Source organism: Etheostoma spectabile, unplaced genomic scaffold (genome assembly GCF_008692095.1).
Source record: "Etheostoma spectabile isolate EspeVRDwgs_2016 unplaced genomic scaffold, UIUC_Espe_1.0 scaffold00018779, whole genome shotgun sequence".
NCBI classification, from domain to species: Eukaryota; Metazoa; Chordata; class Actinopteri; order Perciformes; family Percidae; genus Etheostoma; species Etheostoma spectabile.
Window position 1 is genome coordinate 1 of NW_022604458.1, and position 52,072 is coordinate 52,072.

Genomic DNA, 52,072 nt, shown 5'->3' on the forward strand with positions numbered 1-52,072 from the left:
TTATTATTATTATGAAGTAAAATGTAATGAAAAAGAGTTTTCATACTCAATATAACTTTCTTTTTTTAACTTTAAATTGTTTAACGATCATGTGTTTATTTTTTTTGTTTTTTTTTTTTTGTTATTTCCACACCAGGTATGTGTGAAATGTGTGTGTGTGTGTGTGTGTGTGTGAGTCAGCTAACAGTTAAAAAAAAAGATTCTGATGGCAGAGACGCAACGGGAGTTGCATCTTCTTCCTGCTTCTGGCGAGAGCAGACGTGTTTTTTCCTCCTCTCCCCTCTTATCTTAGCTTGGCTCCTTCCCAGTCTGTCTACCCCTGTCTTGTGAAATCTTTTTCTTTTCTCTTTGTCCCCTGCCTGCTCTTTTCCTGAGACATTCGAATATGGAATTGATTAACTGGTCACTCAGCGCTATTGACAAGATTTTTTCATCTAAACATGCTTTCTCCGGTGAGCCGAATTGTCCCAGCGGACGTTCCCTGCAGGCTACGCTCGCGATCCTATTCCCGGGAGTGCAGGTGTTCTCCTGGATTCTCACTGTGGAGGACGTGAAGACATTTGGATAATTGGAATTCTGTTGGTGGGGCTCCTGATCATCGGCCTTGGGGTCTCACTGACCTATCGGAAATTGGTAAGACAGCCGCCAGCAAATTCACCCACAAGCTGTCTGGGGAACTTAAACGAGTGCCTACACGGAGTGGTTGAGGGGATGAGGTTTTACATCTAAGGGCTGACCAGTCCAGTGAACTGTCTCGTAACATCTCAGACCGTACCGTGGAAGTGCAGAAGGGGATTGATACCAACAGGGCCCAGTCGGTGGAGTTGCTTCGTGTGACCACCGGACTGGCAGAGAAGGTAGATGGACTGCAAAAATCACTACGTGATATGGATGCTCGCATGACGCTGAGGCGGTGACAAATGATTGATGGACATTGATTTGGATAAATTCTACCGAGTCACCCTAAATTGGACTGCAACTGATCAACTACCACCCCCCCCCCCCGCCACCCTTCACCCGAGCAGGAAAACAACCAGCAGCTGGCCTTCATCTCGTCCTGTGCTCTGGTTATCTCTTCAAGGTCACGCCGATGAACTGAGCTTTTAACAACACAGACAGTTTGACGCGCACATTGCACACACAACTCACTATCTCACACACACACCATACACTCCCTCCCCCATCCCGCCCCACATCCATATGTCTGCCTCGTTTCTGTGTTTCTCGCACCCTCTATATGCCACCTCAAAAAATTCCTTCATGTGTCCACATGAACTGTGTGTTGTCTTGCATTATGTTATGTTGTTATGTCTTGTACTTTATCTTGCTACAATGCTGATTGATTCTGTTTCTGATGCATCTGAAGTGAAGTGTGCGCATGCGCTGAAAAGTGCGAGCTGCCTGTTGCAGTGCTCCGTCTTTGTCTTCTTACTACTGGTGCTACTGTGATACAGAGTTTCCCTTCGGGGATCAATAAAGTATTTCTGATTCTGATTCTGATTTAAACCAAGCAGCATGTCTGAAACCACGTTCACCAGAAATCTACTGGTTACTAAGTAAGGACTACAAACCCCACGTTCAACAGAAATCTACTGGTTACTATGTAAGGACTACAAACCCCACGTTCACCAGAAATCTACTGGTTACTATGTAAGGACTACAAACCCACGTTCACCAGAAATCTACGGTTACTATGTAAGGACTACAAACCCCACGTTCACCAGAAATCTACCGGTTACTATGTAAGGACTACAAACCCCACGTTCACCAGAAATCTACTGGTTACTATGTAAGGACTACAAACCCCACGTTCACCAGAAATCTACTGGTTACTATGTAAGGACTACAAACCCCACGTTCACCAGAAATCTACGGGTTACTATGTAAGGACTACAAACCCCACGTTCACCAGAAATCTACGGGTTACTATGTAAGGACTACAAACCCCACGTTCACCAGAAATCTACTGGTTACTATGTAAGGACTACAAACCCCACGTTCACCAGAAATCTACTGGTTACTATGTAAGGACTACAAACCAAAGTTAAAAACAACCTGAAGCTGAAGAAACCCTAAACGTTACCGGAACAGATCCGCAGACCTGATTGACTGAGGGAGCGGAGAGAGAGAGAGCGAGAGAGAGAGAGAGAGAGAGCATTTCTCCATGTTCTGTGTGTGTGTGATTGATCCGAGCGGGTTTGTAGGCGGGGGGGGGGGGGCTGTGATTATCACAGAACGCTGCGCGGCCAGTTGAGGAGTTTTATTCAATCGAGCACGGATATTGACTCATATTACTCGGATAATACTTGTACTCGGCAAAAGTGCTTTATCCGTACCGGATACTCGTTCAGCCGGGTACTCGGATCATCCCTAGTGTATACCTTCACAAAAGTGCTTGTTTTGCCACTGATAGGCTCTGATTATTATTAAAAATTTTTGACAACTTTATGGAAAGGATTTTAAGGAGTTGACCTTTCTGTTGAAGAGTAAGATTCTTTTTTAAACAAAAAAATCCACGTAATTAAATTGCTAAATCCATCAGACTCCATGTGAATAAACAGTAATTTTAGCATCGTAAAACACGCACTTCATTCAAAGTCGAAAGAAACTAAAATAAACTATGAAAAGCCGTTTGGGTCGTCTTTTCACTTCTCCAACCATCACAGCTCTAGTTTTGGTTTAATAAACTCCTAGTTACCGACCTACAGGTGAAATATGTCTGCTCTAAACACGTTAAATTAATTTACACATGTATAGTGTGATGTGTATATTCTCATAATGTATTACAATATGTTTTGTTTTCATCCCTCAAAAATAAATAAAATAAAATGATAAAGTCTTATAGACTGGAATTGTCTACAGTGTATGACATCACAGCATTCTATAACACATCTAAAGAACTATGGCCAATCAGCTGTGAGTTCACGATGACCTCATGAGTGAGGTCACAAAACGTCCAAGAGGACCTTATAAGTACAAGCCATGTTGAGTCTTTAAGTTCAGGGTCCTGCTCCGGGCAGCTGGAGGCCAGCGGCTTCGGCAGAGACTAGGTGCTGCAAAAGCAGTTGGTCTTTGGAGGCCTCGCTTCCAGAAGATGAGGACCAGATGCTGCTAAAGCAGTTGGTCTTTGAGGCCTCCTTGTCTGAATCCGCCGCCATCCAGTCTGCCAGAGCAGAGGGCCCGACCTGCTCCGCCGAGGAACAGAGCTACCAGCTCTGGGGGCAGGGTCAGGGACCAGGGTAAGTGGTTTAGAAAGGTATTAGGGATCATGAATGTGCTTCAGCAAAGCTTAAAACAAGTCTGAAAAAAAAAGCTCATAGTGTCACACCACCTTGTGTGTGTGTGTGTGTGTGTGACCTCTCAGGTCATCTGGACAGGTCTACTTTCTGTCCCCAGAGTCAGAACTAAACAGGGTGAAGCAGCTTTCAGTTTCTATGCTCCTCATATCTGGAATAAACTCCCAGAAACCTGTAGATCCGCTGCTACTCTCAGTTCTTTTAAATCACGGCTGAAGACCTTTCTTTTTGATGCTGCCTTTCTTTACATGAATGCTCATTTCTTTAAATTTCTTATGCTGCACTGTAACTTTTTTTCTTGTGTTTTATGTGTCCTAATGTTTCTATTTTGTTTTTAACTGTCTATTCATGTGTTTTATCAGTTTTTTATGCTTATGATTTTTAACTGTTTGTACTTGTGTTTATCTGTTTAACAGATTTTATGTAAAGCACTTTGAATTGCCCTGTTGCTGAAATGTGCTCTACAATAAAGCTGTGTGGCCTTGTGTGTGTTGTGTGTGTTGTGTGTGTGTGGTAGTGTAGATAAAAAATGAAATGCTTTGGACTTTAATTGGCACTTTAGGGATTTATGGCTTAGACCAATGCTGTTTAGGTATATTTTATGTCTGTCTGTGATTTGTCCTCAGACCTGCTGTACTTTCCTATGGACTATGGGATCAGGTCAGAGTTGACTGTGGGAAAAAGTTTTATCTGGCATTATTCATACAGGAAAAGCTGGCAGAATACAGACACAATACTAAAAGGCAGCCTTACCGTCAGACTCCTTCTACAAGGGTGAAATGAATGTTTTGTTAAAAATTATCCAGGTTTCTTGCAATTGTATTTCCAATGAAGGCTGGCAGACTTACACTATCCTTAAAAACCTGCACAGATCCATGTGAATGAGAGAATGTGGTGGGAGGTGAATCCCAGAGTCAACTACCCTTTGAAGACAGCTTTGGTAGAGCTGGGGGACCAAGAGGAAGTCAACATAGGACAAAAAACATCAAAATATTATGTGTCAAACCAAGACATGCCAGCTGGCTAGGATTGGCATCACAAAAGTCACAGAGGCATGGAATGCACACAGGATCCCAGGTATAATTAATTTAATTTTACTGACTACATTACTTACATTACATTACTTTTTTTTGTAATTTTTTTATTGTAAATATGCACAACAATACTTACAGTCACAGATACAATTTATCTTTTTTTTTTTTTTAAACATACAGTGCCTTGCGAAAGTATTCGGCCCCCTTGAACTTTTCAACCTTTGACACATTTCAGGCTTCAAAAATAAAGATATACAATTTTTATTTTTTGTGAAGAATCACCAACAAGTGGGACACAATTGTGAAGTGGAACGAAATCTATTGGATATTTTAAACTTTTTAGCAAATAAAAAACTGAAAAAATTATTCGGCCCCCTTGCGTTAATACTTTGTAGAGCCACCTTTTGCTGCGATTACAGCTGCAAGTCGCTTGGGGTATGTCTCTATCAGTTTTGCACATCGAGAGACTGAAATTCTTGCCCATTCTTCCTTGAAAAACAGCTCGAGCTCAGTGAGGTTGGATGGAGAGCGTTTGTGAACAGCAGTTTTCAGTTCTTTCCACAGATTCTCGATTGGATTCAGGTCTGGACTTTGACTTGGCCATTCTAACACCTGGATACGTTTATTTGTGAACCATTCCTTTGTAGATTTTGCTGTATGTTTGGGATCATTGTCTTGTTGGAAGGCAAGGCAAGGCAGCTTTATTTGTATAGCAAATTTCAGCAACAGGCAATTCTAAGTGTTTTACACAAAATCAGTTAAACAGATAAAACACAAGTAAAAACAGTTAAAAATCATGAGCATTAAAAACTGATAAAACACATGAATAGACAGTTAAAAAATAGACACATAAAACACAAGAATAAAAGTTACAGTGCAGCATAAGAAATTTAAAAATGAGCAGTCATTTAAAGAAAGGCAGCATCAAAAAGAAAGGTCTTCAGCCTTGATTTAAAAGAACAGAGTAGCAGCGGATCTACAGGTTTCTGGAGTTTATTCCAGATATGAGGAGCATAGAAACTGAAAGCTGCTTCACCCTGTTTAGTTCTGACTCTGGGGACAGAAAGTAGACCTGTCCCAGATGACCTGAGAGGTCTGGGGGGGTCATAGTGTAGTAGCAGATCAGAAATGTATTTTGGACCTAAACCGTTAGGTGATTTATAAACTAGCAAGAGTACTTTGAAATCAATTCTTTGAGGCACAGGAAGCCAGTGTAAAGACTTCAGAACTGGAGTGATGTGATCCAGTCTCTTGGTCTTAGTGAGGACCCGAGCAGCAGCGTTCTGAATCAGCTGTAGCTGTCTGATTGATTTTTTAGGGAGACCTGTAAAGACACCGTTACAGTAGTCAAGTCTACGGAAGATGAAAGCATGGACCAGTTTTTCCAAGTCCTGTTGACACATAAGTCCTTTAACGCTTTATATATTCTTAAGGTGATAGTAGGCTGATTTTGTAATTGTCTTAATGTGGCTGTTAAAGTTCAGGTCTGAGTCCATGACTACACCCAGATTTCTGGCTTTGTCTGTTGTTTTTAACATTGTTGTTTGAAGCTGAGAGCAGACTTTCAATTGTTCCTCTTTTGCTCCAAAAACAACCACCTCAGTTTTTCCTTCATTTAATTTCAGAAAGTTCTGGCACATCCAGCCGTTAATTTGTTCGATGCACTTAGTCAGTTTTTGTATTGGACTATAGTTCCCTGGTGATAAGGTTATGTAAATTTGTGTGTCGTCCGCATAACTATGGTAACTTATTTTGTTGTTCTCCATAATCTGGGCCAGTGGGAGCATGTAGATGTTAAACAGAAGAGGCCCCAGAATAGAGCCTTGGGGAACTCCACACGTCATATTTGTATGCTCAGATGTATAATTACCTATTGTCACAAAGTAATCCCTATTCTGTAAGTAGGATTCAAACCAGTTTAGTACTGAGCCAGAAAGTCCTACCCAGTTTTCCAATCGGTTTAGTAATATGTCATGGTCTACCGTGTCAAATGCCGCACTGAGATCAAGTAATACTAAGATTGAAATTTTGCCACTATCTGTGTTAAGGTGGATGTCATTAAAAACTTTGACGAGAGCCGTGGATAACTGCCTCCTGAGCCTGCCAACATCAAGGAATGCCACACAGCTAATGAGCAAGCTACAGGTCCTCCGAGCCTCCGGAGGGTTGGAGCTGCGCCACTGGGCCAGTAATGTTTCCAGCGTAGTTAATCACCTGCCAAAAGAGGCCAGATCAGACAACCTTGATCTCTGGCTTACTGAAGAGGTAGCAGAGGCTGCAGTGTACAGTGTACACAGTGTACAAACAACATAATTAGGCCAAATGAACAGAAATGGCTGATGAATGAACTTTGTGTATATTGTGACTTAAACTCGAATTTAATTTATCATTTTTAGTCTGTGTTAACGTAACATGCCTTTTCATTTGCAACCAGGGTTTAATGGGTAGCAATGATGCAAACAGAGGTAATCTCTGCAACAACAACGTGCTGTTGGGAATTGAACCCAGGATCACCTGTTTACTAGACAGGCACTTTAACCAACTAAGCCACAGCACCGCTGGGTGTCAACCCAGATGCCCGGCCATGTTGGAGGAACTCGGTGTAAACACCTGAACGGATTACAGTGCAGTATTGTGCACTTTGGATACTTTATGTGAATGTAGCCATGTCTAAACAACAGAAAAGCATCCAAGATGCAAAGGCATTTAGGGAAGGATGATATTTCGAAAAATTACAGTTTATTGGCGGTGCAGATCCTTACGAGTTGGCTCCCTCTTCTTAGATCCATGACGACCCGGTGATTCTTCCTTCAGTTACATATCCCGATATAGTCAACTAATATCAAATAATTTATTTATTAATTTTCATTCCAGCAGCATCAAAGATGTTGAAATCAGGCCTGGAAAAATGACAAGAACAGCTCTCACAATGCAAGTTACAGAGTGACAACAGTTCTGGTGAATACAATCAGTAATACACTTCCTTATATCCAGTGCCCCCAGAGGAAAATAAACCTTGTTTGGAAAACAGTTTAATCTCAAACACAACAATTAGTGAACCTTAGGCAGACAGTTGGAGCTCTTACGTATTTCTGAACCTGCCCCTTGTGTGTCAAGTTTCTTGACCGGTCATTCTATCTCAGCTGAAAAAGGACATCTTGTCTCTAGGATGGGCTACGGTCTCGACCTGGGACCTGCTATGATAAACACAGCTTTAGACAACTGTTTCTGTAACAAACCCAGTTGTCTTCCATCAAGGAAACACATATGACAGATACAGAAGTCATATACTCTGAGAGGAATTGGAGATCTTATCATGAATAATTAATATGAAAATCATTGGTTAAATGTAATTTTCCCATTACAAGCCGTATCGTTTTCAGGTCTGGTACAGACATGGAAGAAGAAATGTCATTACGGACTTTCTATCCCGTGACTCTGAGGAGTAACGGTTTAAGGGGGGGGGGGGTGACAAAGTGGGTTTGCTCACCACTTGTCCCATACAGTCATTAGTAAAGTAAACACACAGTCATACATTAGTTTCAGTTCCATTTTATTAGGTTGTGAAGAAATTCATAACTAACATCGCGTTCGTTCGGATTTCTGAGGAAAAGGAGGCTGTGGGTCGAATTGAGAATTAAGGAAAAGGTTTAATGCAACAGCAGTGATGAAGATGATGAGACAAGACAATCAGACAAACAAACAAAATAACACTGCAGCTGACAGCGGACTGATCCACGCTCCTCCTGACGGAGTCACATGAAAGCAGTCCTGAAACTTCTTAGTTCACACTTTTATTCGCTGCACCGGGGGGCTGTTCTTTTTCCCATGTGCATTCAAATCCTTTCTCATTGGTCCGTTGTTGTCATGACAGCATGTTGAGTGCATCATTGCTGACCAATGAGATCCTGTCTTCTGCACCTTTGGGGGTCGCTTTTGGTGCAGAGCAAATGGTTATGTTGTGTAAATGTGAAACTCTGACATCAATCTATTCCAATCAACATTGTATTGTTTTAGCCTAGACTGAAACCCCAGGGGACAGGAGACAGAGAGGACCACCTTTGTTGTATAGCAGGAAGCCCCTTTCCATATGTTAATTGCCAGACCTGACCTGTGGTTCTTTACATTTTAGAGAAAAAAGCGGGGGGGAATGGAAACAGAAGTATCCATAATTTTCTAACCTGGTTCTTTCAGATATTTTAACTTTTTAAAACTCAACAGTTGCAAGTTGAAACATGGTTTTCCCTGTATTGATACTTACAATTGTTTGTTCCTTTGTTCAGTTCCACCATGCAAGACAATTGCTTGGGAAGGGCCGGCCTAAGTATTTCCTGTTTTATAGGGATAGGGTGGTCATGGATGACATCACCGGGCCAAACCAAGTAGAGGGTTTTCTTTTGTATAGGAATGTTTATTTTGGTTGTTTTTGGTCATTGTATAAAAAAGGTATGCAAAATCCTGACCTGTTTTGTAGTCAGCAGGATAGGAGGGAACTGGTGACCAAGTTCCATAGGTTAAGAGATGGCAAGGTATTAAGGTTTGGAGTAGATCAACCTGCTTTAGGATGGGATAGACTGAAGCAGTGGGGGGGGGGGAATTGACAACCCTATATAAATGGGGGATTTGTGCTCCTGGGAGGAGAGATGGAGGGGAGGCTGTGCTGCCAGGAACATGTGCCTGTTATTGCTACTATTAGTTTAATGTGCCACTGTCTTTAAGTTTGATGGGTTAATTATCCGTGTACTGCAGACCATGGAAATAAACTAATCACCTTTGAAAATGTGCAATGTTCGAGTCTGCCAACCTACCGCCATCCTAGCCACTCTGGCTAACTCTCCACGAATGTGTAAAACTAAAAAGAAGACACACAAGACCAAAACAAACAAATTAACTACAGCTATTCTGATATTCCTGACCAGGCTGATGCCGGTTGGCCAGTAAACCCTTAATCCAGCGCCTCAGACCACTCGGCCACACTACCTGCACATAACTATTCTCCACATCGTAACACACACAGGGACCTTAACTAAGGTAATGCTTGTTAACTGTTATCACTCTTTGTCATTTTTCTCTGGCATTGTTGATTATTAGAAGTGGTAGTAGTAATAGTGCCTGTCTCTGCGGCCCGGGTTCAATTCCCGGTCAGGGAATGGTGAGGACTTGACAGACTCAGGTGTGATATTTGAAAGAGTAAGTTCCTGGACTTGATTTTGATTTGTCAAATTCTTCCTCATTAGTTTAAATGATCTGACAACATCAGTTCCATGACTTACATTTCTCAAAGACGCACACAATCTCAACTGATTATCCTTTAGACAGCTAGTCTCTTTTACTTTTCTCTCACTTTTTGTCTCTGTCTGGCCTCAAGTATTTGCTTGTATTACATCAAGGACCGGCATACCAATGACCATAAAGATTAATATGTACAGTACATGGTTTGCAGAACTGTACCTTCTGATAGAGGTATGAACACTTGGGTTATCTTGGGACTGCTCTACATTGTCCCGCAGAAGAATAAATCCCAGATGCACATGTATGCTTATCAGGCTATTTTCCTGTTACTGAGAAATTGGGGAATTTCTCATGCGGAAATGTAGAAGCTGGACGTGCATTGTATTGATCTTACATCTCAATTGGATTCTGACTTTGAATTCAAATATTTGGCATCCAAGAAAATTTTGAAACTGATGATGTATCAGTCATTTTGCTGGTGGTTTCTTGGTCACAGCAACAAGCTTGATCATTGACATACAGTTGCCCGCCACATATCACAAAACTGTTGGGTGGGGCCTTATGTATTTGCTTGTATTACATCAAGTTTTCCAATAACATTAACAAGCATAACGTTGATTACGGTGCCTGTGTTTGTCATGATGTGGAAAGCTGTTAATTGCAGGTAGTGTGGCCGAGTGGTCTAAGGCGCTGGATTTAGGCTCCAGTCTCTCTGGAGGCGTGGGTTCAAATCCCACCACTGCCATTTGTATATCTTACATAGCTAGAAGGCAACCAATGTGTCGTCTTACAGCTGTGGCATTGGGCCTGAACTTGGTGATGTAACTAGAATCATCCATCCATAACTTTGCTGAGATTGTTCCTTGTTAACCTGAGGTTCAAACCTCATCAAAGGTGAAACCTTCCTTTCCAGCACTTTGGACTAGAAATCAACAAATAATTGTGATAATTAATCGTGATCTCCATATTGATCAAAGTAATTGTCGTTATCATTTTGGCCATAATCATGCAGCTCAAAGAGATTTTATCAAACCTGGTTGGGCAAGTAACCTTTCTGCTGACTTCTTGTAAAAAAAAGAAAGTACCACAAACCAAAAACAGTTACTGCGATGGCTGGGAATCTAACCCAGGTCAACTGCTTGGAAGGCAGCTATGCTCACCACTATACCACCATCGCTGGACAATGTAATGTTCACTTCAAATCTTGTAATACATTTGGGCATTGAGACTGGTTCAAACCCTGCTCGAAGGTGCAGTCTTTTCCAGAGTTTCCCTTCAGGGATCAATAAAGAATTTCTGATTCTGATGTAGAGATGGACAGATAACCTTAAAGTATAATACTTCTTGCCGAGACATAACAAGAAACAAAAAAACTGACAATTGTAAGTAATGAATGGCTTCATGAATAGACAACCATCATCCCAATGTATGCCATTAACAGTCTATGAGTGGTCAATTAGAGTCCAATAACTTTCTTTGGGGCAACTCCTTTTTCCTCCAGATAGAGCTCATTCAGCCATAGAAAGTACCAGTTAGTGCTGAATATCTATTCCAAAACTCCCATTCTTTTATTTATTTAGCCAGCGGTGGACAACTGCTGAAATGTACTTGCTCTGCATGTGTTAGTGTCTGATGATGAACTCACAACCAAGACAACCCCAAAGAGAAGCACTTATGAACACAATGATCATCAGTGTCTTTATTTGAGGTAATCTGAATGTGATTACAATGACATCTTAAAGATGAACTGAACTGAAAAACTAACTTTTGATAACTTGTTGGTTATGGTAATTACAAATGAATTACACTAAAAAAAATTATTTTAAAAATCAATATAGCTTTTTTTTAAGCAACACAAAAATTGCATTTGTTAGTATTAGAACGCTGACAATATCGATGACGTCACTGGCATGGTAGGACGCATTTGAGCCTGTGAGGGACAGGCCTGTAGTGTCTGACTACCACCACATGGAGGACAATCAGTTTCAGGCTCCACTGAAGTACAGGATCGCCTCGGGGGGAGTGACAGTGACCGGTGTGTGTGGGCGCAGCTTACTGTCATGCACTCTCCTTTATTGTATTCAAGCACATTATGCATTTTAGGAAATAGACTGCTTATTTATTGTGTCCATTTAGAGAAAATAGAAAAAACATGGTTAAGGTCCTGTTCGTTTACGAAAATAGAGGCAGATAAATGGAAAATGTAATTGGACGCATTAATCTATGGGATCGCTTTTTAGCTGCACGTAGGAGCGTTACCCCAGTTTGACTATAGATGCGCGGAGGAGTCTGGAGTTTTGCGGAGTTGGCAGATTTTTACAATGGAACTAGCAGCTGTTTCTGCATCAACAATGTGCCCTGAGACGGCGAACATCAGCTAGCTTCAGGGTGATTAGAGAGGGATGTTGGATTCTGTGGTTTAGCTGAGACGCGGACATCAGCTAGCTTCAGGGCTAGTAGAGGGACGTTGGGTTCTGTGGTTTAGCTAGCGGCTAACATCCGCTAGCTTCAGGGGGAGTAGAGGGACGTTGGATTCTGTGGCTTAGTTAGCGGGTAACATCCACTAGCTTCAGGGGGAGTACAGGGATGCTGGATTCTGTGGCTTAGTTAGCGGCTAACATCCACTAGCTTCAGGGGGAGTACAGGGACGTTGGATTCTGTGGCTTAGTTAGCGGCTAACATCCACTAGCTTCAGGGGGAGTAGAGGGACGCTGGATTCTGTGGCTTAGTTAGCGGCTAACATCCACTAGCTTCAGGGGGAGTACAGGGACGTTGGGTTCTGTGGTTTAGCTAGCGGCTAACATCCGCTAGCTTCAGGGGGAGTGGAGGGACGCTGGATTCTGTGGCTTAGTTAGCGGCTAGTAAACGCATTATTATCGTCGGAGTATGGGTTTATTTCTACAGTCTATGGTCGGAGTGCTAGCTTGTGGAGTTTGTCATAAGAGCTGCCATCGTATTTAGCTGCTAGCCCTTTCCCTCGGTTGGATCGTTGGTATCTAGCTTGGTGTTGTGTCTCAGTAATGCCCAGTGTGTCAGTCTCTGTTTTGTTGAACGCTATTAAGCCGACACGTTGGGCTTTATTTTTGTAAGTGAATATGTTCGTGTTTTGAGTGACAACAACGTTACACCCAGCCCTTTGCCTAGTAGACTTGATAGTATGCCAATAACAGGTAACCATAGCTCCCTCTCTGTTCTCTGCCTGCCGTGAGAGTTTCAGCGCCCGGTCTGCGGCAGGTAGCATCGGGGGTGTTACTTGCCGGTGGTCTATCGGTCTGCCCTGCACTGGAGCCTGCAGGCCTCAGGTTTCAGTCTGTTGGACTTAACCTCTCCAGTGACGCTGTTGTATCAGAAGCACAGCTTTCCATATAGTCTGTCGCTAAAAAATGCTAGACTCAAAATCCAGGGGCTGTCGGAGGGCTAGCCCGTTTTAAGGCAGCTAGATGCTAGCCATGAGTTGAGGACTGTTTTTTTCCTTGTCAAAGGTAGCCTGTGGAAATGTGTTGTAACCCCAGCTGCCTTAGCCCTATACAGTTCCTTACTGCAGCCAGGGGCAATACATTATGACCCCCCTAGACGTCTTTCTTTCCGTTTCCCCACCCATATGTCCGCTAGCATCCGACTCTTTGTATGGTGTTCCTATGGCTGCGCTGCTAGTGCTAGTTAGCCACGGAGTAGCTTACCATGCCAGTGACGTAGTAGATTGTGGAATTCTAACATGGCGGCGCCCATGTTACAAAAACAACACTTTCAACTTGCCATTTTATCCCTTTTAACAAATTCACCCATTTTAATAATAGTACCAGTGATAAGAAATAAAATACATCTGTTATATCACCATTATTCAAATTCCAGTTCAGTTCATCTTTAAGGTGCTTGTTGTGCTGTCTGATAGTCTGAGGTATAAAAGAGAGAGCATACCGCTTAGTTTGTGTCACAGGAGGTCTTAGTCTACCACTACGTTCTATAACCCTACCAGTCAGATTACCACAGGAGGTAATATCTTCTGCAGCTCTTTTAAAGACTCTACTATAATACCTGCTGGAGATGCCAGGTCCTCATACACGTAAAGCATGAGCTCTACTACTGAGCTACATCCCCTGAAGATCTTCAGATTTTTTAAAACTTTTTTCTGAGATAGACTTAGACTTATCTTTATTAATCCTTTTGGGATAACTCCCGCAAGGAAATTGAAATATCACTAAATAAAAGAAGAAACCTGGGTAAAACATGTAATGTTTATGTTGTTTATGACTTCAAAACCTGTAAATGCAACTGTGGTGGCTGGAAATCAAACCTGGGCAAAATGATTGTACTGCTATGGTATAAATCATAGTTGAAAAGTAACACAACTGTTGCCTTTCTGCTGGACAATACAACGATCACTGCAGATCTTGTAACACAGACTGAAAATAAATGATGAGAAATGCATTGGTGGAGATGGGTTGCTTCCACTACTTCTGAGATAACACTGTCTTTGCTTCCACCCTTGAGGAACACATCTCGTTGTCGGCAGGATTCAAACCTGCACGGGGAGACCTCATGGGATTTCTAGTCGATCGCCTTAACCGCTCGGCCACAGCTACCTGCAATTCAGTGCCAGACCTATTGGAACGAACGTTCATAAACTTTTTGATTGGTTATTAGAAGTTACCAGACACGGGTAAAGTGCAAATCGTAGTGCACTGCCTGTGTCTGTGGATCCTTGTGGAGGCAGCTTGATTGATTGATATGCTCCCTTATTTGTACCATAACAGAGATCTAATATTTTGTCAAATTGGGTTGTGCAAGTAACCTTTCTGGTTACTTCTTGACAAATAAAAGAAAGTAACCACACAACAAAATTTACTGCAATGGCTAGTAAGCAAACCCGGGTCAACTGCTTGGAAGGCACCTATGCTCTATAACTATACCACCATCACTGGACAACACAGTCGATGTCCTTAAAAGTTGGATTTTTCCTTTTTATGAAATTAAGGCATTAAGATCAATTTCCAAACAATGATTTTTTAAATTCCTTTTTTTAGCAGAGATACTCACTGCCCGTACTCAAGTAGAAGTACAGAAAATTGTGTTAAAAAATAATCTGGTAAAAGTTGAAGTACTGATTTAACTTCTTTACTCAAGTAAAAGTAACAAAGTACAGGCTTAGAAATTTACTTAAAGTATAAAAGTAAAAGTAGCCTTATTAATGACAAAGCTACTTGGACCAGACAGATGTTACTAGAGAGCTGCTGAGAATCTTCAGTGGACATGGAGAAAAGACTCTTTATTCTTTATTCTTTATATGCCATTGCCTACATTTTAAATGGCCGTCTGCCAATAGGCCTAAAACATATATAAAACATATAGCCTATTTATATTGATAGAGACTGGGACTCCAGGTTAATAAGATTCTGTCTAAGTAGCAAGATATGAATTTAGCTGTGATTTTGTGAGAAGTCTGTGTATATTCCCATCTAATTAGATTCAATTTGGTATTGATGACAAAAAAATAATAGATAAGTCCCGTGAAAATATTTAAAATTTATTGAGGACTAGATTAGAACTGGATTTAAAGCTGATTGTGGTTTCCAACTTGGCCCAGGTGCGTCTGTTAAAACACAGACGGAGACAACTTCTCTCTGTTGATGCTTTATTACAATCAAGCATCAGTATGAACATGGGGGGGGGGGGGTAGCTCTGCTATGGCTGTGTGTGTGGTAATAAAAGAAATAAATAACATTGTAAAGGCTACCATACACAATGCATAGGAATAATAAATGCTAGTAAATAATAACAATAAACCCACTATTAATTACATTATCTTAATGAGCAAGGAGGTTTAACAATCACCATTATATCGTATAAACAGCCAGGTGTAACCTAGGTAACAGGTGTAACCTAGGTAACAAGTGAAAAACACAAAGAAGCTAACTTTAAAAAAAATTTGCCAGAACTACAGACCAATACAACAACAGGCTCAACTGACAACATCAGTTATATGACTTACAGTTCTCCGCTATTCACAATCACACCTGATAGACGAGCTTTAGTACAAAACTAAAGTAACGAGCCAATTTTGTAAAATGTAAGGAGTAGAAAATACTGATATTCATGTTAAAATGTAAGGAGTAAAAGTCAAAAGTCGCCAAAAAAATAAATGGTAAACTAAAGTAAAAATATCTGAAAAATCTACTTGAGTACAGTAATGAAGTGTTTGTACTTTGTTACTTCGTTAACAAAGTATTTATACTTTGTTACTTCCAATCTCTGATAACCGTAAAGATTAATATGTACATGGTTTGTACAAGCGCTATATAAATACACTACATTTACATAACTGTATCTTCTGATAGACATAAGGGCACTTTGGTTATCTTTGGGCTGCTCTATGGTCTTCTGAAGAAGAATAAATCCCAGAGTTGGCTCCCTCCAGGTTATTTAAGCAACAAACGTCCCTGGGTGGACTTGAACCACCGTCCTTTCGGTTAACAGCCGACTGCGCTGACCTATTGCGCCACAGAGACTGTGCCCGTCTAATGTTTTCTGAGCAGGAGCTCAATCTTTAAGCCACAAGCATTTGCTTTATGGCTTTTTGAGGTTGAGCTGCACATGTATGCTTATCAGGCTATTTTCCTGTTACTCAGAAATTGGAGAAGCTGCCTCTATGGTCTTCTGCAGAAGGATAAATCCCAGAGTTGGATCACTCCAGGGAGCTCGATCTTTAAGCCACAAGCATTTGCTTTATGTGAGCTTTGCTAACTGTGAGAAACTGTCACAAACGCAGATGCGAGGTGATTCAGCGGCGTCTAGAAGCTGAGGAGACAGGCTTAATTGCGGGTGGTGGAACATGTCTATGTCTGGGGATCCTCATGGAGGCAGCTTGATTGATTGTTATGTTCCCTTATTTGTGCGATATAACAGAGATCTAATGTTTTATCAAACCGGGTTGGGAGAGTAACCTTTCTGGTTACTTCCCGAAAAATAAAGCAAGTAACGTCACTCAAAGAAAGTTACTGGCTGGGAACCAAAGCCATATCAACTGCAACACATCTGGGCATTGAGAATGAAAATGAATGCTCAGAGATGCTTCAGTGGCTTCCAGTAACTATTTGATATTATAGTATTGTCCATGAAGGCACATCTGCCATTTGTTATGAGATGTGTGACCACAATTAAAGAGCCCCTCTCGTTGTTGGCAGGATTCAAACCTGCGAGGGGAGACCCCAATGGATTTCAAGTCCATCGCCTTAACCACTCGGCAACAACAACCTGAAAAGCAGTGCAATACTGATTTGCACTAATATTTACACTGACTCACGAAAAAAACACGAGTAAAATTAAAAACACTGCATAAACTTTGCTACCGTGTGTTTATTTAAATATGGGTACACTTTACATGTAGGTGTATACTTTACTGCAAATTAAACTGAGATGTCAGGGTTTCAATCTCCACCTGTGAAAAGTGCTGCTTCTTAGCCGGATTACGTCTGGCCATGTCGTAAATAGTAGGGCGAGGACTCAAAACCGAGAATATATTGGGGCGTGATATTTTAATTGTTGTGATTGTTGTGTGCCTTTAATATCACACATGTAGATATAATGAAAGAAACTGCCTAGCAAACTCTTTTGAAGGTTCCATGGTGTAATGGTTAGCACTCTGGACTCTGAATCCAGCGATCTGAGTTCAAATCTCGGTGGAACCTGTTTTTAAGCCACAGCACAGGTGAAAACATTCAACTTTCCACATCTAGTTTAAAGTAAGCTTATGTTGGTGGGGGCACGATTTTCAAAACAGGACCCGTGTTTTCAAAACACTACACACAATTAGCACAACCACACACCCAACTAGCAAAACACTACAGATCCTTTGCATAATTAAACACTTTTGTAAAAACTACACACTTGTTTAAAAACCACACTTTGTTACCATATGAAACACACACGTTTCACATTACTATACTCTGTTTGCACGAGTTACACTCTGCTGTGATAAACCTAAAACACTTTTAGCACTTCTACTTCCCTTTGATTAGAGTTGGCTACCATCAAAGTACAAATATAATGTAAACTCACCAAACGCTACACAAGACCAATGTTGCAGAGTGAAGAAACTCATTTATTTCTCAACACGACCAAAATGTTGACATGGAGATTCATAATACTGTAACAAAATGTCACTTTACGTATTGTAAAAAACACTAGACATTGTCTCTTCGCCTAGCTGGATCTGGCCAGAGAATTTCATCAACATCGCAGGCAATGTTGTCATTAGCAAGACACCTTGGAAAGAAACGTCTTGAATGACGAATCCATCCTTGTATTGCTGCTACCTCCATCTGGTCACAGGCCTCCTCCATGGCTTGGATGAGGGGTACCTCAGCCTGGAGACGGAGATCATATACCTTCCACCGCCATGCCGAGAAAAACTCTTCTATAGGGTTGAGAAATGGAGAGTATGGTGGAAGATATAGGACGGTGAAATGTGGATGTTGCTGAAACCAGTTCTGAACCAGAGCAGAGCGGTGGAAAGACACATTGTCCCAGACAACAATGTATTGCATATGATCGATTTGATCTGCTGCTGTTATGTTGTGCAATTGGTCCAAGAATGTGAGTATGAGTGCTGTGTTATAAGGGCCCATATGGGCATGGCGGTGGAGGACCCCATTCTGTGTAATGGCTGCACAGAGTGTTATATTACCCCCACGTTGCCCTGGGACATTGACTATAGCCCTGTGGCCAATGATGTTTCTTCCCCTCCTTCGTGTTCTCGTCAGGTTGAACCCAGCCTCATCTACGTAGATGAACTCATGCTGGATCTCCTCTCCATCCATTTGTAAAACTCTCTGAAGAACAGTGTCAGGCAAAATTGTGTTCAGTGTAGATCTAGTATACATATTACAGTACAGTAAAAGATTACGAGACAGTATGCAAGATCACAATGCTTAGGTGAATACATACCTCTGCATAATCATGCCGCAGTCATTTCACCCTTTCGGAATTGCGCTCGAAAGGCACTCGATAAATTTGCTTCATTTGAATATGTTTTTTTGTTAGGATGCGTGCCAGTGTTGATGTTGAGACCTGATGGATATTGTTGAAACCGACGTGGTTATTGACAATGTTAGCTTGGAGCTGATTGAGGGTTATAGCATTGTTGGCCAAAACCATGTTTACTATGTCCCTCTCGCTGTTCTGTGAACATAGGAGGCCTTCCCCCTCGTCGTCCCTGACCCTCAATCCTATGTAGAGAAAAAAACAGTAAACAATAGTACAGTCATTTCACAGGAAAAGGTAACAGAAGTGCTGATAGTGCATAGAATACAGTACTGTAAGCAGTTGCTGAAACCGGGCAGATGTTTTTGATGTGATGATATTTTTACAATACCTATTTTCCAGTCGAAATGTTCTTATCACACTTGCCACTGTGTATCGGCTTAGATTTGGCTGTACTCGCAGTCCAGCCTCCCTCAGCGTGTTGCACGGATCTCATTTGTCAGATTCGGTCCTCTTTGAGCACCTTCTCGTCTTCCTCTTCCTCTACCTCCAGCATGGCCTCCATCTCTTCCTCTTCCGTTGATTCCTCCTCTGTTGATTCCTCGTCCTCGTCCTCGTCCTCGTCTCGTCCTCGTCCTCGTCCTCGTCCTCGTCCGTCGTCGTCGTCGTCTTACTATTTCTCTGACTCTTTCCATTGTGCTTGAAGACCGATGAACTCACCTGCTGCTTTTTATAGTGCTTACACACCTGATTGGTGTGTCTCCAATTAAGCAAACAAGTGTTTGCACACCTGATGACTGTGTTGAATCAATTGGTTGGAAGGTGCGGTAATTTGACAGTCAGTGCTTTGGTATTGCAAGGAAGTGACTTCATAATAGATTTTTGTGTGTAATGTATGTTAAGTGTGTTTAGTGTTTTGCATATCACTGTGTGTAGAGTTTTGCAACAAGTGTGAGGTTGACAATGTGCTTATAGTTGTGCAAATATGGGCTGATCTTTTGCTTCTTGAGTGTAAGGTTTTGCTAATAGTGTACTACTTTTAACTTTAGTGTGTAAGCAATCCAAAAAAACTGTAATATCACACATGTGGATATTATGAAAGAAACTGCCTAGCAAACCCTTGTAACACTTTTAAAGGTTCAATGGTATAATGGGTAGCACTCTGCACTGTGAATTCAGCGATCTAAGTTCAAATCTCAGTGGAACCTGTTTTCAAGCCACAGTATAGGTGAAAAAGATCAACTTTTCACATCTAGTTTAAAGTAAGCTAACAGGTCCTTGGCCATTTAGACTGTAAACAGTACGTTGGTGGGGTCATGTTGAGGAGTCACCTGGTCGTTAATGTAATCGGAAGGAGCTCCAAATTTGACAGTATTGACTGGAAGTGATAGGCTTTGAGAAACATGGGGGATACACACTTTGCATTCAGTCTCGTAATCACCATAAAAATTAGGTATCACTGAAATTTGAACTTGTGTTGCTGCAGTCAGAGTATACAGTGTTCATCCTGAATGGGTCAGTATAGTTCATCAGAATTGCTTGTTGAATGGTCTATTAGCTTTGGAACCCCACTTTCCCCACAGCTTTCAATTGTCAGATATGGGTGGGGGAGTGGGCACTGTGTCCAACCCTTTCTGTGTAAAAACAACAACAAAAGAAGTCTCTTGTATAAGGGACAAAAAATCTGCAGAGAACATTTTACCAAGTCCAGTTGCCCTCGGCCTAGTTGTGAACTTTTGGGGTAATAGCATAGATCAAGAACCAAAAGGGACACATCTGGACTCAATGTGGGCATTGTACGGCAATATTTGACACATTTAGACCATAAAGACAGTTATCAGTTTATTTCCCATCTGGAAGGTATATCTGTGGACTCAGTTGGACATTTTGAAGATAATTGCACAATGTTGACCCAATTGTCAGTCTATTTCCCATCTGGCAGGGACATTTCTGGATTCAGGTGGACATTGTAGACAGAAACATTGGTGGATCTTGATTCCCACCATAGGATTTGGCCTGTATTGCACATTGTCTTCACATCCCGTGCAATGTATTGCCATTGTCAAACACATTGCCACCCTGGTGACTTTCTTCCATGTCTCCATGAACGCCCATATATTTGGGCTGACAGTTGAGAAACCTTCCCTTGTTAACTATGACATGGATGACTGAGAAACTATATCATGACATGTTTAATTTACTAAATCATAATCTTTTAAACAGGTCTTATTGGAAATTTGTTGAATCAGTCAGGATGGCCGAGCGGTCTAAGGCGCTGCGTTCAGGTCGCAGTCTCCTCTGGAGGCGTGGGTTCAAATCCCACTTCTGACAACAATTGTTTTCATTTGGAACTAATGTCCGAGAGTTGATATTGGGAATAAAGAACTTAGCAGTTCTTTGTATTTAAGAGGACATGAATGTGCGCGAGAAACGCGATTGCAAGTACAGCGTTTTGTGAGCATCTTTAAACCAATGGATATGATTAAAACCTGTATACAGCCCAACCACTTACCAATCACATCACTGGAAAGACAGCATGACTTGAGGGTAGTGGATGTCGATTTGTCAAAATAAACTGCCAGAACATGATTTTCCTCAAGAACATTACTTTTCACGGTGCTGTCAACAATTACAGCAGTTACATTATGATTTATCTCACCATAGAAATCAGGTTGAGGGTCATAATTTCTTGTTGCATCACCCTTTCTGATTGTCTACCATTGTGTCACCAGCAAAGGAGATTAGCAGAGGATGGTTTTGATCCATCGACCTCTGGGGTAAGAGCCCAGCACGCTTCCGCTGAGCCACGCTGCCACTTTGAAAATCACCCAAGACAGTACTTGAACCTACACTCCCTGGCTTAGGAGGCCAGTACCTTATCCATTAGGCCACTGGGGCTTTACAATAACCAATTACACCAGTTCAGGAGAAATACATGTACAGTTCTGGAGATGTGATGAAACAGTAACCTTGACCTTTGACTTCCAAAATCGAAATCAGTTCATCCGCGACTCCAAGTGGTTATGTATACCAAAAAAAAGTGATTCCCTCTAGAGGTTCAGAGATATTGCATTCACAAGAATCGGATGCACAGACATGAAGACGCAGTCACCTTGACATTGACAACATACACAACCCAAAGTTTTACAAAACAAAAGATAACTTTCACCGAATCCCTCAGTTAAATCACAGTCAATATTTGTCTCACAAACCGTCTCAATGTCCAATTTAAATCATTTATCCAACAGAATTGAAACTTTAACTTACCCCGCTGTTTGAAATTGCTTCCTTGTCGTTTGGATTTCAGAGTGGAATCAGGGGAGCTTTCTGACCCTCTCTCTCTCACAGATGTTTGGCGAGGTTTAGAGGCAGGTGATCATCAGATCCCTGGATGCACGCCCTCATCAGTCACCGGTGGAGTCCCTTTCTGATTCCTCCTTGAAATCCTGTTTGTGACGCCAAACTGTAGTAGAAGTTTCTTGTTACAGCAAGGGAGGAATTTGGCTGGAATTAAGACTCTGTATATAGAATAAAGACTGAAGGCTGCAAACTGAATCAAAGTTTAGTCTCCGGTGAAAGTTTAATTGTTTTCTGTAGAGAAAAATCAAGAAATGCTTAGGTATTCGTTATCTCCCTTCGATAGCTCAGTTGGTAGAGCGGAGGACTGTAGAGGCATAAAATTGAAATCCTTAGGTCGCTGGTTCAAATCCGGCTCGAAGGAGCATTTTTTTCCAGATTTTATGTTTGCGGATCAATAAAGAATTTCTGATTCGGATGTAGAGATGGACGGATGACCCAAAAGCATATTGCTTCTTGCCAAGACATAACAAGAATAAAAAAGAGGTGGGGGACATAGAGTTAAGCCCTGACAGAATAGAGAACTACAGACAAAAGATGTGAAATAGTGCAATCAGAGAGAGTAAGTGTGACCAGAAGAATTGGAAAAAAACTAGAACTATAAAAGACAAACCTTTCTTCAAGAAATCTTTATTGTGTTGACATGGGCCCTCATTTATGAAATGTGCTAAAACAGGTGTAGGACGGGCGTACGCCGATTCCCACCCAAAGTTCAGCATTTATCAATTTGAACGTGAGCGTAGGCTGCAAAAATTCTCACGTCTGGTCTGACCTTGTGTACTTAAGTTTACGCAGACACCGTCATCACATTTAAGAGTAAACATAATACAATATAAAACTAGAGGAAGGCGGTGCAGTACAGCTCAATCCAGCAGGGGAGAGTTCTAGCCCAACCAGGCTCCTCTCTTTACCCGGTCTTTCTTAATTACACTGTGATAGTTTTAGACTGCCGGGGGACTTCCTTTGACACACTGAGCTCCTCTCTCCTTTATCTTTCCATTTGTGTGCATCCATGTCCCAGAATTGCTTCAGTCTGTGTTACCACGTTTGCACTGAACGTTGTATTGTCCAGCAGAAAGGCAACAGATGTGTTACTTTTCGACTATGATTTATACCATAGCAGTGCAATCATTTTTCCCAGGTTTGATTTCCAGCCATCGCAGTTGCATTTACAGGTTTTGAAGCCATATACAACATTAACATTACATGTTTTACCCAGGTTTCTTCTTTTCAGTGATATTTCAATTTCCTTGCGGGAGTCATCCCAAAAGGATTAATAAAGATAAGTCTATGTCTATCTCTAAAAATATATACAAATCTGAAAATCTTCAGGAGATGTAGCTCAGTGGTAGAGCTCATGCTTTACATGTATGAGGACCTGGCATCTCCAGCAGGTATTATGGTAGAGTCTTTAAAAGAGCTGCAACAGATATGGTTGATTACCTGTTGTAATCTGACTGGTAGGATTATAGAATGTAGTGGTAGACTAGATAGCAATTAGCAGAGGATGGTTTTGATCCATCGACCTCTGGGTTATGGGCCCAGCACGCTTCCGCTGCGCCACTCTGCTCTGCTTAACATATCCTGGGACTGGAATATCTTCAATTCACATTTTGAAGGAAGGACCAAGGTTCAAACAGTTTACAGGTTGTAAAGTTAAACATTTAGTAGACCTTGCAACTATCTTTTATGTGAGCTTCCTGATTAATCACACAATGATTATTCACATGTAACACTTGTGATTGGCTGTTGTTTAAAAATAGGGCATTGTGAGTACAGATTTAAACATCAGTAAGGAGTCTACCAAGTTGCCTCTTATCATTTTAGTTTGGACACCCAGTGAGGCTTACCACGATGGTTTGGACTGGTAATTTCTTGTTGCATCACCCTTTCTGATTGTCAGATGGGAAATAGACTGACAATTGGGTCAATATTGTGCAATTATCTTCAAAATGTCCAACTGTGTCCACAATTACACCTGCCAGATGGGAAATAAACTGATAACTGTCTTCATGGTCTAAATGTGACAAATATTGTCGTACAATGCCCACATTGAGTCCAGATGTGTTGGTTCCTGATCCATGCTAAACCCCAAAAGATCAGAACTATGCCAAGGGCACCTGGATTTGGTAAAAGGTTCTCCGCAGAGGTTTTGTCTTTAATCCAAGAGACTTCTTTAGTGTTTTTTTTTACACAGAAAAGGTTGGACACAGTGCCCACTCCCCCACCCATATCTGACAATTGAAAGCTGTGGGGAAAGGGGGGTTCCAAAGCTAATAGACCATTCAACAAGCAGTTCTGATGCACTATACTGGCCCATTCAGGATGAGCACTGTTTACTCTGACTGCAGCAACTCAAGTTCAAATTTCAGTGATACCTAATTTTTATAGTGATTACGAGACTGAATGCAAAGTGTGTATCCCCCATGTAACTCAAAGCCTATCACTTCCAGTCAATACTGTCAAATTTGGAGCTCCTTCCGATTACATTAACGACCAGGTGACTCCTCAACATGACCCCACCAACGTATTGTTTACAGTCTAAATTACCAAGGACAATAACCCTGTTAGCTTACTTTAACTAGATGTGAAAAGTTGATCTTTTTCACCGGTGCTGTGGCTTAAAAACCAGGTTCTACTGAGATTTGAACTCAGATTGCTGGATTCAGAGTCCAGAGTGCTAACCATTACACCACGGAGCCTTTACACTTCCTAAAAAGGTTTTTTATGCAGTTTATTTCATAATATCCACATGTGTGACATTAAAGGCACACAAAAATAACAACAAAGATGAAAAAGCAACAATCACTGGCCAACTTAGGTCTATTTCCAGTCTGTTGATGTCTAACAAAGTGTCTGTTGCTGCAAGTGTCTGACGTGAAATGTCTCCACCTGCTGTAGAGTAAACTTAATGACATGTTAAGTTTATTTCGTCCATAAAAATGGAAACTACAGTGCTCATACCCGCCGTAACACCCATAAAAACCAGAGTATAATACAACAAATATACTACAGTGCAAGTACATAAATACGGTAAAATAGAAACTGTAAAAAATGTACATTTAAAGTGCTTGTTTTGCTGTCTGATAGTCTGAGGTATAAAAGACAGAGCTGACCGCTTAGTTTGTGTAACAAGAGGTCTTAGTCTACCACTACGTTCTATAACCTTACCAGTCAGATTACCACAGGAGGTAATATCTGTTGCAGCTCTTTTAAAGACTCTACCATAATACCTGCTGGAGATGCCAGGTCCTCATACATGTAAAGCATGAGCTCTACCACTGAGCTACATCCCCTGAAGATTTTCAGATTTTTTTTACTTTTTTCGAGATAGACATAGACTTATCTTTATTAATCCTTTTGGGATGACTCCCGCAAGGAAATTGAAATATCACTGAATAAAAGAAGAAACCTGGGTAAAACATGTAATGTTAATGTTGTATATGGCTTCTAAACCTGTAAATGCAACTGTGGTGGCTGGAAATCAAACCTGGGCAAAATGATTGCACTGCTATGGTATAAATCATAGTCAAAAAGTAACACACCTGTTGCCTTTCTGCTGGACAATACAACGTTCACTGCAAATCTTGTAACTCAGACTGAAAATAAATGTTAAGAGATACATTCATGGAGACGTGTGGCTTCCTGTACCTATGAGATAACACAACATTGTTAATGAAGGCACATCTGTGTTTTTTTTATACTGTGATGAGTCATTGGTTTGCTAGCACCCTTAAAGAATGCCTTTCGTTGTCTCAATCTCAGAAATAACCACAGAATCACAACTTCCATTCATGTGCATGTGCCAGTATTCAACCACCTGAAAGTCACTGTATTTTCAGCATCAGTTGGGTTGGTTTGTTTTTAAAACTCCTGCCCCGTGTGAGGGTTGAACTCACGACCTTCAGATTATGAGACTGACGCACTGCCTACTGTGCCAACCAGGCTATGAAAACACTTTCGATGGTTGGGAAAATTTCGTAAAAACTAACAATTTGGTCTTCAATCTTACAGTTTTTCTCAATTGTTTACACACATTTTCTGAAAGAATGCCTCATATTCTCAGAACACTAAACACAAATCAAAAAACACACACACAATGGGCAAAACCCCTCAATTCTCCTGCAAAATTAAACTATACATTCAAAACAACGTTATTTCTTCTCAAAATGGTATTTTGTTTTCAAATGACACACACAAACCATCATATGAACAGACATTCATAAGAACCAGTTGAACACTGATGTGCTTAATGTAAAACACTACGATGACTGGAAAACACTTCTTCTCCATTCATTATAATGAATTAGGCTGTTTTTTTGTTAAGTGTTACACTAAAGACAGTACATACATAAGTGTGTTATAAAATATTTGATTTTATACTCAGAAAACACAAATACACAAACAACAAATATATTGTATTTGTCCCACAAAAACCATGTACACAGTGTACATCCCATTCCCAACCAACACAAAGTTACACATACAAAACACCAGAAGAATTTACTGTACACAGTTACAGTAAAAAACAAAAACAAAACTACTATGCTCCATCCTCTCTTCTGATGCGGTCTGGCCTCAGCACCTCATCCACATCACAAGCAGTGTTTTCCCGGGCCAAGCAGTGGGGGAAATATCGCCATGGCGATTCCAGCCATGAAGAGCATCAGCTGCTATATGTCCACACGCGTCCTCCATAGCTTGGAGAAGAGGTAAACGCATTTGTGGATTTCGGTCAAACACTTTCTATCTCCAGGCAGAAAAAAATCCTCAATAGGATTGAGGAATGGAGAATATGGAGGGAGATAAACAACTAAAAGCCTGGTGGGGGGGGCAGTGAACCAGTGATGAACCAGAGCAGCCCGGTGGAAACTTCCGTTGTCCCAAATATAATTTGTTTGTTAGTAATATTGCAATTCTTTGACTCTTTCTGAACTGCGTTCTAATGGCACCCTGTAGACCGGCTTCATCCTGAGATGATTTCTGCACAAGACACGGTCCAGTGTTGATGAGCTTAACCTATCAAAATTTGAAATATGTCATTGTTTTTCTTTGTATTTACCGTAGTGTTGTGTATGGCATTATTTTCTAAGACCATATTCATGAGTTCAGTTTCCTGTCAAAGAGACAGAAGACGGTCCCGACCACCTTGTGTTGTTCTGCCAAACAAATAGTAAAATACTGTAAATACTGTGAAGGAATACAAAATAGGAATACTGTGCAGTACTGCAATATTCTAGTAAGAGTAGATTTCTTACCTATTCTCATTTCGGAAATTCGGGACGATGGATGCTACAATGTACCTGCTCACATTTTGGCTGTACTCTTTGCAGAGATTACAGTCCTTGGCCTTTCTCTTCCTCTTCCTCATCTACCTCCTCCTACTACTCTCACTACTCTGGCTCTGACTCTGTTTCCAATGTTGGCATCCATTCCTCCAAAACAGAAGCGCTCACCTTTTGCCGTTTGATGCTAAAGCTCTGATTGCTAACTGTAAAGCTGTGTGACGGGTGTTTGCCCTTGTGATGGGTCAGTGTGCATATTTGAAAGGCAGTGTGTTCCTTGTGAAGACAAGAGATTTTCTTCATGAAAATTGTGCCAAAGGCAGTGAATTGTGTGTAGTGTTTTGAAAAAAGTGTGTTTTAGAACTGCAGTCTGAGTGTAGAGCAGGAATTGTGCTTGTAGTTTGGCAGAATTGGTTTAGGGGGTTGGTGACTGAGTTACATGTTGTGGTCATTGTGTCTCAAGTACCAAAATTTGTGTGTAAACAATTGAGAAAAACTGTAATAAAGGAGAATATTTCAATAAAGGGAGGAGTGTTGGATATCTCCTCTCTGAAAGATTACAGTGCATGAGTTCAGTAAATTTAAGAATATTAAAATTCTGAGGCATTGCACTCAAGAAGAAAATAACAAAAACAGAAAACTATTGTCAATCACCAGTGCAGTTTAGATTTTTAGGCAACACAATTGTTTATTAACTTTGATGGACTCCTCCAGAGGATGGATGTTTTATTTCAAACATTGTGATTACATGAACTTGAAATCCGTGCTAAGAAATGTTGATTTCCTCCGTCCAGGACACGGTCTCCACGGCTGTGGTCAGCGCTCTGGGAGCCCCTGAGTTTGGTAAGCCGGGCTACCTGCAGCTCTCGCTGGAGGAGGGGGACGCAGTGTAGGAGATCGAGGAAGCCCTGTGGGCACCCTTAGAAAAATCTTTGATAAAGCTGCCTTTTTATTTAAAAATTAAGACCTCAGGAAAGGTCATTGTTGAGCCAGAGGCCTGTGAGAAAGAGGAATGAGTTTGGTAGTTTTCTTCTCTGGATGTTTTTAAGGAATAAGCCTTGGAAAAACGTACAGTCCATGAACACAACACAGCATAATTAATGTCCCAAAGATATGTTTAAAAGGTGAATAAAGTGAGTTGAGGTATATTTATCTTCCAGTTCCTCCCTGATGGGAGACCTGGTATCAGATATACAACACAGACACAAATATACCATAAATCCTCATTTTTCATCCATAAACTGGTTTTTCTATAACTGAACATCAGCTAATAGCAGTTTTAGAAAGCAGATGGTTCAGAGCTGCTTTGTGCTGCAGTAGAAGAAGATGGGACAGTTTTATTAGTGAGACTTTATTCAGTTGATGTTTCTAGATTTGGATCATCAGCTGTCCTCATCGGGTCAACACGAGGACAAGAAGCTGGACATTGTTGACAAGTTGACTCTCCTGTTCAGGAACTCTTCATGTTGGTAGAACTGGATTGTTAAACATCACTCACAGCTGAATATCAAGTTATTGTCAGTATAGTTGTTAATAAATGATCAGATGATAACCTGCAGCTGTATTGTGTCTTGTTCTCTCCATCAGATGTCTGTGAACTGGAACTGGACACAAACACAGTACACAGAGAACTCAAACTGTCTGACAACAACAGGAAGGTGAGACGTGTGGAGGAGTATCAGTCATATCCTGATCATCCAGACAGATTTAACTACTGGCCTCAGCTGCTGTGTAGAGATGGTCTGACTGGTCGCTGTTACTGGGAGGTCGAGAGGAGAGGAGAGGTTAATATATCAGTGAGTTACAGAGGAATCAGAAGGAAAGGATACAGTGATGACTGTTTGTTTGGATATAATGACCAGAAAGGGGATAATCCCATCCATCCATCCATCCATCTTCATCCGCTTTATCCGGTATCGGGTCGCGGGGGCAGCAGCTCCAGTAGGGGACCCCAAACTTCCCTTTCCCGAGCCACATCAGCCCGAGCCATGTGGGGATAATCCCATAAACCATTAATGTTAATAATATTATCAATATATAAATACAGTCTATGGGTAATCCCATGCATCCCTTTATTTCTTTAAGCTAGAATATAAAGTGCAGCTTCCAGCAGGAAGCGTATCCCACAATCCACTGCAACATGAGGTCACACAGGTGGGACGCTGCAAGTGCTCCAGAGACCCGTCGACAAATTTGAGTAGATATTAAATTAATTTCTAACGCCGCTTCTTTTGCTGTGTTGATTTTGCGAGCTGCAGTCAGGAGAAAGATGATTTTATTGTTTTAATTTGGAGATATTATCCTCACCCAAGAGGGAGGGAGAGGAGCATGTAAAGGTAAATGTTACACAAAAACAAGCAGTGTAAAAAAAAAATGTAAATGCTAAATGTACTTAAAGTATCAAAGTAATATGTGACACGGAGGCCACTTGGAGAGATACCTGCTGCTGTACAAGTTGCTGATCTTTAGCTCATTAGATGGTCAGTTAGCTCCATCTAGTGGACAGATAGTAGAGGTCCATCATCTGATGAAACTCAGTACACAGAGACCTCAAACTGTCTGACAACAACAGGAAGGTAACAAATGTGAAGGAGGATCAGTCATATCCTGATCATCCAGACAGATTTGACCGCTGGGCTCAGCTGCTGTGTAGAGATGGTCTGACTGGTCGCTGTTACTGGGAGGTTGAGAGGAAAGGAAGGGTTGAGATATCAGTGAGTTACAGAGGAATCAGAAGGAAAGGAGGCAGTGAAGACTGTGTGTTTGGATTTAATGATCATTCCTGGACTCTGAACTGGTCTGATGGTGGTTACTCTGTCTGGCACAATAACAGAAAAACAGACCTCACTTCCTGCTCTGTCTCTAACAGAGTAGCAGTGTATGTGGACGTTCCTGCTGGCTCTCTGTCCTTCTACACAGTCTCCTCTGACTCACTGATCCACCTCCACACCTTCAACACCACATTCACTCAGCCTCTCTATCCTGGGTTTGGGTTCTGGCCTGGTTCCTCAGTGTCTCTGTGTCCTCTGCAGGACTGAGAGTCTCTCCTGTGGACAGAAACACTGACTGAAGACCAGCTGCTGAAATCAAAGTTCAGTCTGTTCACCATCACACACACACTGCACTGTGAAGCAGATCTGAGACTCAAACACAACAACATTCATCTGATTTCATCTCTGGTTATCAACATTTGAACTGTTTGACTAAAACACTTCATGATATGTCACATCTAAAAAATAATCAACTCTTATTGGTCACTATTATGTCCTTTATACTTTCAATCATATTGTAAAATATTTAAAATGTGGTAAACAAATGTTTCTATAAATAATCATCATATAGTCTAATGTTTCTAAATGCTTTTAATAAAATCTATATGTTTCACCATTTGTTCATTTGATCATATCATGATTTCATTCATCAGTTGTCTCTCTTTACTGGGACTGATACATCCCCCCATGATAAAAAACTATGTACATCAGTGCAGCCTACTCAAAATAACTAGGCTATTATATTTCCTTTACATACATAAAGACATTTGCACCATAAATTACTGCAGAAAAGACACAAATTGTTGCAGAAAATGAAGTGTGTGTCCCCCCCCCCCCCATGTTGAACCCAAGGATGTGTCTGTGTTTCAACTCCTAATTAAAAGGTAAAGTTCACTAAAGGTTCAGTTGTTGTCTCTGACAGACTCAGATTATTATTCTAATAATATTATGGTATGGATCCCTACAGAGATAGACCTTTAGTTAAAGAGTAAGATCCTTTTAGTTTAACATGAATCACCCCCGAAATCACCATCATCAAACCCACCAGACTCCATGTAAGTAATCACTACTTTCAGCGTGTATAGAGCAGCATATCTCCACCAGACTCCATGTAAGTAATCACTACTTTTAGTGTGTACAGAGCAGCATATCTCCACCAGACTCTATGTAAATAATCACTACTTTTAGTGTGTATAGAGCAGCATATCTCCACCAGACTCCATGTAAGTAATCACTACTTTCAGCGTGTATAGAGCAGCATATCTCCACCAGACTTCATGTAAATAATCACTACTTTTAGTGTGTACAGAGCAGCATATCTCCACCAGACTCTATGTAAATAATCACTACTTTTAGTGTGTATAGAGCAGCATATCTCCACCAGACTCCATGTAAATAATCACTACTTTTAGCGTGTATAGAGCAGCATATCTCCACCAGACTCCATGTAAATAATCACTACTTTTAGCGTGTATAGAGCTGCATATCGCCACATTTATTTCAGCTTGAATGTGTGATACACCCTTAAGGGATAACATAATAACCAGCGTAGCGTATGAATTTCAAATTTTATTGGTAAGCAATATTAACGTATCGGGGAAACAAAGAAAGCGGAACCAATGTGCAGGTATCGGTACACCACGGTACCCAGGTGACGGACACTTTCCTCCTCTTTGGAAACGAGGAGGGCGGTTTGTTTTCTCACTCACTGATGCCGTAATTCTGCTTTCCAGGTTGGTACTCGGTAAAAATGACAAACGACGGTTTCCCTCTGACGTGTGTCTGGTGTACTGAAGCTGTGGTGGGTTAGTTATGGAGTTTATGATGTGTAAATGCGAGCTACAGAGCCGCGTTTGTAACCGCGGGAAACGGGTTTCGTAAACAATAGAGCTAGCGGCTAGCTAACAGGTGTGTATCGGGGTGGGATCATAGACAGTTAAAGAAGTGGACCAACAGGTCCCGTTGCTCTGGACGGAGACCAGTGAAGTCTATTAGAAGCTCTTTCCCGGTGATGCTGAGCGTTACTGCGCAGCCTCCAACTGAGCTTGAAGACGTAGATGTGACGTGAGCAACCTGTCTGAAAGCTGTAAGTCTTCTGGTAGCTGTGCAAGACAAATCTCAATCATTCCCAATCAGCAGAGACGGAGAGGTAGGTATATGTTAGGTGATAACATAGGCACAGGCTAATTACTGCTAACTAACATGCTAGTTAACATTAACATAGACACAGTCTAATTACTGCTAACTAACATGCTAGTTAACATTAACATAGACACAGTCTAATTACTGCTAACTAACATGCTAGTTAACATTAACATAGACACAGTCTAATTACTGCTAACTAACATGCTAGTTAACATTAACATAAGCACAGGTTAATTACTGCTAACTAACATGCTAGTTAACATTAACATAGACACAGGCTAATTACTGCTAACTAACATGCTAGTTAACATTAACATAGGCACAGGCTAATTATTGCTACTAACGTAGGGTTGTGTGTGTGATTCTGGGTGCTGTTGCTTCCATTCCCTGGTAATGAGTTATTTCGTGGTTTTTAATGTATCCTGACAGGATTGTTGATGTTAAAATGTTGATTAACTCTTAAAGGGGAGTTCCTCCTAAAAGTTCTACAGAGTACTAGAAAAGGAATGTATTATAAGTTGAACTATTATCCCCAGGTGTATGATGGTTCATGTTTTGACTCTGAAGTTGTTTGAATATTTATTTCCAGCCAAAAAGGGTTTATGATTTCCATGATGACATTAGTATAATGGAGGAGTTTTGGAGGTAGAAAGAAGAGATATATATTATCATTGAAACGGTACAGTAAAGGTGATATTTATTTTGGTAAGGACAAGACTATTTCTGGGAATTTGAGTGTGGAAGATTTTGGGGAGTAAAGAAAATGGTGTTACGGTCCTTAAATTGAAGTAAAACGTGTTTCCACGAGGGGAATGTTGTTGTTGAGGACTGTTTTATGCTTTTGTGTTTGGGAGAATTTGTAATAAACAGACAGAGATTTAGAGAGGAGGACGGCGGTTCGTTCTCTCACTCACTGACTCCATGATTCTGCTTTCCAGGGTTTCTCTAATGAGAGTTAAGTAGTGAACCCCAATCAAGAAAATTCATTTGTTACCCCGGTTACTCGATTTGAAACAACCCCCTTGGGGCAGACGTCAAGCTGGCGACCGAAGCAGGAAAGGAGGAGGAAGAGGAGGAGCTTACAGCAGTGAAGGAGGAAGAGGAGGAGGAGCAGCCTGCAGCAGTGAAGGAGGAAGAGGAGGAGGAACCTGCAGCAGTGAAGGAGGAGGAGGTGGAGGAGCCTGCAGCAGCAGTGAAGGAGGAAGAAGAGGAATATGTGGTGGAGAAGGTTTTGGACCGCAGAGTGGTGAAGGGAAGAGTAGAGTTTCTACTGAAATGGAAGGGGTTCTCAGAGTAAGTATGAGTCTAGAATATTAATGCTTGGTGTTCTTGGTCCTGAGATATATAATATATATTTACATATTGCAAATAAATGTCAGCATGGTATCATGCCCTCAAAGTTGAAGGTTTGGTATTTTGACACTATGTTGCAGACCCACAAATAACCTTACAAGATGGCAATAGAAAAAAGGAATAAAAGGAATGATAATTAGGGTGAGAATGAATTGTCTAAAAACAAAGTGTGAGGAGATGTTCTTCTGTCTGCACACCTTTCCAGTGAGGAGAACACATGGGAGCCACAAGACAACCTGGACCTGGACCTTATTGCCGAGTACATGCAGAAACACAAGGAGACGGAGGAGAAGAAGAAGGAGGGCAAGAGGAAAGGTGTCAGGGAGGAGGAGGTGAGTGAAGGAAAGAGGTAGTGCTGCACAATTAATCAAATTTTAATCGCGATGCCGATTTTGGCTTCCCACGATCAAACAGCGCCGGTCCACGCTTCTGACATTTGTCCACAGTTTTGTTATTAACACAGCTGTATATTGTTAAGCATGAGGGCCAAACCTGTATTTGTACCAGTGTTTCCGCGGGTAACTGTCGCGGTCGCCACGGCGAAGAACACAGAAGAAGTTATTGAATGCAATTAACTTCAGTTGGTAGAGTAACAGCGTGGGAGACGGAGCTGCTGTACCTTGGCCAGAGATGGAACCCATGGCCAGAATATCATGATTACAATAATACAGTACCAATGCAATAATGAATGGGTACAACATGAACACATGATTTAGGAAACTTCTGCTCGTTTTCAGCCCCAAAGTGGATCAGCTGCTGTGTCCTCCTGTGTGATACAGGACGGTATATGTAAAGCACGTAGCAATGTATCATAGACTGTTAATAAAAAAAAAAAATATATATATATATATATATATATATATATATATATATATATATATACAGTCTATGCAATGTATACAGTCCATTCAAGGCAGAGAAATGTGGGACTGTTGTGCTAATCAACGTTAGCGATTAGCGTTATCGATTAACGTTAGCATTGCAAGCTAGCGATTTAAAAAAAGTTTCAGTTAGGATCATGGTTGCAAGTATATATGTAAAGGACTATACCATAAAACAAGACTGTCGTAATTTTTAAATCAATTTAAATCAATGATTTAAGCCGAAAATACTTACATTTATGCGTCTCTCTGGTCGATGCGGCAGCCATTGTTGCCTGTTGCACCATGTATATCCTACCCCTCGGTTTCAAGTATGCTCGCGTTCTCCCTAGATTTTGTCTTTCACTGTCTATGGTTTCTAGGGCCATGCACCCCGTAGCCCTCTATCACAAAACGTATTGGGACACCACTAGGTCCTGCGTGAACGCGCAAAAACAAGGGGAAAGACAGAAATGATGCAGAGTCCTTAGGGTCCATTTCCCCAGGAACATAATTCTCTCTGCTGACTTTTAAGGCAAAGGCTAAATAATAATACATTGTATTTACAGTGAGGAAAACAAGTAGTTGAACGCCCTGCTATTTTGCAAGTTCTCCCACTTAGAAATCATGGAGGGTCTGAAATTGTCATCGTAGGTGCATGTCCACTGTGAGAGACATAATCAAAAATAAAAATCCAGAAATCATAATGTATGATTTTTTAACTATTTATTTGTATGATACAGCTGCAAATAAGTATTTGAACACCTGAGAAAATCAATGTTAATATTTGGTACAGTATCCTTTGTTTGCAATTACAGAGGTCAAACGTTTCCTGTAGTTTTTCACCAGGTTTGAACACACTGCAGAAGGGATTTTGGCCCACTCTTCCACACAGATCTTCTCTAGATCAGTCAGGTTTCTGGGCTGTCGCTGAGAAACACAGAGTTTGAGCTCCCTCCAAAGATTCTCTTTTGGGTTTAGGTCTGGAGAGCGGCTGGGCCGCGCCAGAACCTTGATCTGCTTCTTCCAGAGCCCCCCCTTGGTTCTCCTGGCTGTGTGCTTCGGGTCATTGTCATGTTGGAAGACCCAGCCTCGACCCATCTTCAATGTTCTAACTGAGGGAAGGAGGTTGTTTCCCAAAATCTCGCAATACATGGCCCCGGTCATCCTCTCCTTAATACAGTGCAGTCGCCCTGTCCCAGAAAAACACCCCCAAAGCATGATGCTACCCCCCCCCATGCTTCACAGTAGGGATGGTGTTCTTGGGATGGTACTTATCATTCTTCTTCCTCCAAACACAGTTAGTGGAATTATGACCAAAAAGTTCTATTTTGGTCTCATCTGACCACACGACCTTCTCTCTTGACTCCTCTGGATCATCCAAATGGTCGTTGGCAGACTTAAGACGGGCCTTGACATGTGCTGGTTTAAGCAGGGGAACCTTCCGTGCCATGCATGATTTCAAACCATGACGTCTTGGTGTATTACCAACAGTAACCTTGGAAACGGTGGTCCCAGCTCTTTTCAGGTCATTGACCAGCTCCTCCCGTGTAGTTCTGGGCTGATTTCTCACATTTCTTAGGATCATTGAAACCCACGAGGTGAGATCTTGAATGGAGCCCCAGTCCGAGGGAGACTGACAGTCATGTTTAGCTTCTTTCATTTTCTAATGATTACTCCAACAGTGGACCTTTTTTCACCAAGCTGCTTGGACATGTCCCCGTAGTCCTTTCCAGCCTTGTGGAGGTGGAAAATTTAGTCTCTAGTGTCTTTGGACAGCTCTTTGGTCTTGGCCATGTTAGTAGTTGGATTCTTACTGATTGTATGGGGTGGACAGATGTCTTTATGCAGCTAACGACCTCAAACAGGTGCATCTAATTTAGGATAATAAATGGAGTGGAGGTGGACATTTTGAAGGCAGACTAACCGGTCTTTGAGGGTCAGAATTGTAGCTGATAGACAGGTGCTCAAATACTTTTTTGCAGCTGTATTATGCAAATACATTTTTTTTCTATTATGTCTCTCACAGTGGACATGCACCTACGATGACAATTTCAGACCCCTCCATGATTTCTAAGTGGGAGAACTTGCAAAATAACAGGGTGTTCAAATACTTATTTTCCTCACTGTATGTAGTGCTTTACATGGTAGGCTACTCAAAGACACTTTACAGTAAAACCAGCACATTTAGGCACACAGCCTACAACTTTGGAAAAAATGTGGAGTGACTATAGGCTAAGGAGATATTTTTACATCCTTACACATTCAGTCGGGCCCGCTATGTTGGGCTTTTTCTCTCTGTTTGATAAGAGCCGTATTTCCCTTCCTGCATATTATATTCTTCCCTCCTCGTTACTTTACATATTATATTCTTCCCCTCCTCGTTACTTTCCATTAGAAGCTGCTGCTCATTGGGTGAAACATATGGCGCATGCGTATTCTCATTTCTGCATCAGTAAATCTGTGATCGATACCATGGTCTATTTAAGAAAAGCTGTGAACGTGCACTTATCCCAGCTATCTCCACCTGGCTGGACATAGCTTCACCTGTTCGTCCTGGCTCGACAAACGTGCAACCGATTAAGCCGCGATGAGCAGATCACACTAAGTCAAGCTGCTCTTTTTCTTATCCTGGATATCTTTATTCTACTTTTGTGCAACAGGCCCCCGGTCTAGACCGGACTCTGGGATGTTATTAACAGAAACCCAACAATTCCCACCAAGAGAAAGCACTAGGTGACAGAGGCAAGGACACACTTCCTTTAAGAGGCAGAAACCTCGAGCAGAACCATGGCTCAGGGTGGGGGGGCATCTGCCTCGACCGGTTGGGAGAAAGAGACAGACAGACAGACAGACAGACAGACAGACAGACAGACATGAAGAATTTTAGCAGAGGGTGTAGAGCAGGAACATGGAGGCAGCAGGTGACTCCAACCACAGATCCAGCGCCAGAAACCCCTGCAGGAAGAGAGAGGAGAGGGGCGAGAAAACACAAGACTCCAGGAAAGAGTTGTTACAGAGTTAGTAACATGCATTAATGGGATGAGGTTGCATACAGATGGAGAGAAGGAGGAGAGAGGTGCTTAATGCATCATGGGAAGTCCCCCAAAAGTCTAGGCCTATAGCAGCGTAACTAAGGGATGGTTCAGGACTCTCCTGAGCCAGCCCTAACTATAAACTTTATCAAAGAGGAAAGTCTTAAGCCTACTTTTAAATGTGGAGACGGTGTCTGCCTCCTGAACCCAAACTGGAACCTGGATATATCAATCCAAACTTTATTAACACACAGAGAGCGTAACCATGGTAATGCAGCAGGGGAACTTAGACACAGACATGCTGTGAACGATGCTTCTGGTTTTACTTAGCTCGCTCCACCATGGCGCCTTACTAACTCACTCACTCTGTCTGTTGATATACAAATGCAGATCAATGGAGATGCATGTAATTTTTTTGGGGGGGGGGGGCTGTATGAGGCCACCCCCCTTTCGACCAATCATTACATCTTTGTATGTAAAACCTTTACATACAGTTGTGTTCATAATAACAGCTGTGTTTTTAAAGAAGTGAATAATGCTCAAAATCCTTCGAATAGCTTTTAATTCCATAATACCAATGCATTGGGAACACTGCCCATTCATTTCCAAATCAAAACATGACCAACATGGATCAAGTTTGTGTTAAAAAAAGAGGAATATTAGCAGTATTTGCATTTTTCTTTACAAACTCAAATGTGGACTATTTAAACTGAAAAATGTGTCAGGGTTTGAATCCCTGCACTAATATTTAGTTGCATAACCATTATTTCTGAGAACTGCTTCATATCTGTGTTGCATGGAGTCACCTGTGAACAGGTATTCCAGCCAAGGACCATTGAACTACATCCCATAATTCCTCTGCATTACTGGGTTTGGCCTCAGAAACAGCATTTATGATGTCAACCTACAAGTGTTCTCTGGGATTGAGGTCCGGGGGTTGGGCTGGCCCCTCCATAACATCCATCTGGTTCATCTGGAACCAAGACTTTGCTCCTTCCTGGTGTGTTTGGGTCCTTGTCTTGTTGAAAGACCCGTTTCAAAGGCATTTCCTCTTCAGCATAAGGCAACATGACCTCTTCAAGTATTCTGATGTATTGAAACTGATCCATGATCCCTGGTATGTGATAAACAGGCCCAACACCACAGTATGAGAAACATCCCATAACCACCATGCTTTACTGTCTTCACAGTGGACTGGGGCTTGATTTCAGTGCAGGGGGGTCGGAGGACAAACTGTCTGCGGTTCCTAGACCCAAAAAGAACAGTTTCCCTCTCATCAGTCCCCAGAATGTTACTCCATTTCTCCTTTGGCCAGTCAATGTGTCCTTTGGTTGTTTCCCACGTTGTTGCAAGCATTACATCTTCATAAACACGCACAAGCAGCACATCATTTGAAAGTTTAAAGTTTCATGACTCCATCAAGCCCACACACAAGCAATAAGGTGACTCACAGCGGTTATAATCATGTTATGAAGTAAGGAAACACAGAAAGATTTGAGTCTAAGTTGAGTGTTTTCCAACCTGTCTTCTCGTGTCTTTAATCACAGCGGTGAAAGATCGCCAAAAACTTTTTTTCCCTACATCGCCAACTCTCCAAGGTATTAGAATATCCAAGCTTTGTAATCCAAAATGAGCTGGTCCCCTCACAATCTTGTAGTTTCTAGCCAAGTTTCGACGTGGAGAAATCTAGATAGATCATAATTTCTGGGTTTTGACAACTTGTATCTTATTCCCTCGGCGCGCTACAAAGTCACTCCGTACACCACCAGACTCTCTGGCTTCTGCAGATTTCACTTTGTTCCCAGCCAATCGCTTCAGTCTAACCCGAGCTGTCCCTGAGACAAGCCTATCAAGTTCCACAGTCCCCATTGGGCCCACGTGGGAAGGATTGACGGTTTTTCCTTCCAGTTAGAAGTAGAGGTTATGAAACCGGGCTCCCTGTGTAGCCAATAAGAAGACGAGTTGATTGATACCAAACATGACCAGAAAATATTAACCCTGTGATGGCGCCAGCGGTGTCAAAGCAAAAATATGGCCGCCTTATGTCATTTCACCATTTCATCAATTTATAATTACTTAATCCTATACATTTATGTATGTAGTTATTTCAGGTATGTGTGTGAGTGATGTGGATGTGTTTTTGTGTTTTGTATTTTGCACTTTTTTGGCTTTTTTGGAAATAGGAAAAAACGCACAGACATATCTGTATAAATAAATTTATATAAAATCCATTTAATGAGTAATATTTTTCTGGATTTTTTCTGTTCTAAGTTTAGACATGTGGCTACGGTACTATTTTTGGATATAGCCCATGTAATATGCTTACAGTAGTGTTTTTTATTAATTTTTCAGATGATTTACTTGGACGTAAATAGAAATTCTCTATTCTAATCTCTTTAGCTCTGTGTCAGTAAGGCCTAGTGTCACAATGCCACTAGAAACAACAACCTGAGTGTTAATTTTCCAATGACCTCAGGGTCATCCCAGAGGGCAGAAGGATGTGGGAAGTGCATCACTTTTTGGGGGGTAAACATTTAGGTGAGAAAAGTGTTTCTAAAGAGGTTAAATACTTATGTATACAGTATATAGATTAAATATGGGCCATAACTGACAGATACCAGTGAAAGGTAAAGAATCGGTGGGAAAATGTTACATTTACAACTTTCCCAGCACTAAAAATCCCGGATTATCCCCCATGTGTTACCGGCTGGCTAAATGCTGGCAACAAAATGGAGGCCACACATAAATTGATCAAAAGTAGTTTATTTACCACAAACTAACAAACACTGGGTGTTACATTTCCCATGCTGCAACTCCATAATAGTGATGTTGGCATATAATTAAAGGTAATTCATCTGTCAAACAATATTCCATAGACATGCTGTAAATGTTGTTTCTAGTTTAAGATAGAGCTCTACAGCATGGCACCTCACTAACTCACTCTCTTGGTTTTTCTGTCTGTTGATAGAAACGGAGAGGAAGAGGAGTCAAACGTCACCGCTGTCAGCACTGTGACAAATCCTTCACATCAGGATATTTAAAGATTCATCAGAGAGCTCACACTGGAGAGAAACCGTACAGCTGTGATCAATGTGGGGCGGCTTTCACACAACAGAGTGCCCTAAAAACACATCAACGCATTCACACTGGAGAGAAACCTTACAGCTGTGAACAATGTGGGGCAGCTTTCACAGTACAGGGTTCCCTAAAAAAACATCAACAAATTCACACAGGAGAGAAGCCGTACTGGTGTGAACAATGTGGGGAAACCTTTTCTAATAGTAGTCACCTTAAAAAACACCAGCGCATTCACACTGGAGAGAAGCCGTACTGGTGTGAACAATGTGGGAAAACCTTTTCTCAGAGTGGTAACCTTAGAGCTCACCAGCGCATTCACACTGGAGAGAAGCCGTACAGCTGTGAACAATGTGGGAAAACCTTTTCTAATAGTAGTCACCTTAAAAAACACCAGCGCATTCACACTGGAGAGAAGCCGTACTGGTGTGAACAATGTGGGAAAACCTTTTCTCAGAGTGGTAGCCTTAATAGACACCAGCGCATTCACTCTGCCTCGTTGTGAACATGTTTCAGAGCCAAGCTGTTTCCTCCTCCTCATGTCCTGATAGCTGTGTTGTTATATTCGGATCTTCTCTCCACATTGAAGGCTGACCAGCAGTAACTTTATCTTCTGAGCAGCATATATGTTATTGTGGATCAGCTGGACTGTTTTCTGCCTTTCCTCAGAACCCTTTACCATTTAGGCACCAAAATCGGTGCCTGAACCTATCCTTTTAAAAATATTTTTTTTAAATGTATATGTTAAAAAAAAGAAATGAGCACAAAAAGACAGTCAGCAAAATTTAAGAACAGCTTGTTTATTGCTATATGGTCCAAATTAAATGTTAAAAATATATGTAATAACATATTTCTCCAGTAAATTGCTGCTAAACGACAAAAACAACCACTAGGTGGAAAGAGGCAGCGCTGGTGTTTCAGTAGCACCGAAATGAGTCCCCAAAATCCCCGTTACTATTCGGTCCGATAGATACCGGGTGTTAAGGCACCGGTGCCGTACTAGCACCGGGTTTTGTCTGACATTTTATATTTTCTGTGACTGAATGTGGTTTTAAATCTGTCGAGGTCTGTTCAGACTGAAAGTAAAGACCCTGATGATGTCATACAAAATCAGAAAATAAAAAGCAAACAGCTAGTTTATTCATCTGACTTGTAAAATAACATTGGTTGAATTGTTTCAAATGTTTTGCAATGTGGAACAATTAAATACAAAATAAAAGAAATTAAACAAGGCCTTGTGCTGATTATTTGTGACCTAATTTGGTGGATTTATCCTTCCTGCCGTTTCTGTGTTTAATGTTGTATATGGCTTCAAAACCTGTAAATGCAACTGTGGTGGCTGGAAATCAAACCTGGGCAAAATGCTTGCACTGTTACAAAATAAATTATAGTCGAAAAGTAACATATGTTGCCTTTCTGCTGGACAATACAACGTTCACTCCAAATCTTGTAACACAGACAAAAGAAATGCTGAGAAATACATTGGTGGCTTCCACCTATGAGAGAACACAATATTGTTCATGAAGAAACCTCTGCGATTTGGTTTACTACCAATCTTAATGCCTCACGTTGTCGGCAGGATTCTAACCTGCGCAGGGAGACCCCAAATGGATTTCTAGTCCCTTGCCTTAACCACTCGGCCATGACAACCTGAAAAGCAGTGCTATACCTGTTTGCAAAAATGTTCATACATTTTAATTGGTTAGAAGTAGTTGCCAGGCAAAGTGCAAATCGTAGTGCGCTGCCTGTGTCTGTGGATCCTCATGGAGGCAGCTTGATTGATATACTTACTTATTTGTACCATTAAAGAGATTAATGTTTTATTAAATCAGGTTGGGAATGCAACCTTTCTGGTTACTTCTTGACAAATGAAGCAAGTAACCACACAACGAAAACTACTGTGACGGCTGTGAGTCAAACCCAGGTCAACTGCTTGGAAGGCAGCTATGCTCACCACTATACCACCATCACTGGACAACAAAGTTGGTGTCCTGAAAGGTCGAGATTTTTCCTTTATATTAATTTAAGGCATTAAGATCAATTTCCAAGAGGATATTTTTTTAATTCCTCTTTTTAGTCAACTTCAGCATAGGTTCATAAACGCATGCATACCACTGTGTGCATGTATACCTGCATGCATTTGAAAATGTAGGCCACGTATGTACTTAAAAGATACAGAGCCATGTTGACACAAAAAAAAAACATTTTTAAGGACACATAGGGTTCCATTTCTCAACGGGGAGATTTTTACCAGCCTCTAATCAATGATTTAAGGGACGTCTGGTTGGCTGGCGGATAGCCCAACGTCAGGTTTCCAGTTGTGCTGAAAGATCTGTAGAAATTGTTAAGTTCCAACTACCCTTGACTTTGACACTGTAAAGAATTTACAAGTCTTTTAATTTTGTTTTATTAAAACGCAAAGCACTTCCTTTTAAGACTCGATATCCCCAAAACACTTCATTGGTAATTAGGCCATTTGAGTTTTTTTTACAACATTACAGAAACTGTAACGAGCTAACACAGCAGTTGTGTTCATGTGCTGCATTTACTTGGTTTGTCACGAACGTTCTTACCTCTAATCATTCTCCTCTGCAGCTCATCATCATGTCTTTCATATGTGCCGCCAACTGGCAAACTCAAGCCTGAGGACAGTGCAACTGCTGTTAATCAAATGTTTCTGCTGTTTGACGCCACATATCAACTTGTTCCAGCTAAAGTTCATTTCAGTAATTTAATAATTTACCATACTCTTTAAATTTGCTGTACTCCACTACATATTTGAATACAAGCTTCAAACAGAAGAAATGTAACAACCTTTGTTAATCCAAACAGTCAGCGCACAAACAACAAAGACCCAAACAGCTGCCATCACTCCAGTCACCAAGAGAAACTGGTTCCTGTGCCAGTCAATGATGTTTGTCTGAAGTTGTGTAATAAAAGATTACAAGGGGAGACAACTTTTACATTTTGGGGATCTTGGTTTGATAAAATGCCCGGGGTTATAATTCATATCAGTAACACTGAAGATGAATGTATTGAATACCATGAGATGTCTAAGAGGCACAGTTGCTATAAAGAAGGTTGCTTTAATAAGAAGAGTACTAGATTGAATATAATGAAAGAAAATTAAATGAAAAACTTTCAAATATATTAACCATTAATCAATGTTGCAATGCTCCCAACATTTGCTGGAGAAACTGTGGCATGGTAGGGGACCATACCTATACATTTTTTTTTTTTTAAGATTCTTTTTTTGTCCATTTTGGGTCTTTATTTATATAGAACAGCTGAAGACATGTAAGGGAAGAGAGAGAGGGAATGACATGCACCAACTGAGCTACCCGGGCGTCCCACACCCACATATTCTGCTCTGTAAACCCTAATAAGTTCACAGAACTCCAAAATTATTTTGTAACAGATTACACAAACATATTTAAGTGATGTTATTAAATTTTTTAAGTATACGTAAAATAAAAATTAGATTTACAGTTGCCTTAAATTATTTTAATTTTATCTTATAAATATTGATATTCCTCAACTTATAATTAGGGAGTAATTCACTCAAAAATGTCAATATTTTACACCTTAAAATTAGGGAGTAATTAACTCAAAATATTTTCAATATTTTTCATCTTAAAATTAGGGAGTAATTCACTCAAAAATTTCAATATTTTCAACTCATAATGTGGGACATGCTCTTAAAATGAAGTCTAATTTGCAATACTGATCATGGGAATTAACGAAGTACAAATACTTTGTTACTGAACTCAAGTAGTTTTTTTTAGATATTTTTACTTTACTATTTATTTTTGTGGCGAACATGACTTGCCACTTTTCATGGGCTGTCAACAACTTTTCCAGCAGTTATATCATGACTCATCTCACCATGGAAATCAGGGTGAGGGTCATCATCTCTTGTTGCATCACCCTTTCAGAGTGTCTACCATTGTGTCACCAGCAAAATAGGATTATCAGAGGATAGTTTCAAGCCATCAACCTCTGGGTTATGGCCATCCCACTTCCGCTGCACCACTCTGCTGAAAACACCCCAGAAGGGACTCAAACCTACAATCCCTGGTTTAGGAGGCCAGTACCTTATCCATTAGGCCACCGGGGCTTTACATCACCCAAGTTCACCAGTTCAGGAGAAATACATATACAGTTCTGGAGACATAATGAAACAGTAACCTTGACCTTTGACCTCCAAGGTCAAAATCAGTTTATCGGCGACTCCAAGAGGTTATGTATGCCAAATTTAAAGTGCTTCCCTCTAGGCGTTCAGAGATATTGCATTCACAAGAATCGGATGGACAGACATGAGGACACAGTCACCTTGACATTGAACCTTTGACCCCCAAAATCTCATTAATTGATCTGCGAGTTCATGTGAATGTTTTTGGATGCTAAATATTTGAATTCAAAGTCAGAATTCAATTGACATTTAAGAACAATACAATGCACGTCCAGCTTCTACATTTCAGCATGAGTCAGCTTCCCCAATTTCTGAGTAACAGGAAAATAGCCTGATAAGCATACATGTGCAGCTCAACCTCAAAAAGCCATAAAGCAAATGCTTGTGGCTTAAAGATCGAGCTCCCTCTCATAAAACATCAGGGAGGCGTAGTCTCTGTGGCGCAATAGGTCAGCGTAGTCGGCTATTAGCTGAGAGGATGGTGGTTCAAGTCCACCCAGGGACGTTTGATGCTTAAATAATCTGGAGTGAGCCAACTCTAGGGTTTATCCTTCTGCAGGAGACCATAGAGCAGCCCAAAGATAACCCAAGTGGCCTTATGTCTATCAGAAGGTGCAGTTATGCAAACCATATAAATGTAATGTATTTATATAGCGCTTGTACAAACCCTGTACATATTAATCTTTACTGTCATCAGAGATGGGAAGTAACAAAGTACAAATACTTCGATAACGAAGTGCAAACACTTCATTACTGTACTCAAGTTGATTTTTTACTATTTATTTTTTGGCGACTTTTTACTTGTACTCCTTGCATTTTAAAACGAATATCAGTATTTTCTACTGCTTACATTTTACAAAATTGGCTCGTTACTTTAGTTTTGTACTAAAGGTCGTGTATCAGGAGTGATTGGGAATAGCGGAGAATAGCGCGGACACGCGCCTCACACCGCGAGCGGGCGCGCACACCCCATGGAAAAAAAATGAGAGAAAAGAAAAAGAGACTAGCTGCCCGAAGGATAATCAGCTGAGATTTGTATCAACATCATTATGTACGGTAGCCTTTACATTGTTATTTATTTCTTTTATTACCACACACACAGCCATAGCAGAGCTGCCCCCCCCCCCTCCCATCTTTATACTGATGCTTGATTGTAATGAAGCATCAACAGAGAGAAGTTGTCTCCTTCTGTGTGTTAACAGACACACCTGGGACCAGGTTGGAAACCAGAATCAGCTTTACATCTTTTTAAATCCTAATCTAGTCCTCATTAAGTTTCAAATAATTTCACTGGAGTTAGTTATTATTTTTGGTCATCAATACCAAATTGAATCTAATTGGATGGGAACATACACAGACTTCTCACAAAATAACTCAATTCATATCTTTCTACTCGGTCAGAATCTTATTAACCTGGAGTCCCAGTCTCTGTCAATATAAATAGGCTATATGTTTTATATATGTTTTAGGCCTATTGGCAGACGGCCATTTAAAATGTAGGCAATGGCAAATAAAGAATAAAGAATAAAGAGTCTTTTCTCCATGTCCACTGTAGTTTCTCAGTGTGCTCTCTAGTAACATATGTCTGGTCCAGGGAGCTTTGTCATTCATAAGGCTACTTTTACTTTTATGCTCTCTAGTAACATCAGCAAGGCTACTTTTACTTTCATACTTTAAGTAAATTTCCAAGCCTGTACTTTGTTACTTGTATTTGAGTAAAGAAGTTAAATCAGTACTTCTACTTTTACCAGAGTATTTGTTAACACAATTAAGTCTACTTCTACTTGAGTACGGGAAGTGAGTACTTTTGGCATCTCTGGATGTTAACACGTAACTTCATTAGTCTTTGCTGTTGCATTGCAATAACAAATAGCTACATTTGTGTAAAGTAATTGACAGGCTTTATGCCCGTGTTGAGTAGGGAGGGAAATGTAATGCATACTCCTACGTTTTATCTTCTTCTAATATTTATCATGAAACGAGGAAGCGATATAGCGCCCTAGTAAACAAAAAGTGAGAAAAACAGCAGTGAGAGAAACAAATCAAGGGACTGAAGAGCAGGAAGAGGGAGAGCCAGAGGAGTTCTGGGAGTTTGGAGAGAGGGCGTGTGATGAAAGGGAGGGCTCTGACACAGAGAGGGATATTCACAAGGGTGAGGAGGATGAAGAAGAGGGTGAGGAGGATGAAGAAGAGAGTGAGGAGGAAGAAAACATAAATGGGACAGAGAGAGGAACAGCCAGAGGGACAGCAAGTGGATCCATGTGGATCAAGTACTGCACCATCAGGTTTGTGATGAAGAAGGTTCTTACTATTTTCATAGCAGTGCAATTACACTTTCATTGTAGGTCTGCTGTGTGTCCATAAAATGGGGCTTTCTGCTGTACATACTTGGCCTACATTTTGAAAATGGATGCAGGTATACATGCATACAGTGGTGCTGAAGTTCACTAAAAATAGGAATTAAATGTTTGAATGCATATTCGAATCCTGCCGACAACGAGAGGCATTCTTCAAGAGTGGTAGCAAACCAATGACACGTCACAGTATACCAAATCGCAGATGTGCCTTCATAAACAATATTGTGTTATCTCATAGGTACTGGAAGAAACCAGTCTCCACCAATGTCTTTCTTATCATTTATTTTAACTCTGTCTTACAAGATTTGCAGTGAACGTTGTATTTTCCAGCAGAAAGGGAACAGGTGTGTTACTTTTTGACTATGATTCATACCATAGCAGTGCAGGGTCCAGGTTTGATTTCCAGCCACTGCAGTTTCATTTACAGGTTTTTAAGCCATACACAACATTAACATTACATGTTTTACCCAGGTTTCTTCTTTTATTCAGTGATATTAAAATATCCTTGCGGGAGTCTTCCCAAAAGCATTAATAAAGATAAGTCTAAGTCTATCTCAGAAAAAAGTAGAAAGAATTCATAGCAATTAACAGAGGAGAGTTTGGATCCATCGTTCTCTGGGTTATGGGCTCAGCATGCTTCCGCTGCGCCACTCTGCTCTCCTTAACCTGCCCAGGGCTGGAAAATCTGTGATTCACATTTTGAGGGAAGGTTGGAGAAGGACCAAGGTTCCAACAGCTATCTTTTATGTGACCTTCCTGATTGCTCACATGTTGACTATTCACATTGGTGTTTTAAAAAAGGCAGTGATTTTAGCTTTGATTTACTCATCAGCTCTTTTTTTAAGTGATTTGTGACCTGGAACGAGCCATCTTTTATTTCCTGTGGAGGTCCAAGTGGGAACGAGCGCAAAGAAGAGTGATGAAGAAGCCAAAAGAGAAAAGAGGGAAAGGAGTCCCGGACCTGTTATTGTTTTTAAGGAGCAGATTTACAGCTATACACTTTGCAAATCAGTGGCCTTTGCCGCCATCAAAGATGCCATTTGCTTGCAGGTAATGTGGTCGATTGGTCTAAGGCGCTGGATTAAGGCTCCAGTCTCTCTGGAGGCGTGGGTTCAAATCCCACCACTGCCATTTTTCATTTACGTTACTGGAAGACAACCAATGTGATGTCTTACAGCTGTATCATTTGGGCTGAACTTGGTGAAGTAACTAGAATCATCAATTAATCACCTTGCTGAGATTGTTCCTTGTTAACCTGAGGTTCAACGTTTGATGAAACCTTCAGCGCTTTGGAGTAGAAAATCAACAAATAGTTGTGATAATTAATCGTGATCTCCATATTGATAGTAATTGTCGTTATCATTTTGGCCATAATCATGCAGCTCAAAGAGATTTTATCAAACCAGGTTGGGCAAGTAACCTTTCTGCTGACTTCTTGTAAAAAAAGCAAGTAACACAACTCAAAGAAAGCTACTGCGATGGCTGGGGATCGAACCCAGGTCAACTGCTTGGAAGGCAGCTATGCTCACCACTATACCACCATCACTGTGCTATATAAAGTTCACTTCAAATCTTGTAATACATCTGGGCATTGAGACTGAAAGTGCGCTCTATCACTGAGCTACAGCCCCTGATGATTCAGAAATTCCCTCCAGGGGGTCCTGTGTTTTCACATTCACAACAATGGGAAGTGCATTCATCTAGATGGATGCCCTTCGATAGCTCAGTTGGTAGAGTGGAGGACTGTAGAGGTATAACGCTGAAATCCTTAGGTCGCTGGTTCAACTCCAGCTCGAAGGAGTGCTCTTTTCCAGAGTTTCCCTTCAGGGATCCATAAAGAATAAATGATTTTGATGTAGAGATGGACAGACGACCCAAAAGCATAATACTTCTTGTCATACATAACAAGAAAAAAAAGAAGAGGTGGGGGAGATAGAGTTAAGCCCCGACAGAATAGAGAATTACAGACAAAAGTTGTGAAATAGAGCCAAGTGTGACCAAAAGAATTGGGAAAAAAACTAGCTTCTCTTTTCACCTGTTTTGTACAAAACAAAAGATAACTTTCACCGAATCCCTCAGTTAAAACACAGTCAATATTTGTCTCACAAACCGTCTCAATGTCCAATTTAAATAATTTATCTGACAGAATTGAAACTTTAACTTACCCCCGCTGTTTGAAATTGCTTCCTTGTCTTTTGGATTTCAGAGTTGAATCAGCAAGCCCTCCGTGGTTTCTGACCCTCTCTCTCAAAGATGTTTGGCGAGGTTTAGAGGCAGGTGACCATCAGTTCCTTGGAGTGCACCGTCATCAGTCACCGGTGGAGTCCCGATCTGATCCCTCCTTGAAATCCTGCCGACAACGCCAAGTTTGTTGTGGATGTTTCTTGTTACAGCGAAGGAGGAATTTTGGATTGGAGAAGAGACCTTGTTGAAACAAAATAAAGACAGGCTGCAAACTGAATTACAGGTTTTGGTATTTGGTGAAAAGGTTTAATTGTTTTCTCAAGAAAACAATTTGATGACAAGAACAGCTTTCACAATGAACAGAGTTACAGAGTCACAACAGTTCTGTTTGAATACATTCAGTAATACACTTCTTTATATCCAATGCCCCCAGAGGAAAACCAACCCTTGTTTGGAAACCAGTTACACAATTAGTGGACCTCAGGCAGACGGTTGGAGCTCTTACGTATTTCTGAATCTGCCCCTTGTGTGTCCAAGTTTCCTGACCGGTCATTGTATCTTAGCTGAATAAGGACATCTTGTCTCTTGGATAGGCTATGGTCTTGACCTGGGACCTGCTATGATAAACACAGCTTTAGACAACTGTTTCTGTCAGACTTTAGGCCATTTTGTCCTTGGTGGGAAAATGCAAAGTCATAACAAATCCAGTTGTCTCCTACAAGGAGAAGACACTGAGGAAAGATACAGAAGTCATATATTCTGAGAGGCATTGGAGATCTTATTATGAACAATTGATATGAAAATCATTGGTTAAATGTAATTTTCCGTCACAAGTTACTGCTTGAAAAAAACGAAAAGAATTGTTATTGAGATAGAGGCAGATGAAGTGTTTATGACCCATCAATGATGACAAAAGGATACATCCGCTGTCGGGGGTCTGATTTAAAGGAAATGGTACTCTTTAAAAGTGTTGGGGTTCTAACGTTAAACTAATGAGGAAGAATTTGACAAATCTAAATGAACCAAAAACAAGTCCAGGAACTTATTCTTTCAAATCTTACACCTGAATCCTTCAAGTCCAGACTATTCCCTGACCAGGAATTGAACCAAGGCCGCAGCAGTGAGAGCGCCGAATCCTAGCCACTAGACCATCAGGGAGTCACGTCTATGAAATTTATCTTTGTAGATGTGAGTTTTCTTTTCACTTACTGGAATGACTCATATTGTTTTAGGCGAGGAATGGCGCCTGGCTAGAGCTTCAGAAGGCAGGACATGACAGATTACACATCTGTCACATAGTCAGTTTGTAGTCTTAAATACCAAGTCTCTTGCTGTTCCTTGACTAGTTGGCCCCCCCTGCTTTGCAGTTTCTATCAATGTAAAATGAAGCGGAGGATGGAACAATTTGGAGGCATAAAAGAGAACTAGCTTTACAAAGCTGCCGTGACCAGGATTCGAACGGGGTTGCTGCGGCCACAACGCAGAGTACTAACCACTTACGATCACGGCCACTTGGTAGCAGAAGGGCCTTGTTATTGTGAAAGCATAGTGGGAACTCTGAATATCAACTCTACTAATATTTTCCCGCTTTCCCTGATTAATGACTAACAAATGAACATTTTATGGTGGGTTTATCTAGCACTGCTGATTCTGTCCTTCAGGGACAATTTTTATGTTCAAGGAAAAATGATTAGCAAGCAAAAACAGAAAACCAACAACAAGAGCTTGATTATTGCTGTAGTTGACTGACACTATGATGACTATAGATGAACTTACACACATGTGGAAACAATAATTACTCATCATTTGGCTATTTATAGATGTACATTTTTGTAGAGTTTGTCCTGGGGGGTAAAGTTGGAAATGACAAACAAGGGATTTAGTTGCTAAAGAGCACTACGATCTAGCCAGGAGTTCAACCTAGAATCTTCTGATTCCTAATCAGACGCCTTATCCATTGCGCCAAAGCTGGGGAGCAATAATCTGTAAGGGGGGGGCAAGAAGAGGAAAAAGGGAAAGAGGTAGGGAAGAAGGAAAAAGAGGAAAAAGGAGGAAAAAAGAGGAAATGAGAGAAAAGATAAGAAAGATGCTAAATTACCCTCAAAGGAAACTCACATCTACAAAAATAAATTTGATAAATGTGACTCCCTGGTGGTCTAGTGGCTAGGATTAGGCGCTCTCACCGCCGTGGCCCGGGTTCAATTCCCGGTCAGGGAATGGTCAGGACTTAACACATCTTAAAAAATCTCTAATTATACATACACCAATATGTTACAAAAATAAACTGTGAATTTAAGGGACATCAAGTTGAACTATCTAGTCTATTTCCATCTTAATGCCACTGTTTTGGTTATTTAGTGCAGACATAAGGTTATGTTATAGCCCTGCATGTTTTTACTGTTTTTATGAAACATCTGTATTTGCCATAGACAGTTAAAGGTATTTACTGCTAATTGTTTCTTCCTGTGAAGGCTGCAATCATAATGTGTGAGCCGTTTGAGCTCAACAATCTTGGACCACAAATTGAGATCAATTTGATAAATAAGACTTAAACCAGCTTAGAGCAGTTCCTTTAATACCATTAAATGTTCCAATCTCTATAATGAGATAAGATGGTCGATGGTATCAAATGCAGCACTAAGATCTAATAACACCCATACAGAGATAAGTCCTGTGTCTGATGCAATTAGGAGGTCATTAGTAATTTCACAAGTGCTGTCTCTGTGCTATGATTAACTCTAAATCCTGACTGAAAATCCTCAAATAAGCTGTTGCTATGCAAAAAGTCACACAGCTGTTTGGCGACTGCTTTCTCAAGAATCTTAAAAAGAAATGGAAGGTGGATATAGGTCTATAGTGGCTAAAACATCTGGATCAAGGTTGGGCTTTTTCAGAAGAGGTTTAATTACAGCTACTT

The 52,072-nt window shown here is 40.9% G+C and overlaps 7 non-coding genes across 7 annotated transcripts; 5 read left to right on the forward strand and 2 right to left on the reverse strand.

Moving 5' to 3' along the window:
* Window positions 1-10,225: 10,225 nt before the first annotated feature.
* Window positions 10,226-10,307, forward strand: trnal-uag (transfer RNA leucine (anticodon UAG)). Its single transcript has one exon. It is a non-coding gene; the product is annotated as a tRNA-Leu (tRNA).
* Window positions 10,308-15,994: 5,687 nt separating this feature from the next.
* trnan-guu (transfer RNA asparagine (anticodon GUU)) lies at window positions 15,995-16,068 on the reverse strand. The gene has a single exon. It is a non-coding gene; the product is annotated as a tRNA-Asn (tRNA).
* Window positions 16,069-16,731: 663 nt separating this feature from the next.
* On the reverse strand, window positions 16,732-16,813 carry trnas-uga (transfer RNA serine (anticodon UGA)). The gene has a single exon. It is a non-coding gene; the product is annotated as a tRNA-Ser (tRNA).
* A 362-nt stretch (window positions 16,814-17,175) lies between these two features.
* trnaq-cug (transfer RNA glutamine (anticodon CUG)) lies at window positions 17,176-17,247 on the forward strand. Its single transcript has one exon. It is a non-coding gene; the product is annotated as a tRNA-Gln (tRNA).
* A 3,542-nt stretch (window positions 17,248-20,789) lies between these two features.
* On the forward strand, window positions 20,790-20,872 carry trnal-cag (transfer RNA leucine (anticodon CAG)). Its single transcript has one exon. It is a non-coding gene; the product is annotated as a tRNA-Leu (tRNA).
* Window positions 20,873-22,174: 1,302 nt separating this feature from the next.
* Window positions 22,175-22,262, forward strand: trnay-gua (transfer RNA tyrosine (anticodon GUA)). The gene is given in 2 exon segments: window positions 22,175-22,211; window positions 22,227-22,262. It is a non-coding gene; the product is annotated as a tRNA-Tyr (tRNA).
* Window positions 22,263-48,683: 26,421 nt separating this feature from the next.
* trnay-gua (transfer RNA tyrosine (anticodon GUA)) lies at window positions 48,684-48,771 on the forward strand. The gene is given in 2 exon segments: window positions 48,684-48,720; window positions 48,736-48,771. It is a non-coding gene; the product is annotated as a tRNA-Tyr (tRNA).
* Window positions 48,772-52,072: the final 3,301 nt, after the last annotated feature.